Source organism: Melozone crissalis, unplaced genomic scaffold (genome assembly GCF_028551555.1).
Source record: "Melozone crissalis strain CALT ecotype California unplaced genomic scaffold, PUWL_Pcris_2 ptg000027l_1, whole genome shotgun sequence".
Classification (NCBI taxonomy): Eukaryota; Metazoa; Chordata; class Aves; order Passeriformes; family Passerellidae; genus Melozone; species Melozone crissalis.
Window position 1 is genome coordinate 70,498,919 of NW_026535805.1, and position 72,089 is coordinate 70,571,007.

The 72,089-nt window shown below is 38.5% G+C and overlaps 1 protein-coding gene across 1 annotated transcript; it reads left to right on the forward strand.

Annotated features, from left to right (window-relative positions):
• The first annotated feature begins 7,364 nt into the window (after positions 1-7,364).
• On the forward strand, positions 7,365-51,695 carry FAM83B (family with sequence similarity 83 member B). The gene is made up of 4 exons (XM_054280579.1): positions 7,365-7,808; positions 38,503-38,667; positions 47,154-47,278; positions 49,349-51,695. The coding sequence occupies exons 1-4, from the start codon at positions 7,365-7,367 to the stop codon at positions 51,693-51,695; spliced, it is 3,081 nt and encodes a 1,026-aa protein (XP_054136554.1).
• Positions 51,696-72,089: the final 20,394 nt, after the last annotated feature.

The window sequence follows — 72,089 nt, forward strand, 5'->3', positions numbered from 1 at the left end:
AGATGATCTGTCAATACAAAAAAAGTCTCAGAACTGCAAGCAGATGGGAGTAGCATGGATGATCATCCATCAGCACCATCATCCCACCTGGGTACCCAAGCACCCAGGTCACTTAAGACAATCACTCTAAAGATGGTGCCATCAAACATATTGTGTTGATCCTTTTCTCTCACGTAGTTTAAGAAAGAGCTATGTCTAAGAACTTCTGTACTTTTGAGGCTTTATGAATCAGCTGGATTACAGTAAAACAGTTCCAAGCAATAGGACGCTTCAACTGATCCTGCCCAATGCCACATTTTCAATGGCAAAAGGAAAAGCTGTTTAGGCTGCCCAATTTCTGCAGTCCCTTCCCCTCAGTGGAAGGGGAACTGCTGCAGTTCCACAGCTCTAGGAGTAAGGATACTGAAGCACATTCTCCTGCCTCACACTTTTACAATACAGTTTTATACCTATTGCTTAGAATTTGTCTTACTGCTCATTAAGCTTGCTCATACTGTCTGCTTCCACTGATGCCTGTGGCTGCAGGACACATAAGTTTGCTGCTTGCTAGGTAAAAACATTCTTTATTTTGACAGCTAACAGTTTCCAAAATGCATTACCCAAGTTAGGTTTTATGAACTGTCTGGTCTAGTATAGCTACTGGAGGGCTTCAATTGATAAATTGCAATGGAGCAGAAAAAGCCTTTTCTTGTACAGATACTAATAAGGCAAAAAAACCTAGATAACTTTCCTTCATGCAGATTTCCTTGTTTAAGAACCTATGATTGGTCTCATTACAACTTTTTGTTTATGCTAAGCCTGTACTCAACCACTTGACTTCTCTAGAAGACACAGGCTTGTAAATTTTGTGTAATAAAAGTGCAACCAGTTCATTCAAGGTCAAAAGAAGTTTTGTGACCATTCATCTACCTTCCTACCCTTTCTTAAATAATTTTAGAAAATAGATCTGCTCTCTTAAAAAATTAGATAGCCTCACCTCCTTACGAGTAAGTTTCCACAGAAACAGGTTCTCCTTCCTGATTACGTATTTTCATGGGACAAAAAGTCCTGTGTACTAACTATAAAGTTCTATGTACATTTTAAAATTTTGTTTTTAAAATGTTTTAAAAAGTTTTCACCCCTTTTTTCCATCAAAACCAGGGAAATTCTTTTTTGAGTGTGAGAAGAGTCTAATCATTAATCCAGATGTTCCTTTGTCTGTAAAGGGTATCCCATGAGTATATTAACACCAACTATTTCCTCTTGTGCACTCCACTACCTGAATTAACTGCACAGGAAAAAAACACTCCCTGATGGCCAGACTTATACACTCACATACATATAAATATACAAATATTACTTTGCAGATATTGCATATTTTTACTGTTTCCTGCTCAGAAACCATCATCAAGATGCCACAGCATAGGATACATCCCACACTTACTATTAGGCAGTATAGGATGTCCTTATCGCTTTTCCAATGGAAATGTGATTACTTTGACAGTTTCCACATAAAGTCTCAACCTTGCCAGGAAATTTACACCTCGAGAACAGCTTGTTGCAAGCTGTTGCATACTCTCAGGTGTGGCTTTTAGGGCATCCACCTGGGCACCTCTGGCCCACGGCTCGGCCAAGGAGCTTCCCCTTAGGTTAGGAAAATGAGTTTGCGCTTAAAGCCAGACTGGATGAGTTACTGCTAGTAAGCCTGTCAGGGTTATACTGCATTGTCTTAAATGCCTCAAAAAAGAGCTGCCTACAGTTAAGCACCAGAGTATATTGTGAACAAAGTCTACAAAAAAGTCTAAAATTATAAAACCCCCTCAGTGTGCTTGAGGGGGTTTTATACAAAAAGTCTAAAATTATAAAACGCCCTCAGTGTGCTTGAGCACATGGGATGTGCTGATCTGCTGGTGGTTGCAAGATCCTGCTGAAGAGATGATCGTGGTTTCAAAGCGCCTTTCAGAGAGGGCTCTCCAAGGCTTCAACACGTGCACTGCCATGCGGCGTGCCCAGCCTGCTGCTGGAGAGGAGAACGAAGGAGGAAGGCCCAGGTGCATTGCTGCCAGGATGGGAGGCTCTACCTGCAGGTCCCTGTCTCCCACCGAGACATCAACAGCAAAAGAAGAGCCTTCTGAAAGCAACTGAGCTATGGAAAAGGGGCTTCTCCATATATCCGACTTTGAAGGTCCCAAACGGGTATCGCTGCCTTGCCGTGACTTGCTCCGCCGGAGTTAACCTGGAAACCGTGACTCGAGGCTGACGGGTTTATTTTTTTCTCGAAGCCAGCGTTTACTTTGAGTTTAATCTCCCACGCACAGCCCGCTCCCGGGCCCGCCGCGGGGCAGCCGATGCCTTGGCTCGGGTCGCCCCTGCCCCGCGGGCTCCCGCGGCTGCCGGCCGGGCCGGCGGGCAGGGCAGGCAAAGGCAGGGCAGGATCGGCCAGGCCGGGCCGGGCTGGGGCGGGGGGCCCGGCGCGGCCCGGGGAAGGCGCTGCCCTTCGCTCCGCGGGAGAGGGCCGGGCTTCCCCAGTTCAGACAAGTCCTCGCCCCGCTCCCGCGGCGGCGGGTTTGGTGCGACACCGTCCTGACATGTTGTAACTGGTTTCCACACCCACCGCGCCTGAGAGCGACGGGAAGTACCTGCGATGAGCGCTGCGCCGCCGTGACTCGCCGCCGCCGCGCTCGCAGCAGCCGGGTCGAGCCGCCCCGCCGCTCCCGAGGCGAGACCCCACGCGGGGCACCGGCGCAGTAAGTGGGTCTCCCCTCAGTCTCCCGCGGGAAGGGACGGGACAGGGGCAGGGCAGGGCAGTCCCCCGTCCCGCCGACATCCCGCTCGGCGCCGCGGGGCGTTCAAACGGGGGCGCGCGGGTCGCGGAGCGCGGGCGGCGGGGGCGCTCCGGCCGCGGGCGGGAGCGGGGGCGGCCCGGGGAGCGCCTCCCGCCGCTCCCACGCCGCGCTCTGCCGGGGCCGCCGTGCGCAGGCGGCCGGGCCGGGGACGCCACACGTGCGGTGTCGGCCGGCGGAGCGCCCGCTGCCCTTTTTCAGCCTGGAAAGTTAAACTTTCTGGTTGGACTAACGAAGGCACCCCCCAAAAGTAACCCCCCGCAAAACGACCCGACAAACACACCAGAGAAAGAGAAAAGAAGGAAAGCAGCAGGAACGCTTGCGGTGTTGTTTTTCACTTGGATTTGATGGCTTTGTATTCACAGAAAATGTAATTTCATTAATAATGAAATAATTGCCTGTCACTGCTTAATGTGAGGTAATTATTATTTATTCTTGATACAATTCTTTAATAGAAAGGTTGGTGGAAGGCAGGTGTCATAAAACGCCTGTTTGTTCTGTTAGAGGTTGGTCATGCCAGGCCCTTAAGCCGTGGGGAGGCTCCTTGGCCGAGCCGTGGGCCAGAGGTGCCCAGGTGGATGCCCTAAAAGCCATACCTGAGAGTATGCAACAGCTTGCAACAAGCTGTTCTCGAGGTGTAAATTTCCTGGCAAGGTTGAGACTTTATGTGGAAACTGTCAAAGTAATCACATTTCCATTGGAAAAGCGATAAGGACACCCTGAGGAAAGCATCATGGCCAGGCCCTTGCCAAGGACTGGCTGTACAAGCCTGGAGTTGGGGCTGCTCCCTTAAAGTTGCTGAATAGGAAATTTTTCAAATCTTGTGAATGTTAGTATGGCAGGGAAGCTCCTTATCTCTAGGTACTAATCTGAAACCCCTGTATAATGTTGCATAATTTTCTTTAGTGGACATTTGTCATCTGCTGCATTTGTGAAGTTTGAGATATTCTCCAAATCTTTCTGTATAAAGGCATAGTTACTTCTTACTCATAGAAAAAGGCCTTATTTTGCTGGGTTCCTGGTAATGGCATTAGAAAGGTCTGAGCACGTTAATAGAAGGACAAGATGATCACATCAATACAGGATTCAGCATTTGTGTTCTTCAGCAGAAGATCCAGTTGTAGCTCCATTTGAGTTTAAATTCAATTAAAGGCCATTAATAGCACTTATTAAAAAAATTTTAAGTGAATGATCCCTGTGTTCAGGTAGAGAAGATGGGCTGGGATTAGCAGGCCAGGTTGTTTCTCAGAGGATGAAGGATGACTTTCCGGTGCTGGTAAAATTTGTGATCGTGTGCATAAAGTGTGATAAAGATCTGTAAGCCTCAAGAAATGGGCCTCATTCTGCACAACCTTGCTAATGTAATTGTTGACCTGAGGAGGACCTTTGAAGAATCAAGTTTATTATGCGGAAATCACAATATGTGGTTGAAGAAGACATCAAAAAGTTATTAAGAATTTTGTCCAAATCTCTGCTGTTTTATGCAGAAATATATGGTTTCACAGGTTTGGTTTCTGCACAGTAGCTCTTACCTTCTAAGGAGAAAAATACCTGTGTAAAGACATGCAGAGCTTTTGTCAAGTATACCTGAAGCCACTGTTTTAATTTAGGAGTTCTCTTTTGTTTCAAAGGAATGTATCTCATGCTGATGTCCTTAATTTCAAAAACCAGGATTAAAATTTTTTCATTTGTCTCAAGTGTTCTGTGATTTATTTCTATGCTGGCAAATTTTACATTTACTTTCTTAAATTAATGTGCACTGCTTTAAGCTTGTTTTTTAAACACCACTTGTTAATCAAACATCAGCTTCAAAGATGTTCACTGTAGAATGACTGTTCTTGTTTGGAAGATGTTGCACCAGAAGTCTCACCTTTTCAAGGTTACTTATATTTATACCCTGCTTGCAGCATAAGTCTGAGCATAAGTTGCTCTATTTGACCTATTCCACACTTAAGTAATTCATTATGTTCAATGAAAAGTCAAGCAATATACTATACTATTGTGAAAAACAAATGAAAGAACCAAACCAAATCAAAGAAATGCATGTGAGGCAGAACACACAAGTAATAATTGTTTTACTTTTTATTTGTTCATAACACACAATATTTGATATTGCACAATGTTACATATTAAGTATAGTCTCCTATTCCCTTAAGTTATTTTCAAAGGGCAGAATGAGAAGAAGAAAAAATAAATTCAGACAGGCTTTTGAAATAAACACATCTTTCACGACTGTATATATGCAGTCAATGGAAAAAATTCTGTTTTAGAAGTATATCTGTTCCAAAGTAGTGAGAATTTTAGGAATATCTTTCACTTGCCTTTGTAAAATCATATTTATTCTTACATGTCGTAATAAGACTGACTTTTAAGACTGACTGCGTTACTGCAGTGACTAGAGAATGATTTGTCCTGGAGGGCCCTAAAAGAGGGGTGTGTTGGAATCTCAATGAAGTCACCTGTATTACTGTTCAGACTCTTGGGAACAACTCAGCTGAGTACCTGCATTTTGTACTCTAGGTTGTTCTTCATTCTGTGTCTAAAATGTCTTGAAAACCTGGTCCGGACAATTGGGCTGGTCCTGATGTGACTTTTATTTTTACAATATGTTAAGAGTTTAATCTTTGGATCTGTCTTGCCTGTACTGTGTGCTTGGTTCTCCGTCACCTTCTGCCACAGGCTGTCTCTGCACCTGTGAGAAGGGAAATGGTATTGCTCCTGTTTTGTAACATTTCATTTCTTCTTGGGAGAGCAGTGTAGAATGAAGCCCTGAGTAGCTGACAGAGGAATCCATGTAGTTCTTAGTTTGGGGGAGAGCAGTCAGATCCCTTTCGTGTTCTGCTTTCCAGTTCACCACAAAGAGCTTCTCTTGAAGCAGCAGGGAACACTCCTTTCCCCCAGGCTCGAAAGCAATCCTATCTGGGAAGATCTGCCCTGCTACTTGGCTGAGAGACAGGATTCAAATGGAATTATTCCATATGACATGCTGATGCCAGCTTCAGATCTGGATTTTTATTTCTTGGTCTTTTTTTTAACCTCAGACTTCCTAAGTTCCTTATAAATCTTGGTTTAATTGAACATTTAATTGGTATCTGAACTATCAGTAGATATGGAGATTTTTATTTTCATTCCTTTAGGTTAATATAGCTAATTTACATTTCCTTTCAGGAAGGTTTAAACTGTTCCCAACAGACAGTAGAAAGCAATTGCACTGTTTGCAAAAATATCTGGAAGGTCTTGATGGGAATAGGGAATTAAGTTACATTTATATGCCAGTAAATGAAATCAGAACTCCATATGATTTTTTGCTATTATACTGCTATACTGTTAATTAGGCTTGTAGGGAAACCCAATGTTAACTTCCAAGCTATCAAGCTTTTTATAACTATTCTGCCTTTGTTGGATGTTCTTCCTACTTCTGCAGTCTTTCTCTTAATTCTGCAGTCTTTCTCTAAAGCTTCATGCCCTAGACCTGGAAGATGTGCTACCTTCTTTTTGTTTTACATGGCTATGTTGATGCTGCTGCCCTGAAACACCTTCCCCCCCTTTTTTTGGTGAGTTACTGAGGGTTGCAGAAATGTGAAGGAAGAAACATTGTGTGTTTGTTCTCTCTCTTTCTTAAATCTCCAATGTGCAGCACAAAGCAACCCTCTCAGAACTTGCTAAATGAAATAAAGTGTAAAAATGAATTTATAAAACATCAGCAGTAAACAACTTGTTATTAATGTTTTGAAAAAAAAAGAAAGATTAAAGCAGCCGCTCCTTTTGGCAGAAGGAATGAGCAGGGTGGAAACTAGACATCAAATTGCTGATTCAGAGTTTGATCCCAGATGTGGGAGGATAAATCTTTCTGGAGTTCCTCATAACTCACTGAAATGAGCTAGGCTGGTCCTGCTTGGGAGCAACAAATGGATTAGATCAGCATGGGAGAACAGATAGATAAGGAGAAGTACCTGAATGACTGTGGTTTCAAAGAAGCCAAAGAAAATAAATGCATTGCAGATTCAGTAATGTATGAAAAAGTAGGAAATTTAATTGGTTTCTGAGGTGTTTCTTTAGACAGTACTCTGTCAGTTGTTGCAAAGGTTGAAACACGACCTATGACAATGTATTGGAACATGCATTGGGTATGTATTGGTGTTACTGGTATGGATGTTTGGTGTGCTATGAGTTCTGACATAGCTTGTAATACCAACTTCCCAAAATCACTGAATTATGTGTTTAGTTTACTTTATGCAAAAGCTCTTTATCTATATCTCTAGTATAGTATTATCTGTCTATTTAATATTTATCTATCTCCTTAATATTTAATTTTTGGCAATAGCAGTCCCTGAGCCTTTTCAAAATATTTTTAACATCTTGGAAAATGCTGGAAAAACTTGGAGCAACTTTACCAGAAGAGTATTTTAGTTTATAACTGTGTGTGTGTCGTAGTTATCGAGAAATATTTTCACTGTTTTTTTACTTATTTTCTCTTTGCAGATACATTTCATCTGCTCATGAATGGACTCTTAAAAGACTTCATACAAAATACATGTGAAAATGGAAACTTCATCTTTGCTGTCCTCTTTACATGATGAATGCAGATCAGACAACTATATTGAACCTCATTACAAGGAATGGTACCGAATAGCTATTGATGCTCTGATTGAAGGAGGTTTAGAAGCCTACAAAGAATTTCTTTCCAAAGAGAGATGCTCAGAGTTCTTAGCAGATGAGGAAATTGATTATATTTTGAACAATGTTCACAAACTTCCCCAAAACACAATTTATTCCTCTAACCATGCCATCGATGACACCTCTTCCTCGGGAACCTACTGGCCCATTGAATCCGATGTGGAAGCTCCAAATCTTGACTTAGGTTGGCCCTATCTGATGCCTGGAATTTCTGGTGGCACAAATATTGATCTGCTTTTTCATCCACCACGAGCACAGCCTTACACCATAAAGGAAACTGTTCGGAAGATGATACGAGATGCAAGAAAGGTAAACATGAAAAATAATATTGGGAAAAAAATGACAATAATAATAATAATAATAATAATCTAGTTGGTATTTTATTACAAGGTGCTTTTTTTTTTTTTTTTTTTTTTGTCCTGGCAGGAAAAAATTATCTGGTTGCTCACAATTCAGTAGGAAAGGTTTTCCCAGACTGAGATTAATCCTTTGGTGTCACATGCACCAGTGTTATTCACCTGAATTCAGAGGGATCAAGGGTTAATTGGAGGGATTAATAAATACTACCATTATAATGAATAATTACTATTTCATTGTAATGCTGACCAGTGCATGAGAAGTTTTCATGAGAAGATAATCAGCACGCCTTATCTTTGACCTCAGTTGAATATACATTGATACAATTCTGTATAACTCCAGGATTTATACTGATGTTTGTGTCTCGCATCAGAGCGAACATGCCTCATTTGGCATGGCAGACAGTTATAAGAAAACAACACCTCAGTGTTCATCCAACTCACATACCTTGGGAGTCTGGTTTTCTGATTTTGGCATGTCCTTGCAGAAATCAAACTCAGAGTGAAAAAAACAAACTAGACTAAGCAACAAGGAAATAGACCTTACTTGTGTATCTAGCCTTCATTTCTGATTAGTGGCTAGAAAATTTGGACATTTTTCCAAATGCACCTGTCTCCACTTAGGAGCACTTATGTCTTGAGTTTCCTACAGCACACCTGGCTTATACCTCAGTGACAGAATGTTGTATGTACACACCACTTTTCCTATCAGTGTGTGAGCCTAAAACTTTTAAGTCTTAAATTTTTAAAACAATGTCAGTTAAAAAAAATCAGAAAAAGTATTAGCCTGCAGATTTGTTTGACACAGGTTCATAATGCCTCTTTAAAATGTATGACAATGTTTCAGAAGTATTTCTGGCAAGTATGTCACACTCAAATTTTCCCCGTGAAATACAGTTGTGTCTTGCATGACTCTACAAGCTTTAAATTGGTAGAATGGGCTCTATCTCACAAACATCTGTAAACACTTCAGTGGCTGAAATATGTGTGTAAATGTGTGCTATAGAAACGGACTGAACAGAGCAGGGCAGGGAAGGACTGTGTCTTTTTGCAATGTCTCTGCTATATTTAGATAAAGCATATAATTTGTTGCCATAATAGAGTTTTGACTAGGTCTTTTATCCTACAGCTTATAATTTAGAATGACTATGCTCAAGGAAGAGTTCATTATTTCTCTCCCCCTTTATCCCTTTCTGAGTGAGATTGGATGTTTTCTGTTCTGGCATGTAGTGAGACCTGACTGTAAACTGCCCAGAATACTCTTTCTCCTGACCTACCAATGTATCCACTGTAAGGGAAACAACTAAAACACTGTTAACTCTGTTGAGAAGACTAGTTCAGTTTTGCTTCAAGGTCTTGAAATGCCATGAAGTTAGGCCATTCCCCCTTAGTTGCTCCTTTAATGCAACTGTAGAAAAAATTTAGGTGTGCTTCTTGCTTTGCTTTGGAAGGAGGTTGAATGCATAGTACATTGCTCCCTGGTGTGCTTATGTTGCTTCCACTTTATAAAGAGGATGTTTTATGTGTGTCACTGTCAAATCTGACAGCTGAAATGTTTGTTTAGTTGATCAGCACAACCTCAACATCAACAACCACAACACTTTTGATACAGTGATATACATTGGTTGCTTCAGGGACCAGCAATTAAATCTAAGAGACATAGTGTTGTTCAGCCTCTTTTGTCTGCAGATGAATAGAAAAGTTTAAAAATTTTTAAGTAAGGTAAAGTATTTAAATCATGCTTACAGTAGGTAATCCCTTTGTAAACAGCCTAGTGCACTTCTCCTAAGCCACTTAAAAAAATGTAGCTATATTAAACATTAAAATATTCTTTGTTATGTAGTAGTGGAGATGTGTAGTCTTGAGACTATTCAAAAGCAATAGGATAATGCTGCACATGAAAAAGAGAAACCTGTAAAGAATAAATCAGAAAATCATATTCGGCCAATGGAGCTCTAAGCAAAATCTATGGGAATTTCAGCAGACTTCTGTGTGAAAATAAACAGGCTGTTGGAGGTGGGCATGTTCATACCACTTAAATTCAAGCACCAAGCCTGAGTGTCTGAGTTCAGGCATTGATTTCCCTGGGCTACCCTGACAGCTCAGTGTAGTAGGAAACCAGCTCCTACAAGGGCAAGGAAGAGAATATTTCTGCACTGATTCACTCCATGAAGGAACCCATTTGATGTGTATTTATGTGTATAAACTATCCCAAAAATTCATGAAGGAGACTGAGCCACTTGAAACCTAGATGCTTTTGAATATTGGGATATATATAAGGATAAGACGACACTATTAGTGGACTTATTCTTGACCTCTTTCATGCTTGATGCATCACAGTGTCACTCCTTAAAATGATTATTATGTATGTTAATTCTGACCTTAAGAAGATGTTGTAAACAACATTAAGCAACTTGCTTGCTGACTGATTTTTTCCTGACTAAAGAAAATCATTTGTAAGCCCATGCTACACTAGAATAAAACCAGTGACTATAGAGAAGTGTTGTAATAAAGTCTTGTCACGTATTTTTGAATACTCAAGCAGCATAAAAATTATAGACATCACCTTCATTGTAAAATGCAGATGATATAATAGTGGAATTCTTACAGAAAAGGATCAATACTGTTAAATCCTAGAAAAATGAGCTAACCATTTGAAGAGATGAATCCATGCCCATGATAAATGTTTCTGAAGGTTTGTTAGAGCAGGGAAACTGTATTGTACACAGCATGGCATTACATTGTCTCCCATACACTATAGCACTTCTGTGGGATAGATGTGATGTTAGCAGAGTGCCTTAGGTAAAACCAAGATGTCAACAAGATGGGCTTACAGCTGGTGTAACTAGACCTCATCTCTAAATGATACAGCCTGCCAGCCACCCTCCTCTGTCAACATAACCTGTGTTCACACAAGGAGGCTGTGTGGCGTGACTGTGTCAACTGGGGAGACACGAGCCTTTTTCACATGTTGATATAACCATGTGAGGAAAAAGCACTGCAAGGTCTGTCTGACCTTAATGATGGAGACTTTTGTAAACAAGCTGGTAGCCTTATTTCTCTTTCGTTTTGGAGGCTTCTGCCTTTAATCATTGGCAGGTTTCCGGCTTCTCCGAGGCTTGAGGTGCTCCTGCAGCCTGACTCATCACGGCTGGGCTGTCTGAACAGCAACTGATAATGTTTAGCAGTTTTTACTGAGAAGATTATTCATCTGGGAAATGATATCAGATTATTACTCATCTGTGTCAGGTTATAGTGGGTTGATGCTGGTTAACATGAAACTTCCTTCTTTTAGTACACTGTAACACTGAGACTTCAATAATGAAGTGTTCGTTCTCTCCCTCTGTGACTTTTCCTAAGAGTTACCTCAAAACCATCAGTTATGAGATTGTGCATGTGTGCCAGAAATCTCTTGCACTATTTTCTCAGGTATGATTGACAGGGTGAGGCCACAGGGAAAGGACAGGACAGGGCACCAAAGGGACCTTCTGGAAGTGTGTTTTTCTCTTTTATAGCAACTAAATTTCTCTGTCGACCATGGAGATGTTCCTACACAGTTTTAGAGAGAAGGCACAGTTCAGACTCATATCCAAATAAGGATCTGTTCTTCCTGGAGAGAATTAAAACTTATTTTTTAAAGAATCATGTTGCTTAGACAACCCAAGGGTTGCTGGTTGTGTGCTACTGGTTCGTAGCACACGCCAGAAAACACTTAAAGACTTTCTGACGTACCTTTGGGATTTATGATGGAATGTATGAGGTAGCACATTATTCAAAAAATGTGCAATACTTTTCACTGATTTTATTTTATTCAAATATACTAGCAGTCATAAGCCTGGGTTCATGAAGTCAGTGATATTTGTAAGAATTTTTTAAAAATATAATTGCTTAGAAGCTTAAATAAAAATTAGAATGGTTAGCGTATTCTAATTTTAGAAGATAAAAAAAGCAGTTGTTTTTGCTGAAATACTCATGATTGGGGCTTTTAATGAGAGAAGTTGCAAAACTTGGACCTTTGCAAAAGAATTACGTTGTACACTGTGAATCAGTGTAACTTGTTATTAGTCTTGCTGGACACACTGTAGGTAAGCACTTGGTTAAAAAGGTGTTCCTTTGTATTCTTGTGAGAGAGAGTTATGTACAAAATGTAATGCCTGCATTGTTTTCTATAGCAGTGGATGTCGTCAAATAAAAAAACAGTTGATTCATTTTACAAATATATAAAAAGGAAAATATTTTCTTTTAGTTTTAAGGGATGTTTTTATTTTGTTGTGTATTGTTTCAAGCAAGAGTGAAAAGTTTGTATTACAGAAAAAAATATTCACTATTAATTGGTTATTTCTTGGTATTAATTATTATTAATTATTGTTCATTCTTCACTATTATGTACTGTTAATCTCATTTGGTCATGTGTATAATACAGTAATAATAGTCTAGTACTGGCTGCAGTCTAGTATGAAAGAAAATCAAATTCTTACATGCAAATATGAAGAGTAATGTTTCTGTACAGGAGAAAACTTGTAGAATATGGATGTGTTGAGCAATCTTTCATTTCTCTTTCACCAGTACTCTTTGCCAACTATTTTAAATATAATTTGGACACAGACTGGAACAATGATAATGCGTAGTGCTTGTGGCAGTGCTCGTCTTAGCTCACTAATTGCATCAGTTCAAGCAGATGAGAGAGGGGCTGCACCTTTTGGATGTAAAAACCAGAGCAATCTGCTGAATTCAGGGAGAAAGAATAGATAAATAGAGTAGTTGCCCCACTCAGGCATTTTCTGTATTATCTTTAAAGTGTTAGATAATCAGTGGATATAATTTTTTAAGATGAGAGTAACGCATAGAAATACTCAGTTTCTGGCTGAAAATATATAAGGCAGCATTTTCCTTGCCAAGATATTTTGCCCCATAAGGATTTCAGCAGGTGCTTTTGGTTCAGCTGCTCTGCTGAAGGGTGAATTCATCATTAACTTCCTCTCAAAGTCTGTTAAAAGACTTCCCGATGGTTGAAAACCAGCATGGCAGTCATGTGTATGGTTTCCAGGTGAAACATAGTTTATAGTTTGTGACAGATTTATTTCAGGAAGTGAGATCCTGTCCCATTTTTTCTAATTGCACAGAGTACATGCCATGTGTTGGAAGAGGACTCTTGTTGCTCTTGTTGCTACTGTGTGACCCAGTATCAATTTTTTGTCATCAGAAAGTAGTGCTGCTCACAACAAGTAATTATTTCAGGCATTTTCTCTGCTTGGATTTGCCTTAGCAGTCTTCACACTGTTTTACCTGTCTGTCCCCTTCTCTCCTGCTGTCCTGCTCCCCCCACGTAAGGGAGTCCCAGAGCAGGCACAGCAGTGCCCTCAGTGCAGGCAGAGACGACTGCCATCGATGGGACACATCTGCAAGCAGTTTTATAGGCTGGAAAGCCCGAGACTTGTGTGAAATCCAATTCTTACATGCTCTAAGCATGAAACCCACAATTTTTCCTGGTAGTGCTCCTGTTACGTGGAGAGGATGCAAAAGTGAAGAGCAAGCAGAGTGCAGAGCCTGGGGAGTGGGAATCTTTGAGGACATAATTTTTAATTAGTTGTGGTAGTTTTATATTCACAGGTTTCTGTCTTTGCAAGACTTTTGACATCTTCAATACTCGTATTAAAAGATGTAATTCAATAATTTATAGGTATTGCCATTTTTATGTCAGAACTGTGCTAATGTGTTATCAAAATACCATACCTCCGTCATGAATTTAAAAATAGAATAAGGAAGATTAAAGACCAGATATTGCAGGCAGCTGTATTTCTTTATTAATGTCTGTCTCATTCACATACATATGAGAAGTAAGCATACACTTATGCTTTGTAGCAATTCCTTTCATTAAAACATTTTCTCTCATTGACATAAATCTCTGTCAGTCAAAACAAAAGTGCCATTAAGAAGTCATTTACGCTTTTTGCACATTCAGTAGATTAAAGTGTTCTTTGTCATATTCAACAATAACTTTGTACTACATTATGCTGAAGCAGTTACAGATCAAAATATGCTATAAATACGTAACTGTTGATTTAAAATAATTTTGCCCAGGCAGAATGCTTCTTTCAGTGCTCAGACTAGTGTACTGGGGTTTTGTCCCTCTCCTTTTCTTGCTCGTCCAAAAAATACTGGTAATGTTAGAGTGCTGCTTTTGCTCATCTGAATTCCTCTCCCGGAGAGATCTCAATTTTTCTGGTTTTTTTTTCCCCAACCAGGAAGCAATCTTGCCTGAAGAACTATAGCTCTAATCACATTCATAAATCCATAAGCCTTTTTTCATCTTTTGCATTTTTGCAAGAGCTTTTGAACTCATGATAGCTTTCCAGCACAGCCAATGATCCTCTGAGGGGGACACATTTAGGGTAATTTTGAACACTGAATTTATTATATATCAGAATTTGGAAACTGAAATATTATATTATCTGTGGTAGAATTTTAAATGAGCATAGCTTTGTGTGCAGATACCTGCAGTACTGAAGCAGTATTTGTGTAACACAGTGTGATAGAATCTACATAGAAAGCTGAGAAGGGCTGACAAAACAACAAAATTTCCCCTTCTTCTGTTTGGAAGGAGTAGGATTCCATGCCAGTGGGTTACATGTATCTTTCCTCATAGATCAGGTCTGAGTAGAAGTATCTATTTCACTTGTAACTATTTCAGAGCAACTTGTTTAATGCTGCCTTATTTTCCTTGAGGAGTACTGCAAGTATTCCAGCCCAGATGACAGAGGAGTCAAAGTACACTTTATTATTTACCTCTCTAAAAGTAGTGCAGACCTTGCCCTAGATAGCTGTGTAGTCATGCCTTCCATTTTAGCCTGTTGATAAAGTATCTATATCCATTTTCTATATCTGTAACCATTTTCTAATAAGTATACAGTAAAATTGCAAGAGAAGCTAAAGTCCACATTTTCAGGAATGCTGTCAACATGCCTGAGACCTCAGAAGGCTTTTGCTCTGTAAAACCCTACTGTAATTCACCTTTGGGAGGAAGGAAGCATTGGCATCACAGCCATAACAGGGTGTAACTGGGGCTGAGCCTGCCACTTTACTGTAGGATCTGCAGACATCCATAAAATGACTCACCTCAATAGAGCTGTTCAAAATAAATAATTGCAATGTCTGGCCATTGCTTGCTTGATCAACAGTTAATAATTTTTCAGTATACAATCCACTGATCAGTAAGGCAGTTGAATTTATAGTAGTGTTATTTGCATGATAAATACAGAATTATAAGCAATTAAATGATCTATCTCTGCTTTCCTTGCCCTTGTTTGCCATCTTTTCCCATATCTTACGTGTTTGTTTTCTGAAGCACTGAACATTGCTGTGTTTCACTGTGTGTCTGTATATTGTACACATTTCTGCTGTTGTAGTCACCCTGATTAGTGCCAGCCAGTACAGACATACCACTACTACAATATAAACAGTAGATTTAGAATTTGTATGCTCTCCTTTATCCTTAGCCAGCAAAGAGCATAACCAAAGTGTGTGTGGTTCTGTAAATGAGACTACTGAGACACACTGAGCATTAAATGAATATAAATGACTTTTTTTTTTTAAGATACAGTTATAAACCAAAAGTGTGAGAATATTATACATTCGCAAATAGTACTCAAAGCAAGTAGGGGCCTTTTTTAAATTTTCTGACCTCTTTGGTTTTAGTTTCTGATAAAAATTACAGTTGTGCATTTGTAATTATGCAGACTGATTTCTGATGAACATCAGTACTTCCCTGATAAAAGTTGCAAACTTCAGCTGTGTAATGCTTACTTTTCAAAAATATTTGTAAAAGCATGAAGCATTTCATAGCTTCAGATAAGAAGGGTGTGACGTTCGCAGGGTGTTCTTGTACCTTATCTAGGAGCGGGTTATCTTAACCAGTTCTGTCTCTTGGTCTGGAGTGCTTGTGCTGCCTGCCCCGAAGATCTGTGGTGTGAGGGAACAGAACAGATTCCTCAAAACCAGGGGTCCATGGTGACCCCTGCTTTCCCCAGCAAGGAGTGTGGGCATGTAGCTGCCTTCAGAAAGCTTCTTGGTACGTCTTTTATCCAGGGATTTTTGCTAGCTGCAGCACCAGATCTCCTCAGGCCTTTTCCCTTCTGCCAGTGATCCTGCTGTCAGAGACGAGGCTGAGTGATAGGATAATATGAGAAGTTATGTGCTCTATCTCTTAGAGATGAAAAGAAAACGTTGAGATCTGCATCATTCACTAGCAATCAGGCTTGAACAGTAGCACAGGATTGTGTGTTCAGGTAGCCAAATAGGTGTGCCTTCAGTTCAAACAGCAGATACTACATCTCAGCCCTATTTTCATGCTGTTTCCTGGAGCTGCAGTCACCCTTTCCTAGGAAGGCTGCACTTCAGCTCAATAAATTCCCTTTATGGTTTAATCACTAGGTGAAGCACTAAGACATCACCTTTGAATTCAGGTGAATCTGAGTGGCATCAGTCCACAGAAGGCATTTTAGTTGGTGTTTTTCTTTAGGCTTTTGATGCTTGATAAGGTGGAAATAATATGGAGGATGAGATGAAATAACCAACATAGAAGAAAATTATGATTCCCAGTGGGACCTTTCTCAAGAAATGCCCCCTAAAGGACTAAGCTCTCCTTAAGCTGTGCAGAACTCCCTGTTAGTGAGGTGTGCCCTCTGATTAGAGACATCAGAGACAGCAAACAGAAGTTGCAGTGTCAGGCCAGCAACACTGATTTGTTTCAAATGCCAGAGAGATGCTGCTTGTCAAAGCAACTAGGTCTCCATCCAGCATGACAGAGCACAGTAATATCTGAAGCTGTCTGCTGTTCTGATAATTTCCTGTCACTGACTAATGGTGGATTAGCACAGGCATGCAATAATTGCCTGAAAAGTCACTCTTAAGGGCGTGGGTTTTTTTTTTTTAAATAACAGACAGGCCTATGTGGCTGCAGAGAATGTGTTTGATAGAGATCAGTAGCCTTTGTTTGCTGAGGATGGGCCTAAAAATACAGCCATTTACAAGTGTAACTTTTACAGCAGTATGTACTCTAACAAGTCTACAGAAAGTTGTTTTAAAACACAACAAAAACTATGTTATTTTGCTCAAAGGATATACTTTTGAAATGAGAAGACTAAGCATAGATATGAAACCAGGAACTATGTCTGATTCTTCTATTGGTTTATTTATTTGCTATAACCCTATTTCATGTTTTAGCGTAACATGAGCACCAGTAATATCACTGTATTTTATAATGGATTTTATGGTGCACAAAATTATTGCAGTAATATCATCATCCATTCTGCTAATGAATTCTAGATTAATGAATATTTCTAAGCCACTTGTGCCATAAATCTCGTTAGTCAGAGGATTTGATTTCTTATGCATAAGTTTAATGATGGAAGTTCAGTCCAGATCTAAAATGCCATATGATATTGCAATCACCGATTACAGGATTTCTGTCCCAAGTAAAGGCCCTGTTTTTCATCTTGAAGTTAGAGGAGTTAAACAGTGTCTTTGCAATGAGTTCTTGAGATCTCAGGGAGCTCTGTGTGCATTCCAGAGCCTTGCAAAGCCAGAGCACCAGGTGCTTTTTGGAGAAAGGAGAGCAAAGGAAGGTGCTGTTGTTGGGTGTTGGGTGAGAGGCATGTCAGAGGAGCTGAGATCTGCCAGTCTTTCCAGTTGATTCTTTTTAGAAATCAGTGCAGCAACTAAACACTGTTTCGGCTTTCTGAGGGACCATAACACTCTGGAGCCTGCAGCCAGGGTGAAAATGCTGGCAGCCTGAGGATACTGGAGTCTTGGAGCATCATGTGGAAGGGGACAGCTTAAGACACACACAGATGGACCAATGTTTGAATCAGCTGGGCTCCACTCTGTGGTGGTGAGCATTGATCAGAAGTAATTCCTGAGAATCTGTATCAAAGGGGTGGGAGCAAGGCACAAAAGTTAGGCATACAGAAGTATATGTATGAAGTATATGTATATATACTGATTATACTTACATACCTGACAGAAAACCATCCTACATGCATTTTTGGTCATAGTTTCTCTTTCCTTTCCCGCCATCTGTGCCCCCCTCTCCAGCTCTGTCCCTTGGACAGCCCCACCTCCTCTGTCCTTTCTCCTTTCACTGTGCACCTCTGACAGAGGTGAACATTGCTGCCTGCTCGAGACACTTGTGGCGTCTTTCTGGAAAGCAATTCCAGGTGCGACATCTGGAAAGAATATCTCCCTCTTAGGTCAGTAAAGAAGTGTGGCTGCCCTGGAGGGTTCCAGTCACCATACCTGGAGACAGTGCTTGCAGTTTGGTGTTTCTGTCAGCTCCCCATCCTCTGTCACTACCAGTAAGAACTTGTGAAGCACCAACATGGTGTTAGAAACACAGCAATGCTTTTGAATTGCTTGTCTCATCAATTTTATTGCCAGGTTTCTGATTTTTATTTTAAATTGCATCTCTGATACTAAGTAATAGGAAGGTATATTTTCTGAACAGGACTACCTTACTGATGTTTTCGGCAAAAATTACAAAGTTTAGAGATTGAACAATTTTGTATCAGAAATTACAGTAGGCTACTTAATTATAACCATGACTTGTATACACAATTGATTTTCATCTTCTTTTATCAAACAGTACATCTAATAAAATTTGACAAGAATTTTTTGGGGGAATATTTAGTAAAGGGCAGAACGACAAGAAATAATATCTGCTCACTGAAGACACTTTTTTTTTTTTCTTCAAGCAAAATTAGATCTGTAATTCTGGGAGGATTTAAATACTGTAATTTGTGAACATGAGAGGTTCTATTAATTTGACATGCATATGTTTGCAGGATTGATGCCTAGGGATATGGCCATATATCATTAAGGATCTGATTTTGAAGGTTAAATTAATTTCTTTCTCTTAAATCATGCCACAGTACATTTGTAATCCAAAATGAGCTACATCTTCAGGTGATTGCTTCCACTGTGAGCACCTGAAAAAGAATAACATGTGTCCAAGCAGACTGCTCTAATTGTTTTATTCTAAATAAAAACTGTGTCGAATAGCTGAATATCTGAAAGCCAAGCAAAGCTATGAAGCCAATGGAATGTTTTCCTTTCCTCAGATGCTATTCCATCCCTTTACTGATCACTGCATTCAGGCCCAGCTCCCACAGATGTGGGGTGGGTACACACATTAATGTTATAGAAGATAGGGTGGTCCCTTCAGAAGAAATACAAAAGTGAGACTTCGTTTATCATGTTGACCTTAACAGTTTATACGGGGGATACAGGCTTTATTCTGCCATGTTACACATATTTACTGAGCTTATGTACTCTGCAAGGAAAATTCCATGGAAAAATTTCTCAACTTGTACTCTTAAGGCTTTAGAAATGATTGCAAAATGTATTGCAAAAAGCACACGTGCACTTTTCCATGTATGCTGGCCTGCAAGTAAAAAAAACAAAAGAAAAACGAGTTAAGAAGTAAACATCTGGAATTTAGTTATTATGATAGAACTGTCCAAAATAATTTATGGATTTTGTTTTTTAAATGGTCCATATTCTTAAATTAAAACAAAACAGTTACCTCGAGAAATGGACAATTATGACATGTTGATACAGAATGGTGTGTACATAGGTAGGTCTACCTGTTTTGAATTTTCTTAGTGGTGTTTAAAAATTTTAGCGATCAGAATTTCATAGTCTGCTAAATTCTGTGCAGAGACCTTGCTCATACTGTCTGAGAGGTTATTTGCTAAATTTAATTATACAAAGTAGTCTTTTGAGTAAAGGACTACTAAAGTAAAAGAAGAAAACAGTTTAATGTGTTACTGTCTAGTTCATAACCCAGTCATCTATTTTTAAGGTAGTAGACTGCACATAACAAAACCAGAAATAATTTGAATTTTAATTTTTAATTTTAATGCAGGAACTGAAGTTACAAAGCTATGTACTCTACCTGAAAGTCTCATTAGAAGATAATCCTTATCAGACTTTTTCCATAGAATGTAATTAGGTTGAAAATACCACAAAAAACTAGGTGTTTAAAGATTTGGGGGGATTTCCAGCTGAGCACATTTGTTGAAACATTCTAGGAGCACATTTATAGTTACCTGTTTTGGAAATATGAAACTGAATGAGGAATTGTGATTGTGGAAATATGATACTGAATGAAAAGCTGTGGCATTTTAATGCCAAATACAGAAATCTTTCTGACCCATTTCAAAGAAGTAACACTGGCATTTTAGGCTGCCTTTCATTTCACACTGGTTTTCACACAGACTTTCTAGTTTTAAAACTCAAATGGAATTTAGAGCTGCTTTTTGTCATACAGTGTGTGTGGGGATTCATAATATATATAGTGCATGCAAAAAGAAACATACATGGGTTTAAGCATAATTTTTCCTTCCTTACTAAATCTGGGCAGTCTCTTTGATCAGTCTTGGTCGAATCTGTGTAAAGAATCTAAAATTTTCCCTAAAGAAAAGAAATCTCTGATATGGTACAAAAAAGCTTCTTGACAATACCTATTGGAGGCATTGCTGTCCTAACAGTGGAGAGCTTTCTGAAAATTATGCTAAATATGCTTCAGTTGGAGATTATGAAAGAAATCACTTTGGCTAGAATTTAAGCTACTTCTCTGATGAGGAGAAATTTGGAAACATAGAAAGCATTGTAACATAAAAGTTAAAAATAATCCAGTACTTTACTTTTTTTTTCTAATTTAGTGACTTCCACTGACTGTCCTAAATTACAGTAAAAAAACACTGGTTTGTATTTTTTCTTTTTCAACAGCCATGAATAAAACAATTCCCGTGTAAGTAATGAGCATTGAACTATTATGGATTTGTTTTTAAATTGCTGGTCTGTGGCTCTAAATTGGATTTTGGCCTGAAACAGCAAAAATGCAAAGCATCCTATTTTGATGCATTTTATGCTTCTAAAATATATAAATGCAATAAGAGAAATCTCTTTACCTGTTGAAAAAAAAAAGAAATAAGAACTGACATCAAATATTTTTAAATAATCTGTATTAACAGGTTACAAAATATTCATATAAGAAATGCACACACACACACACACACACACACACACACACACACAGGAATTTCATTGAAAAACTTGCTGTCAGCAGTGCCCTAAGCTGAAATGCAAAACACCTGTGAATATAATGTGTGCCAAAAATCTTTCATTGTAATTATGAACATAGTTAACTAAATTAATGCATTATGAAAATTGAGAATGGTATTTCACATCGGACAGTTTAATTAATTTCAAAGTCATGGTTGGCTCTTGAAGGTCAACAGGTTGTCCAGGAAGGATTTTAATGGTAATAAACTGTACACTCCTTTTTCCTTCCATTCTCAAATTTGTTCAAAGCCACAAAACTGAGAAAATCCCAATTTAAATGCTTCATTTGTTTTCGAGTTGTAAAATATTCCTGGATGTTTCACAGAATCTGCAGTTTTTGCTTCCTTGATGTTTTTTAGGCATCCTTTGGGTTCTCTGTGCCTGGGAATTTGAAGTGAGTGGCTCTTTGCATTGTAATTCCTATACTCCAGGTTCATTCTCCTCAAAGTCCCAGTGGCAGGCCTTTAGTTTTGAACTCAATTCATAGAGACATGATTTTCCCCCAAGACTAGCAGTTATTTTGGTATTTTAATGAATGCTATTTTTTCATATAAAGCAGTCTTCTGTTCTTGATTATATACCCCTGCTTTCACTGTGTTCATGTGTCCTCTTCATGAGCCTTGTCATTGCTTTCCTTTTCAGATGTGATTTTCTAAGTGATTTTACTGGGAGTTGTTTTAAGAAAGAGCTGGGTAAACGTGATCCTGTGATCAGTGTTTGTAGCCTTTGAGAACTCGTAGCTTGTTTGGGCTCTCCTTGTTCATCTTTGCAGCCATTTCTGGACTGTGAAATCAGCAGAGGCTGATAAAACTGAGAGATTCACAGGTTTGATGTCAGAAGGGACTGTAATGATATTGACATCTGACCCCCTGCACAGCACAAGTCTGACAGTGTTGCATCCTCAAAGAGCTGATAGTAGGAATAAATCTGACCTTAAAACAGGTGGGTGCTTGTCTTACCGTCAACACTTCTGGGTAACTAATTCATAATTGCCCGGGAGATAAGGGATTTTTTTGGACAATCACTTTTCTCTAAATGATGGCATTTGCTTGAGGAAACACAGGTTGCAAACGCAGACGAAGCCTGCTTGAGCCTTCTGCTTGTGTATCTCATCACTCAACGTGACAGCCAGCCAAAAGAGAAGGTGCAGAGAATTCTAAACGCAGGACTGGAGGCTGAGGTGAGGCTCGGGCTGATCTGTAGCTGCAGGAGTTGCTTTCACAGGGACCTTGGGATGCTCAGCCTCTCCACAATCCCTGAGAAGCTGCTCACGCAGCAGGGATCAGTGCACAAGGGCACTCACAGGGAGCAGGGTGTCCTCACCTCCTTGGAGCATCCCCTCAGCGTGACCAGACTGTTCCAGTGGCAGAGATCATTCGCAATGGGCTGACTCAGGTGTCCCTGCACGGGACACGCACACACACACACACACCCTGTTCAGATTCCCAGATAAAAATAGGTGCAATATGTTATTCCTGCATTTATGGAATGGTTTGCACTTTACAGAGGAGAAAAGCTTTCTGTGTGCATTTGAGTGTTAAAAGGAATTTAAAAATATGCTTATTTTTTCTGGTAATTCTTCTGGAGTCTTTTACAACAGAGAAGTAGTAGAAAAAGATTTCAGTAAGTTTCTGGTTTTTTAGTTGCTCCAGGGATGATTCAAGAGGTTGTAAATAACATTACGCTATTAAAAATATATTTCTATGCTAATATCTTCTTGAACTGGATAAAATGGGAGTGATTTACATGTTTTTCTAGTTCCCTGCATTTGTCTCAATTCAAAGGTCTTTTACATCCTTTAAAAAATATGGTGGTTTTTGTATGTTTTTATTTTTATTGAATATAAAAAAATTATGATTAAATACATTTGGCTAGGACTTGGAAGACTTGTATACAAATTCCTTGTAGAACGCAGACTCCTCAGTTATAAATATGAATATAATCTCAGAGTGATTTGTGGAGACATATAGATAGTTTGGCATACCTTGTGCTAGGGGTAGGGAACAGTTACAAGGGTTTTTGCTGAAATCTACCTTTTTCAGTTGCTTCCTATGGTTTAAAACTTTATATTTTGCATTAAGCTTTTGTGTATTTGTTTTGTCCATGAGATTGTTTCCTTTAGAGCATTCAAGCAGAAATATTTCAGTGATATCCACATATGAAACAGAGTTGTTTGCTTCCCCATTATCTGCCCATCTTCTGATGTTATTTTTTTCACAATGTCCCTCTGTGCATGAGAAACAAGATAATAACTTTTTTGTTGTTCACTTGAAATAGTGTTTCTAATTTAGGTTGCATTTCAGCAAATGCTCAGTCACCCACAGAAGTGTCATGAAAGTCTCACCTTTGCATACCTGAGTCTTGTTTCATTGCAAAAATTGTCCCTGTGTTAGTGAAAATTATGTATATTGCACATCTAATATTGAAAAGAGATTGGAGTATCTTTTAGTTACCACCTGCTAGTCACAGTAAACCAAAAATTATAATAGACTCACTGAAAAATTCCTTCCTGAAAGCTGTACTTCTTGAGTGAGTGCACACGGTAACAATATCTGAAAACAGATTCAGAATTACAGTGAGACACACTGAAGAGCAGGAAAAGGTGTAAACCTTTTTAAGTGAGAAAGAAAAAAGGATAAAAACTGTCCTGTTCCTACATCTGAAATGATTGTTCTTTTTTTCTTTTGTCAATACAGTGCTGGCTTGAAACTTTTTATCTAAAGGAAACTGGCAAATAGTAAAATGGGTTTTTTTCAGTCAGTGTGTGTGCACATGTGCACAGGGAAAATGTGTGCACTATGCTACAGAAAATGTGGATTCCATGCATGCACACAGGCACGGGGAGCAAAGCAGTCTGGGATGGGAAGAGGCTTTCTTGGAGTGGGCAGGTTACTCAAGGGAACATGTTTCCTGAGACCTGAGACATAATATAATAACAAACATTTATTTGAAAGGCACTGCTTTGCATTGAAAAACAACACTTGGCAAAGTGTTCTTGGAATAAAATGTTCACCTCTCCTCCACAGATGTATATTGCATGTTCTCACCTCCATCCTTACTTCAAACAACTGAAGTTATCTCATATAAATATATGAGTTAACTCATATAAATATAGCAATTAGCATGCTTGGCACATTTTCCAGCAGACCCAATTTGCCAATAGAACGTGGCTTACTGTAAATCCATGGGTGGTTTGGTCAGTGGTGTTTCTGCTTTCACTCCTTATTATTAGAAGGTTCCACTTTTGATGGCAAAATAAGTGAATTTTCCTTTCTGCCCCTCATATTTCCTAACATATATACCCTTGAGATACACAGATATTCAATGCAGGAATGTTTTGTGGCTGCAGAGGATTCATTGGTGCAAATAGACAGCAAATCTTGCAAAGAAAGGTGCTGAAGAGCTGCAGTAGGTACCCCTGAGACTGATTTTCTTCTTCCTCCATTCTTAGATTCAGGTATCTGCTGTGATGTTTTGGAGAATACCACCTTGCTGTAGCAGGAGTTTTGCATTTCTTGCTGATGTTCAGCAGGCTTCCTGATTAGATCTCTGATTATCATTACCCTAGTGGAGGTTAGGTGTGTGTGTGTGAACTGGCATGCAATGCACAGTAGGAGGAATATTTTGTAGAAAGGGGAATGCTCTCACACACATGAAGCTGTACATTGGAAGACTTGTTATAACATGTTTCTCTTTTTCCTTAAAAAGCCTTTTTAAATTGCCATTAACTTGGTCACTAGCTCAATTGAGTATAAAGGGTTCTGTTACTTGCACAGTGATAACTCATTTATTTGAATAATTGTTCATTTTAATGATTCTTGAATTGAGTGCTTCATTATGCATCCTATCCTTGTGAGAATGAGAAAAATGAGAGGAGCAGACCATGGTGCCCATCTGTGGCTGAGGCAGATGGAATCTGGGTTGTGGAAGGAAGTCTTGCAGCCTGGCTGTGTCTGCTCCTTCCCAGATGTGTCCTTGAAGTGGCCTAGGGCTCTGATTCAAGAAAACATTATGAATACACCTAAAACATTATGAATAAACTGAAAACATTATGAATAAACTTTTAACCATCAAAAATAAACTTTGACATTTAATTGGAAAGAGTAGTAGATAGCAAAGATGAAGTATTAAAAATACCTGACCAGACTTTTACCAAAAGGATCAAATAATCTTTCCTCTGGTTTTTCACAATTGTAGTATCAAATTGCAAGTGATGAATTAATACTTGTGTGGTCTTATGGAAGAGCTGTGCAGATCAGTGAAAGCTGATGCTAACTGCATTTTCAAAATAATAGTTTCACCAAGATAACTGTAAAGCTGTATTGCTTCTTCCTTGACAGAGATGGTTATTCAAAAGTCAGCTTACACAGAGGCAAAAGATCAGTTGAGCAAAAACCTGACAGAAACAAATAAGAAAGAAGTTTTTCTTCAAAATTTTTCCACTTGTGTCTTTTAATTCCATTTCTTATCCCTTGATTTGAAACTCCCTCAAATACTTCACTACCTGTGCAGGATTCGTGCTCAAATGAGAATTGTTTCATTAAGGTTTCACTTAAAAAGCTTTTAAAGGATTTAAAAATGGAAATAATTGTTATAAATAAAGTATTTTTAAAGCATAACATTGGTACTGAAATTAAAACTCTCTAATAATAATTTTACTTGTAATTATTTTATTGTTGTAATAATTTTATTGTTTTATTTTTTAAGTGCTGCATTTGATCAGAAATTAAATTCTGTTTAGCACCTTGTTTAGTTCCAATTCACAGTTCACTCTGCTGGGGCTACAAGAATTGCAGCATTGCTTATCTTCTTCATTTCAGTTTGCTTCACGGGAGGTTTGAGCAGGGTTTTATAATTGCTTCCCTACTATTTCAGACATCTTGCTCCATATGTTATTGTGCATAAAAATTTAAATCTGTTTTCTTCCTGAAAAGCTGCACATAATTACTTATTAACAAGACTAATCTTTTCTTATCTTTAGGACATTCTGTTGATGCTTTCAGACTAGTCTGCCATTATTTTTTTCCTTTTTCATTTAATCTGTAATAAATAACCTGGCATGCCAGGGAAATGGATTTCACCTGAGGACCTGAACATGATTTGCAGACAACAATTAATTAATTAGTTTCAAAACCTGTCTTAAATAGGTGAAATTGAAATGCAGTCTGCCAGCACACAGTCATTAGCAATATGTTGCACAAGGAGCTGTGGCTGCTCTATGAGCAGGTGGTGTAATCTGCTTCTCATGAGTATCAGGGAAGGTTCCTGCTCAATTGGCAGCATGTTTAAAAAAGCAAATAGTTTAAATCATCTGATTAGGTTGTTTACTGGCATTCAGATATAACTGTGTGCCATATGGACTTCTGCAGGCTTACATTTTATCTGTGGTATATGTTTCAGAATAGTGATATGACATAATTGCTGTTGCTTTTTTTGCAACATAAATGTTACTACAGGTGTTGTCCAGTCATTCTATTTTTACTTATAAATGCATTTTACTATGTCATGTAGCTAAACTGGAAACATTTTGAAGGTGAACAGAGAATCTGGCAGAGCTAAACCTCGCAGAAACTTTTAATTTTTCATCCTCTCTTATTTATACCAGACGATCACTGGCTTTCCTTAATACTGACCCTGTGACCAGTAATTTTAAACAGCCTGCATTCTGTATTTTTCTGGTTTATTCTAACCATATTACTGCTTGAGTTGACCTCCTTAAACATATTTAGGTACATCCATAGAACTTGAAATTAGTAGCATTGAAGCAAACAGTAGTTGTAGCAGGAATCAAAAGCTTTGTTGTGAATAGCATAAGGGTATAGTCATAAAATGTGAAATAAAAGGGAGTATTTTTAAGCTTGTGTAAAATGCATAGGAGCCCATTTTAAGCCCACATTCAGCATCCAGTAGCAGGTTTTTTTCAGTCTCAAATTCAAATCAGTTTGGAGTTCCTCCGTTGAAAGAGGGAAGAAGGAACAGGAAGGGAAAAGAAAGAATTAAGCAAGTGAAGTGGTGGGGGGGAGGTGGAGGGAAGAGGGAAGTAAGGCAAAGGCAGTTACAGAAGGAAGGGAAAGGGGAACAGAAATAGGCCATAATAATCTGTGAATTATACTGGGTTTGCTTCCCCTTTTGTGACAACTGTATGAAAATCTGTAATATAATTGAGCCTTACAGGTTGCTAGAAATACATGCAATCAAAATGTTTTCATTGGACAACTACTTTACACATCTGGCCAATAACCAGTCCTTAAGTGCGTATACCTCATGTGTCTTTTACTGACTCTCAGTCACATGGATGAATCTGAATTCAAAAGCTAGATTTTGAAAAAGGATGAAATAAGCAATATTTGAAAAGGTGTTTTTCCCATTTACCGTTCCCTAAATATGTGATTACCTTCATTTCTGTATTAATTTACTCTTTTGTTGGTTTTCCTTTCAGAAGTGAGGCTGAGCAACCAGCTTGGGTCATCAGGCTGTTTCTTGAATTGTGGCAATAATCATTATTTCTCTGATACTCAAATGTTTAATTAAAAATGACCAACAGCAAAATTATTTAGCTGTCTTGCACGTGTTCCATCCAGGTCTGCTAATTTTAGCTGCAACAAATATTACTCTATTGCAGTAGACTGTAATGCTCCTTCTTAACCTAAAGACAAAGAAATTATGCCACTACTTTCCAAAGATTAACAGGAGCCTCTGTTGAGGCTTCCTTTCTTCACTTTGGTATTACCTTCTCTAGACCATGAACTAGAGGAGGTTTTTAACCAGAATTGCTTCTAGCTCATTTGGGGTTCTATGGACATACAACAATGTCTTCTGCAAGGACTCCCAATTTTTTATTCCTCTTTTTCCTACACGTATCTCTGAGACATTTTCTTCTACCAGTGTTCCTTATGCAGTTTACCTTCTGGAAGAAGTTTTGAGTGTATATGGAGGACTAACCTTCAACAATTAATGATATAATTAGGACTTGTTTGTCAGTATCAAGGTCATAAAGTCAGTTATATAATCAGATCATGCTCATTGCTCTGCAGCCTTTCACTGATTTGAAATATCTAGTGATTGAACTTTTTTTTGTTTGTTTTGGATTTTGGTTTTTTGTTTGTTTGTTTTGTTTTGTGGATTTTTAAAATTTTTTGTTATTGTTGTTGTTTTAAGTTGGGCACTGCCTACAAAAATAGATTTGTTTTCTCTTGGCTGCAACGCCTTCCATTTTAGAAAATATTAGTCTTTGCATGAATTTTTGTTTGCTTGATGCAGGGTCACCCTGGTGTAAGGCTCGTGGACATAGCAGTACACGGCCTACAAGTCTTCCTCAACTGTACGCTTTTATTTTTCCACTTGCTAAAAATGTTGTTAAGCCATCCATGTGGACTGTGTCTAACATACTGCATATAGGTGGTCCAAAGTCTATCTTTCTGAATCATAAGCCACTCTGAAACACATCAGATTTGTCTGCTGGCTTGGATACACCAAAATTTTCATGTGCATAGAAATGCAAAAATAAGTGTTTCCTGCTTTTGGGACACTTACTTTCATTTAACTCCATTCTTTTCCAGCATCTACTGTGGAGTCAGTGAGTAGTTTCCACTCCTGTGTTACATACCTGCCTTTCTTCTTGGATTCTCTTCTGTGCAAGTTGTTCCTGCTGTACCTACTTGTTCTTGTAAGCAAGAGCAAGGGATTTCAGGCAGTTTACTCTTAAGGTCTTAAACATGACAAACTGTACACAGCTCTTGCATAAGCAAACTTAAAAGCAAAACTATCCTTCCTGGTCTAGAAAAGTTGGTCTGAATCATCTCTTCTTCCTACAAATCTGCCTTTGATGAAGAGAATCTTTCATTGTTTCCAAGTAACTAATTAACAAATGCCAACAAAGTTCTGTACTTTAAGAAATGCTTTTGTTATAGATTAAAGTTTACAACCTGTAAATGTTCATTTGTATTGTGGGTTTTTATACATTGTCGAGCATTTTTCAACATATAAACTCTCAGGAAGAAGGGTTTAGTATTGAAAACGTGTACAGGACTCTTGAGGAACCCCAAGTGAATCAGTGGGAAAGCAGACTGACTCAGAACATCATTCCTAATCTAAGAAACCCCACCAAAATGTACCATTAAAAGTGGCAAACCCCCAAAATATTCTCTAGAATTGTTATCTAGATTAGCTGAAATCTCATACATTTACTTTGACTCTTTGATAAGCAGTCAGTTACTTTAATATTTCTTGAAAGAAATCACAGGAAGAGCCCTTAGAAGTATTAATGTCCAATCTAGTGTACTGTGGCATGAGGAGCATTTTTAAGCAGGAGTAATTTGAAAGGACAATTTTAGTGCATTTAAAAAAAAGTTTTTGTCCCTTTGCCTTCCCCTTATTCCCCCCTGCATTTGAGGGATCCCTTTCCCTTGTTCTCAGGTGTGAGATAATAATTTCAGGTATTGAAAGAGTTTTTAACCTTGTAGTAGTAACTCATACTACTGAGACTTTTAAATAAAATAATTGAGACTTATCACACTGCTGTGCATTGTTTGTTTTTGTGCAATCACTAAATACACACATGAATAATTAAGTGTTTCTACTTATAAATAAATTTAAAATAAAAAGTATAACATTATAATATTAATTCAAGTAGCCTAAACACTCACTAAATATTAAGGGATCCCATGAGAACCTACATATTGAAGCTGTTAATACTCTTTTAAATAAAAAAAGTATTTCTGAAGCAGCAAGTCTTTGAAATTCATCATAGAGAAAGCCAGAGGCTAGAGAAGTACCTTTGATTTTTGTCATGAATTTCCATTGTGGTATAGCAGAGTCGTAGGCCGTCAGAAATCCTGGCATTTCCTTTCTGAATTGCTTTCCTCAGAAAAAGCTTGGCAGCTTCTCAACATAACAACTGAATATGAACATTCTGAAGGGCTAAATACAAATATTAGAATCTTGCTACCCAACCAGCTGCAGCCCACATGGCTCTGGGAACACAGCAGTGATACCAATGGCAAGAGAAGAAAGGGCAGAGGAAGGTCCCTAATGCATTCCCGCCATCTTGCCAAGGATTTTCTGTGCTGCCTTATGTCCTTTTCTCTGGCACCTCTGCCTGCTTCTGTTCTCAGTGACAGAACACAACTTGCTTGCTAAATACCAAAAGCATTTTAATTGTTGATGGGAGCACTGCAAGCAGGAAGGAAAGTGTTAAAATTGAGCATTGCGAACACTTGTTGTTTTAATGATGCGTGGCAGATTTTTGCACATGTAGATAAATATTTTCTTATCTGTGGTGTCCCAGCACTGAGCGGCAGCTGTTTCTTTGCAGATCCTTCATTCCAAGGATTAGGTTTATAAATGATCTTTGGAAAGTCCCCATGAAGAATCCCTGGAATATCCCCTTTTATCTTCTCGTTGCCCCGACTTGCTGACACTCAGTTCTGCCTGTGTGGAAGTAAAGCTTCAGAGGAATTACTGCCTCTGCTGCTGGCCAGAGTGAGGAGGTGTCTCCTGTAATTTGGTCAGCTCACGATGAGTTCTCACTAATCCTTCAGCCATAATAACAACTACCAAACTCATAGATAACCATCACATTTATAGAATTAAGGTAGCTCACTCCCATTGGTTTTGCAAGATAAAATTCCCAGTTTTATGAATTTCAAGAGGTGACAGACAAGGTGTCACTTTAAGGTGGTGTATGTATGACTTGTTAGCTTGGCCTGCAATAGCTTTCTGAAAGGTAATGCAGAAGGCTTCTATACATTCACTTTTCAGAGAAAACAGACTTATTTCCATTTCAGAAAACTTTACTTTTGCTTTGGTTTTAGTTTCACCTGTCGAAGATCTAATGCTGGTCTTCTGATCTGCTTTTTTTAGACATATTAAGCTATAAAAAAGTTCCCAAATTGAGCAAAAGGCAGAATTCTCGTGTAGTTTTAAGAAGATTCTTCGTTGTAAGAATTTGATCTTCCCAGTGTTTTTCAAAGTAAAATTGCATCCTTTCTCAGAGCTCCTGTTTTTATTGCCATATTACTTTTCGCCAATAGAATCAGAACATTTTCCCCTGTTACTGGTAGCTAGAAAGTTCCCCTACCGCACATCTTTTGTGTGTGTTTCTTGGACAGAACAGATACCATATGGACTACACAGGTAAGCACAGTTTAAAAGGGAGCTGGACTTGTTTAGTCTGGAGAAAAGGAGACTCAGAGGTGATCTTACCACTCTCTTCAATCCCTGAGAGGCAGCTGTAGTCAGGGGGGTTGGTCGCTTTCTCCAGGCAGCAACCCTTGACAGAACCAGAGGACACAGTCTTAAGCTGTGCCAAGGGAAATATAGGCTGGATATTAGGAAAAAGTTTTTTGCAGAAGGAGTGGTAAAGTACTGGAATGGTCTGCCCAGGGAGGTGGTGGAGTCACCATCCCTGGATGTGTTTAAAAAAAGACTGGATGTGGCACATGGTGCCATGGTTTAGTGAGATGTTTGGGCATGGGTTGGACTCAATCTTTAAGGTCTCTTCCATCCTTGTCATCCTGTGAATTCTGTGAAAATTATTTGTATAGTTGCTTTATGTGATTACCCGCCTTCATAATTTTCTAATAGTTTGCATTGGTTTTTCTTGTTGTATTGCAGGAGATAGCTAAAAGTTTAGTTTTATGTTTTCTGTACAGTGAACTTACTTATATGATTTTGTGTTGATGTTGAGCTTTTCTCATGTCCTGTTGCAGGGAAAAACTATTAAGGTTATTGAGGATTGCTCATGTACCTGTTGGAAGTTAATTTTTATTCCACATACACTTAGTTTTTACTTTAAAATTCTTAGATTTTGTAGGTGATACGTGGCATGATAAAATGAGGCTTGGTGATCAGAACAGAAGGTGTACTTGGTTCTGAGAGCATGTGTTTTTCTATCCTCAGAATAAATGGTAGAACTAGTTTGGAGCAGGAGGAGGAAAAGAGGATAAGTGAGGGCTAGGAGAGCTGATTCTGAGGTGGTGTAGCTGCTTGTAATAATGAAGTGCCAGACTTCACCCTGTAGTTAATTAAATTGCTTTTAAAGAATGCAATAGTGGGAGAACATTTCCAAGTACACTGCAATAGTTATGGTATATTGCTCTGTGTCTGTAGAGCCAAATTAAATATATTAAATAAGATCTCAGGGGGTCAATTATGATGATAATACAAGTAGTGACAATGCAACAAGTAGTGATATTAATTTCATGAATGTTGCATAGGTATAAATCACCTCAGTATTTGTTCCATTATATTGCCACAGAAATTGTAGGAGAATGGATAATACTCAGATGGTTGATTACTATTTATATTATTGCATTAGCCTGTATTTGCAGAGCCAAGCTTCCCTCATTACATTACACTTTGGCACTTTATTGCAAGACTTCTCGTCTGTTACTGTATTGTGAGACCTCAGCAATTCATCCAAGACAAATGGTTTCAAAGTAGACTTTGCAATAAAAGGATGTGTTGTGCAAAGCATTTCAGAGCTGTCTTCAATTTTGCAAACTAATACCAAATTAATGAACTTATGTCTTAGAAGCACTCTGGTGTGAGCAACAGTGCCCGAAAGTAAGGATAACAGGTCATTTATTAGGGAGCAGTTAATATGAATTGCAGGAACTAACTGGACCTAAACCCTCAACCATAAAAACCAACATAATATAACTGAGAAAAGAACCACAGTAATTTGTGGGACATATTATATAGCTTACTAGAGGGAAGGTTGTTTGCATTGACCACCAAATTTGTCTCTTCTGATGCCAGAGACTCAGCAGTCCATTTGCTGCCTGCCTCCTGTTCTAGCAGCATGGCACACAGCCCTGTTGGAATAGACTGCTCTCTGAGAAGGGCCAGACTCAGACAGCACTGAGCCTGTGCCTCAAGGAGATCCTCCCCAAAACAGAGATCTGCAAAAAGAGGACTGGAGTAACAGAGAAAGGTCAATGAAAGTAGAATTAATAATTCTGTCAGAGATGTGGTTCTCAGTTCTTGGAGTGAGAAAGGGTGGTGACATTTAAAGCACTGCACAGCAGTATGGATTTTTGTCATGTAATGCCCAGAGTAAGCTGCATGTGGGTTACAAGAAATCAATACTCTTGCAGTGTAGGGTAGGTCTTCAGCATTATTCTTTACTAGGTTATTGATATTGGTAGGTGTCCCTAGCAAAGCCTGCCCTAAGCAAGCAGTTTGAGTGGAGGACTCGTGTATTTTTACTGTTTAAAGCAAAGGAGTTGTTAAATGACACACACTGCAATATATAACCTGGAGAATCATAATTCATATTTGTGAAAGAAGTGGTAATGCTGAGATAATGAAACTGTCAAGAGTTCACAAAATAGACTTACTGAGTGCTAGCAGTAAAGGCCTTTTGTTACATTTATGCTTGAATTTCAGCACACACTTATTAAAAAGGTTGACTTTGATGTCTTAAAACTCAATGAAGATTAAAATCCACTTGTTTTTTCTTATCAAAAATGTAAGAAGTAAAGCAGAAAAACTCCTTTATTTCTCTATGTTCTCTTTTTATAGTCTCTGTTTTCTTTAGGCCTCGCAGCAAAGTTTATAATGACTGCCAAACGTGGCAGAATTTGCTTTCATTTTGAAAATGATGGGAATGAAGATCTCTGAATCATTGAGTTGCAGCCTTTGGTCAGTTTGGAAGTCTCCAGCCCAGCCTCCCTTAGAGCATGGCTCGTGGTAATATCTGAACAGGTTGCCCAGGGCTTTATCCAGCAGGGGCTTGAAAACCCCCAAGAATACAAACTGGACCACTCTGGGCAGCCTGCAGTACTGCTGGGGTGTCCTTGTGGGAATAAGGGGCTTCCCTGTATCCAGGTGGAACTGCTCTCGTTTCGGTGTGACCATTCCTTTTGTCCTGCCACCACTGCAAAGAACCTGACCTTGTCCCTTGAGAACCTCCCTGTAAAGTACCAGGAGCTGCTGTAAGATTCTCTGAAGCCGTCTTTGCTCCAGGCTGAACAACCCAGCTCATTCATGAGACCTGCGCAGGGCAAGTGCCCTCTTGGTGGCCCTCCCCTGGACACGCTCAGGGGATGTTTATTGATAAGTGTAACTGTTGGGATTGGCAGCTGCTTTCTGGATAAGCCTCTGGATAGAGTTAGTTTCTGAAAGTGAGAACCATCTAAGCAGATACAATGCACATGGATGGGCCCAAAGTAGCAGTAACTTACCCTATAACACAGAACTGAACATTGGCCTCCATTTACTGTGTCATGTTATCCACTCTGTTGCCATGTTACCATGGACATAATCTCCTGTTTATCAAGGATATGCAGGATGTTCCAGCTATAGCTTTTTGTTTTAACCAACAAACAAATGTATATGTGTCTTTCATGAACCTTGTCACTGGTACTTTTTGTAGGAGTCAGTCACTTACTGAAATTGAGGATTAAGAACTTTGAAAAAATGAAAAGAATACTCTGTATTTGTACAGAGTGATGATAGAGATACTGAGCTTTAAAATGGTACTTTACTCACTTACATGCAAATTAAATAAATCAGCTTTCTGAAAAAGATTGTTTAGAATATTTGCATTAAAATAGTCTTATTCAACAAAATTACACTTTCCTCTCTGTATTTACATGTTTTTAAATGCTAAAGAAGGGTGTGTAGTTTACTTTTCTGTTGCAAAGCGTAGTCTTAGTGTCAAGACAGTAAGAAGGATAATAGCATATGGCTCTACTGCTGCCTTCAGTTAAATTGAGCATTTTGCCAGATTCTTTAGGAGTAATTTTGTGCTTATTGACTTTAGCAGATTTTCTTGTTCTGTAAGGACATCATTGAAACCAAATTTTAAGCTTAAAAGATAAACAAAGATAATTTTGGGAGAAGAACACTAGTATAAAAACTGGTTTCTGCATTGTCTTCACTTTTAGTTGATCATTGAAATGTGCTCTTCTGTCCAATACCCACCCAGGTGGTGGTAGTTCCCTATTGCTGTGCATAATTTCAGTGCTGTGTGATGTTATGCACAGCGTCTGCTCTAGCAACTGTTTTCTCCTTTCTGTAACATGCTTGCTTAGCTGTTCCCAAAAGGGGGTCATTTTTGATCAGGGTGATAATCAGTTTGACAAGGTTTGGAAAGTTCTCGCAGAGTTCTGGTGCTTTCATCAAAAAACTGCTGTACCCATCCAGTTTTCCTGGAATAGTTGGAAGGCCACTGTATTTGCTTCAAAAGGATGAGTGGTTCCTTTTAAAAAGATCTTTGCATTGTGGAAAACAAATATGCTTTGGAAAAAAAAGGCAGTTTGTAAGGAAACCTCCTGTATGACATTATAGCTTTCTGCCTTGAGGAGGTTTTCTTGACTCAGGATAGTATTGTTATGCATAAAAGAAACAGGATGTATAGAATAGGCAATTTGCTGATGTATTTCTGCAGTTTGAATTATATCAGTTTTTCTTCCTTGCTGGAATCCACTGTTGTGTTCTTGTAAGTACCAGGGTGAAAATCAGCTCTGCAATTGCAAAAACAAAAGTAAAAACACAGCAGTGAAATCTTTTCTTCCAAAGTCATGCAGCAAGTAACTAATCCTGCAGCTGTTTTTGCAGCTTTAATTAAAGGTAGGTACACATTATAGAATACCTCACTGAAGTAATTTCCTAATCTTGGTCTCCCTAATTAATCAAAACTTGGAACCTTGAATACCATATTTGCTCTGTCTTTTCCCATGTGCAATACTCTCTTCTGCTGCAAAATATGGAAACTGGGGAAATATACACACACTCCTATTAAAAGGAGAAAAAAAAAAAAAAAAAGTTTAATACATTTAAAGGCCAGACTGTTCCATGACCTTTATGGAATCCACTCTTTCTGAATCAAAATCTATAGTTTATGGTCAAACATCTGTTTTGGTTTATGGAAATCAATATGCAGAAATTACCTTATCACTGTTAATGACTTTTTACATATTGTATGTATCATATATGTATTGTATGCATTGTTCAAATTTGGCACTCCAGCAGCCAAGCCTAATTATGTTTGTATTTAATAGAGTGTTGAGTGTTGCTAAGAGTAAATGGGCAGCCTAATGAGGACATTCAACAAGAGTCACCTCTGGTTTGTAGGAAATGCACAAATGGATGTACTTGTTTCAGTGTACAACACTAATGAATCCATTCAGGATTTTTTCCTTACTTTTAAATTGATCCTAGAATGAAATGAGCACCCATTTCTTGAAGATCTGAAGAAAAGAAAATTCTAAGAAGAAATTAGGGAGTTCACAGGAAGGGGTAAACAGGTAATGAAACAGACTCAAATTTGAGAACAGGTTATTTTTTGGTCTTTACCTACCATACTTGATCTGTCTTGGCACTTTTCTTCTCAGATACAAGGGAAACAAGACAGATGAATAAATAGGGTTGCCTTGTTCAGTTAACACTGTGTATCTCGGAAACAAGACCAAGCAGAAGGTGCAGTCTGAAAGTGATGAGATCCTTGGAGTCAAGATAAACATTCATGTTTTCAGTCCTCAGATAAAGAAACATATTCTGTACTGGAGAAAAACATGTTTAGGTTTTACTTTCAAAAACTCAGTAAAGGAAATGAGGTAGTGCATTGGCATGTTACCTAAGATTTTCAAAAGAATGGAATTCTTTGATGCCATTCAGTTCCTCTGACTGGTGGATTTGTGAAGACTCTTTATTGCCAGGTGACATGTAATGAAGAGGCCAAGTTTGTTCCTTTTCTCTTATTTGGGAGTTGTCTTTTTACTTTTCTAGTTGTTTTCATTGTTATTTTACTGTTACTTTATGTAAGTCTTCTCTCATTTGTACTTCTAGTGATTTGATTACATGTTCAGCATAAATGAAGCTTTTAGTTCTAAGCAGTTGGGATTCAAAAAAGGTAATTTGTGCAACTGACTGGAGACATAACTTTTACCTGGTTGTGTGCAACAGCATTTACCTGTGTGAGGTTAATATGTCAGGTCTAGAATAAGATGAGTACTTGCAACCTAACAATTACACCTTTAAAGTTGATGTATAGGTAGTTTAAAGATTAGTGAAAATGGTAAAACCTGCTCTGACATCTGTAAAAGGTTTTACTTGGTTTGAATTTGCACCTAAGACATCTCATTGGAACTTGTCATGAATACTAGTGGATAAAAATAATACCTTTACAAGTTACACAGACCCTGGTTCTTCCTCTTATTTCCTTTCACGTTTCAACAGAAGTTCTTCCCAAATTACTAAAGTTATGTCAACAGTACAACATTTCTATATATATTTGTATCCAAAATACCACTAGAGGGACATTGCTTTTCCAAATCAGACACACTTGCTTTATCCCTGTGGATTGAAGGGTGTTGGTAGCTGCTGTTCAGCATGCTGATCTTCTTGAGCCAAGCTCTCACAGGCTGAGGACATTTTGTCCCAGTAAGAGTGCCTCCAGCTCTTCAGTGTCTGCTTATTAGCTGCTTCCAGCTCTTGAGCCATTAGCTTTAGAGAAAATAATGAAAGACTGAGAAGCCTTGTCTAAAAAAATTTTATTTGATTTTTTTTTTAATGCATCATGCAATTGTATTTTGAATGTTTTTCCACAGCATTTGTATTGCTGTTTTTCCCTCCTTTCTGGGAGGGAACCCTTGCTGAGTTTCCTTTTCCCTCATAAAACCAGTCACTACACACACCCATGGTTTAACCCCAGCCAGCAACAAAGTTCCACACACCCACTTGCTCATTCAACCCCTTAGTGGTATGGAGGAGAGAATTGGAAAGAAGTAAACTCTTGTGGTTAGAGATAAGAACAGATTAATAATTAAATAAGTAAATTTACTATAGTAAAGTATATTGTTACACAGAAAGTAAAATATTATAATAATAAAAGGGTACTATTGGTATTTGTAACAATAATTGTAAGTAAAAGGATAAGAGAGAGAGAGGGAGAGGTAAAGCCCAGTAAAACTAGTGATGCATGTTACAGTTGCTCACCACTCACTGACCAATGTCCATAAAGTCCCTGAGCAGTGATTGGCCCCTCCCAGCCAACTCCCCTCAGTTTACACTCTGACCATGGCATTCTGCAGTGTGGAATATCCCTTTGGCCAGTTTGGGTCAGCTGTCCTGATTGTGCTTCCTCCTGGTTTCTTATGCACCTGCTCACTGGCAGAGCATGGAACACTGGTAAGTCCTTCGCTTGGGATAAACGCTACTTAGCAACAACCACATCAGTTTGTTATTAACATTATTCTTGTGCTAAATCCCAGCCACAGCATGGTACCATCTATTAAGAACAAAATCAACTTGATTCCAGACAAAACCAAGACAACTCACAACTCATTTTGCTGGACTTTGGTACTTATGGCAAACGTCACCCTGGTGCTCACTTGATTTCTCACAAAGAAGATCTAGTGGTATTCAAAGCTTTCAGGTTAAGTGGAACTACATAGGAATTAGAACATTTTAATGTGTAAAAAATATTAATGTATTAGCTGCTCAGTGCAGGCTTCAGTGAAGAATTCTATATATGATTTATGCAATACAATAATTTGTGTTTTTCCTGTTTCATTCAGGTCATTGCCATTGTTATGGATATGTTTACAGATGTGGATATTTTTAGAGAAATCGTGGAAGCATCTACTAGAGGGATTGCAGTGTATATCCTGCTTGATGAATCGAACTTCAGTCACTTTCTGAAGATGACAGAGAAACAAGGCTGTCAAGTTCAGAGGCTCAGGGTAAGGCATACTGTCTTCCTTTGCATGAACATTCACTACTTACTCCTCCACAGCCCACTGAAAAGTGATTATTATTGGAAGAGTGGTTATTAAATACTGATTTTTCAAATTAGAAACCAGGTGTAAATAGGTAAGCTCTCAGCAGAACTTTCTCTACAGATATACATATATATTTAAAAGCATCTTTTTCAGGTGTCAAAGCAAGAGCATTTCATAGAATATCATCACTTCCATATATATTTTATAAAATATTTTTCCATTATTGTGTATATAGGAATACTGAAAAACTAAGTTTCTTTTTATCCTTTCTCCTATAGTTGCCTGCAAATAAAGTCATAAGACTTAGATAAATTTGTGTACTTCATGACTTCTTCTTTAAGGTTCTGCATTAAAATACTTCAGGAGGCCCAAGATTTATTTTTGTAGTATTTTCCTGAAAATCCATATTTCCATGTCTGTGCTTTGTCCTATTCCTCTTACACATTAAATATGTAATTCTATCCTGTAAGAGAGATAACAAGATGACATTTACATTGTGATGAGATGTCCTGCACTGCCTAAAGGTTTATCAGGGATTAGAATATAAACCATGAGCTGCACTGAACTGACGTAAGTGCTTCATAAATACTTGTTGGTTTACTGTACTGCTGACAGTACTAAAGAAGTTCGAAGGATGTTGTCAAAGTCTTTTTGCAAAGTTCTGAGCACTGCCTTAACTCATAGTTCCACTTGAAGTCGCTTGCCTCTGTAACTAGTTGAGCTTCATTCATGCCAGTCAAAGTATTATAAAAGCTCTTTATAGCAGCACCTGTTCTAAGAACCCAGTCCAGGAATCAGAGAGAGATGTGAAGTATTTGTGATGATAAAGAGGACTTTTTTGGTAGATGTTTGGAGCAAACTCTGTTTTATACCCTTTTTTATTCTGTAGCATTGACTTACATCCTCAGAAGTATTCCCATCCTACTTTCCATGCTTGTTTCTTTGTCTCTGGTTGCCTAATACACAGAGTGGTGGGAACTTCTGAGGGACAACCACCAAAACTGTGGTGTTTTATAAACACTGGTAGTGATTGCCTTCATGAAGTCAGTATTTGGCAGTACTTCTATGTTCTGGAATTTGAGATATCACCATTTGCTGATTACGTGGGTTAATTATGCCATAGAGGTTGCCAAAAATGGTCTATGTCTATATATGGAATGAGTTTTTTCCTTCCAAAATGAAAAAAAAAAAGGAATTAAGACTGTGTCTTTCAAGTGATGTCTTATGCCATATGCATTTTCACAAGATGAAAACTGTTTCCATGAACAGTTGTTTCAAAAGCTTGCATTCTTTAGATTCAAGGTTCTCTTTTTAAGGCAGTTTTATAGACTTTTAAGTATTTATATTATGGTTTAAAATGTAACATACATAGATCAGAGTGGATTTTGTATGGATTAGTGGGGATTGGAGAGGTTTGTATGTAGCCTCTTCAGTGACACTGTGTTTTATAGATTTCTGGGTTTTGGTGGGAGAAATAAAATACATCTTTATTCTGCAAGGTTAAGTTAGAATACTTTGAGTTTAATCAGAAAATAAAAAATATATGCCAAAGAGCTAAGTAATAGTCCTGTTGTGCGCTGAGTTTCCAGTTTAGCTTGTAATAAAGCTGTTCAAATTAATGGTCTTCTCAGCCATGGGCTACTCCCAGTGACTGTTGCTCTGAGAATAGCAGTTTGCTACTCCTGCATATTAACTCCTATGCCTTTTTAGAGGATAAAAGGGAAATGCAGGTGACTATGAAAGAACAGCCAGTATTTTGAAGATGTTTTCTCCCTTTCTCTTTTTTACATTACTCAAGGTTCAGAAAAAAAGATAAACATCTTCAACTTTTTGTACTCTTGGCTTCTAGTCTTGCCCTTCTATTCAGTGAAGAGAAGAGCAAGAAGAGAACAGAGCTGTGTGGGTCTATTATTTTTCCTGAAAATGTAGCACCAGCAGCATTGGTCTTGTTCTTGTCTGGCATGATTTGGTTCAGTCTTGTTGGAGTATGGATGATGCTTCTTAGTCTTTACACTTGTGATGAGTTTTCTGCAAAGTGTTTCAGACTCAACACCTCTGTCTCTTTTTTTCTCCCTTTGAATCAGTAAAAAACCTGAAATGCAGTAATGAACAATACTGTATTTTTTAATTCACAATTACAATTAAGTAGTCTTCTGTATGGAAAAGAATGAGGATTTTGTTCATAAATCTTCATTAAATGTCTGTGCAGACAGTTTTTCTCAACTGAAGTCTGACTCCAAATTCAAGGCATATTTTCTTCTTTTTTTGAAACATACAGCTGAAAAATGGATGGACCATATCTTCTGTTGTTTTGTGAATTCCATGTAGGAAACTAAGAAAACAGGGGTTACTAGAATAATTTTTAATCTTTCCTGCAGCATCTTTTCATGTAGGTTGTTTCTTACTCAGTATTCATCTTGACATCATATCCATCAATGAAGCCTGAATAATTCTTTTCCTGTACTTTCCCATTATTCTTTTCTAGTTTCATTCATTTTCTGGCTGTACTACATTTGTTCTCAGTAATTAATTGGCTTGCTTCTTTTCTTTTCTTCTTCTTTTTTTTTTTTTTCTCTACCTAAGCTTCTTTCATTAACTTTGTCCCTGGTCTGACTTACTTGGTTAGCGATTCATTTGCATAGAGAGATGAAGAGTTGTTACAGATTCAAACGTTTTTTTTCCAGGTGATTTTTCAGAAACTAGTAAGTAATTTTTTTTTCTGCTACTGACAGGTATTTTATTTGATATGAGGTGAGACAGTGGAGGTTCTATGCTCTGGAGAAGCCTCTTTTTTTACTCTTCTGCTAATAATGAAGAATCATTTTGCTACAGGAGGATATTGAAAGCTGTTTGGCAGGACCTGTTTATTACCTGATAATCCTTAATATTTTTAATGAATTGAGGGAAAGGGAAAATTAAACCACTAATTGATTTCACTTTCCTTCTGTGAAATCTACTCCCAGATATGCATGTTTAAATACACAGTAGAAGCTGCTCTTGAGACCTGCTTGCAGCGTGTTTTTTCTCACTAATGTTACCAAAATCATCAAAAATTTTCCAGTACTTCCACATCTAAGGCAAATTTGGTTATTGAATAGGCACTCGCAGCATGATGTTGTGCCTGTGGGCCAACTTCTGTGATAAGGACGACTCCAGTCAAGTCTTGAATGGTCATTGAGTCATATTCAAAGTCAGAATAGAAGCAAACTTGAAAACTCTTTGGCATTTGTACAGCACATATGTGGTCAATGGCTACTTTTTAAACTGACAATCTGTCACAAGTGGAATCATCCAGGGATCAGTTCTGGGCCCAATGCTGTTTAATATCCTCATAAGCCATCTGGATGAGAGGATCAAGCATACCCTGACAGAGGTTGCTGGTGATACCAGACGGGGTGAATAAGTGGGCACTTTGGAAGGGAGAGGCACCCTGCAGGAGGGCCTGGATTAGCTCCAAGAGTGGGCTAGCAAGGCCCTTAGGAAGTTCAGGAAGCATGAGGATAAAGTCCTGCACCTGGGGCAGCATAATCCAGGCACGCAGCACAGGCTGGGATGTAACCAGCTGGGGTTCTGCCCATGACAAGCTCAGTGTGAGTGAGCAGTGTGCTGCTCCTGCCAGGAAAGCCAGAGCGTGCTGGGCTGCATCAGCAACGGCATCAGCAGCACAGATGAACAAGTCATTGTCCCACTCTGCTCAGCGCTTGGAATAGTGGGTTCAGTTTTCATCCCCACTATGTATAAAAGATGTGGACAGGCTGGAGAAGGTCCAGAGAAGGGCCACAAAGATGATCCAAGGACTGGGAAGCTGCCATATGAGGAAATGCTGAGAGAATTGAGTTTTTTCAGCTTTGAAAAGAGAAAGGGAGACCTGATCACTGTGTTCTAGTAATGAAAGAGAGGCTTCAAAGAGGCTAGAGACTAATTTTTTGGGAACAAAATTACTCCTGGAGAGATTCCAAAAGGAAACTCTGTCACAGTGAGAACAATCACTGTGAAAATAATTGAAATAATTTCCTCAGGGTAGTGGTGGATTCCTCAACACTGCACACTTTTAAGACTCCAGGGCAGATGCTGGGCCATTTTGGCCAGACTGTACTTTGGCAAAGAATGGTTGGATCAGATGATCCTTGAAGTCCCCTCCAATCTGATATTCTATCATTCTATGACTCGTTTTGTCGTACTAGAGAAGAGAGGCACAGGACAATAAATAATTATAGTAATGAGGATCAATGTGAAAAATTTGACTATTTTTCATTAAAAACTGTTCGGCTAAATATTAGGTAGACATCCATTTTCTTGTTTGTGCATATTTTTGGCAACAAATACAGGGCAAGTAATGGAACGCTGATAAAAGCAGTGCCTACAAATAAAAAGTGCTGAAATTAAATGTTTGAGACCAGTATATTCACTGTACCTAGTTACGATATTGGAGAAATTTTATTAAGGAAAATAAATGTGTAGTGGTGAATAATACTTCAGAATTTTAAATCATGCTTGTGTGGCACACTCTGGAATGAAAATGTAAAGAAAATGTACAGAAAATGTGCAGAAAATGTACAGAAAATGTACAGAAAATAGGTTAGAGCTTGTTTCTTGTTCATCATTGAGTGTCATTTAACTGGATAGCACTGGTGGCTATTCTTAAACTGCAGCCACTGGATGTTTTAAATGTTCCTGAGTGTCCTGTAAACTCTTGGACAAGAGAGGAGATCCATTTGTAAATGAGTGATTGCAGTGATGCTGTGATGAGCACACTGCTGTTAGGACAGTCCTATAGCCTGAGAATGAAACCAGGCAGGAGTTCCATCCTGCCCAGCCTTTCATACCAGATGGGGTTTGTAATTCAGTATGTGTATGCGTAGTGCTTCTAATCCCAAGTGAAATGCATCGTTTCCAAATTCCAGATATGGTTTGGGTGATTTGGGATTTTGGTTGATTAATAAAAGCGTGCATTCCTGGCACCTTAATTAGAGGGTTTAAAGCTGGTGAAGAATGCTGGATGAACTGTGCAGGAAAAGGAAGTGCTATGTGAGAAAGGTAAGCGTGATCTCTGCCACTTGTCACGTTCCCATCTGGTAATGGATGACCTACCAAGGGAAGAAAAGAGTTCAGAGTCAGGGAATAGGGATAGAAAAGCTACAAGGGGAAAAATACTGAAGAGGAGGTAAACAAAAGCAACAGAGTGACTTCAGTGACTACAATTTTTTTTTTAAAACCTCCCTGGAATTTAATGTAAATAATTGTATTCCTTTTTTACATATGCCTAGTTAAACTTATATATCAACTTATGTGTACCTAAGGCAAAGCTTTTTTTTGGTGTAGTATGGTAATTTGCAAGCCATTAGAGTTGGTTGTGCCTCCAGCATTGATTCCCAAATTATATCCTGTCCAATACTGATCAGGCATTATCTAAGTAACATTTAATGTGTTCAACTGGCATGTCTTTAGGCCAGTATTACTTGTTATGGGTACTTGAAAATGTATAAGCTGCTCTCAAGTTACCTTTTTCAAATTATAATGACATAAATATGATTAAATATAATTAAATATGTCTGAAATACACATATAATTATGTGGTATATAGAACTGGGTAAAACAGTCATCAAAGTAAATGCAAATTTCATTACAAATTCGCAGGATTTTATTAAAGTAAGGGGTTACTACTGTGGTTATCTTTAGAATGGGTAAATGTCAGTATTTTCTTCTTTTTCAGGAATGAATATTTCTGTAGTATTTATCTTTAAAATATAAGCTTTTAACATAATTAGTTGAAGCTTGAATAGCTGCTGGTGAAGAAATTATTTTCTTCAGGGCTTGTTCAAAGTTCAACAAGATCACTTTGGAAAAGCACAAAAATTGATTTTCCTCAAGAAGAAAACTTCTAATTGGAATGCAGAAAACTTAAAAGACAGAACATTAGGTTGGCAAAAGTGATTAGCAGTTAGAGATGCAAATTTATGTTAACCTGGCATTCAGTAATGCAAATTGGGTTGTTATTAATTCTTTTGTAGCTATTTCTGAAAATAGACCTAAGTATCCACCTGTATTTTTGCTTTTAAATTTTTTACCTGTTAAAATGTTACAGCACTTCTAGATAATACTTCTTGTGTTTATCTATTTAAGAGATAAACTTTATGTTTTATATTTGCTAGACATGTTTTACATTTGCTAGATATATAGCTCACGAACAAAGTAATTCTTAAATGCTGTCTTTGTACATTCTAACTGAGCTGAATTGAGTACATTTTAATGGAGTTGAGCTTTTTCAAAGCTTGACAAAAATGCAAAACAAAAACTCTCCTAGCAGTGAATGAAGTTTAAACAACTTTGATGACTTGAGTTAAACCCTAATTTTCCAACTCAGCAGCAAGTATAACTCTTGCTTCTGTGGTTGGATTTTTCATTTGATAAAAGTTTCAAGAAACCAACGCTGAAATATACACTGATTTAGAAAGCATGTGTTATTTGGAAATGTGCTTTCATATCATGGATATTTTATCCTAATTTTTGAATTTTCTGTTTGGAAAGATAAAGTTAATTGGATTGTAGTAGATTCTATCTTTAAAACTCCTACAGCCTCTATCTGCCAGAACTTCATATGTTTTAGGCAAATGTAGAAGTGCTCCCATAGATAATGAAGGCTTATGTCACTGTATTGCAAACTCAGTCACACTTTATAGACTGGAATTTTAAATGAATTTTTAAGTTTGAACATCTCTACAGCTTCCTGAGGATGGGAAGTGAAGGAGGAGATGCTGGTCTCTGCCCCCTGGTATCCAGTGACAGGATATATGGGAATGGTGCAGCCCACCACAGGAGGTTTAGAATGGACATCAGGAAGCACCAAGGGAGTTGTTAAACAGTGGAACAGGCTTCCTAGGGTAGTGATCGATGCCCCAAGCCCATCAGTGCTTGAGAGGCATTTGGACAATGCCCTTAATAAGTTGCTTTAACTTTTGGTCAGTCCAGAATTTGTCAGGTAGTTGGAGTAGATGATCATTGTACCTCCTTTCCATCTGAAATAGTCCTATCCTATCCTATCCTATCCTATCCTATCCTACCATATTTATTTAATCCTCCTGATTTTGCTGGAATTACCGTGTACACAGTATTTTCCATTTGCTTCATGAGCAACCCTTCCACCTATAGTTGACCTTTAGAGAGCACATCTGCTGGGATCTGCAGCCTGCCCTTGTGGCAGTCCTGGTGAAGTGTGACATTCCTGTCTACTCACAGGTCTTACATTACACCATTTCCATAGGTACAGAGTATGTAGTAATCATGTAGATTCTTGGTTTTTACTGCCAATGCTAAATTATGGATTTTACTCCCACTGGAAAGCTTAGGGTTGCTAGAAAAACTATTCCAAGGCTAGAAACTACAGTAAATATTGTGACCATTCACAGTTATCTTCCAAGCTGCTTTTATCTCTTGTGAAGCATTTTGTCTCATATTTACATGGAAAAGATGCTTGTAGGTTGGTTTGCATTGAATATAAATTTTAGATAAGTAAGCACCTTTTGTGTAACAATTTCTGTTAAATGTGTCTTTTTTCTACATCCCCATAAGAACTTCTGCAAAATTGTTATTAGTACAGTCCATGAGGTATAGTAACAATTTCTTTCAAATTTTCTATTTCTATGAGCATAAAAACCCAAGTGACAGTAGAGAGAGAAAAATTACAAGATGCTGACTTAGCTGAATCAGTTTCATCAGTAGTGTGGGATAAAAATTCACCACATCTTTGAGATCCAGTGTGGAAAATTTCCCAAGTGCCATTTACTGCGTTTGCATGAATAAAGCATAAAGTTTAATAGAATTCAAAATCAGCTGCTGCATTGAGTTTGTGCTACCTATGCGCGTTGTGTTAGTGTCTCTTAATTTAAAAATGGGATTGATCTCATGGTGCAAAGCTGATAGATAAATTTTATTGGTGGTAAATCTGCAAGGGATTCTAGCACCAGGTGGTATCATTCAGTGGATGATCTCAGAGTAGGGAATAAGTATTTGTAGACACAACAGCCTTGTTCAACTAAAATAAAAGTGATCCTGGCTCTTTTAAGTGTTCTCTATGATTAGATTAGGTACTTGGAGATCATATAAACATGTGCATCAGCTGATGGAAAGAATTTTTTTTTTGCAGTACAAAACCTCTTTCCCCTTGTTGAAGCTGTTTTCTGCCAGAACCTCTTTTCTGAAGTTGTCTCTATGGAAAAGCAGAATTTCATTTTCTGAGGCCTAGGGAATCTCATCAGTCTTGAAGCCAAAGCAGTAATCAGCCATTTTGGTCCCTAGGTGATAAGTTTGATCAGCATTTCATTCCCTGCAGAATTTATTAATATGTAATAATTTAACTTTTCTCCTACTGCTCCTCTGAATTTTAGCCCTCTGAATGCTAAACACCGACTACAGTAAAAGAAATAAATTGTTTTGATTGTTTTTTTCAGAATATGAGGGTGCGGACAGTGAAAGGACAAGATTACTATTCTAAAACAGGAGCAAAATTCCATGGAAAAATGGAACAAAAATTTATTCTTGTTGACTGTAAGAAGGTCATATATGGTTCTTACAGGTAAGATCAATCACTGAAGTGTCTGTAGCAAGCCTGTTATCTCAGTACTACTGCTATAGCAAGTTTTGTACTTGTGAAAATTCTTCTAGGGACTCACATGAGTAAATTTGATTATGTTTTCTGTAATTTAGCAAGATTTCATAGATACTGATAGCTAACTAGCCTAAGAGATGCTCTGCTCATTTTTCACAAATAAGAAATAAAGGATATAGGTTTTGCTACAGCTGAAGAGTTGTAAAAAGAAAGAAATCGTGATTTGTCTTATGTTTTCTGAATTATTCTTGTTTAACATTCAGTCCAGAGAAGTGTCAAAATTTTTTCATAAGATAGTTCCTCCATGTAGTAATCTTCTAAAGCTAACATTAGAGACTGATTCTGTGGCTCTCTAGTATATGATAGTCAAATTCAAATTTGCCTATGTCTCTTTCTGTGTTTGGCTTAGTTTCTGCATTCTGGTTTCCTTTGTATTTTCAGTGTATGTGAGGAAAACAGGCTGGAAGAACTTAACAGCCTTGCAGAGCTGGAAAAAACCTAAGTTAAAGCAGAGACAGTCTTAACTCACACATTATTAAATATTTTCCTTCTTTTCAAGCTACACTTTTTTCCTTTGCCCAAGTAAGTTAGTTTCTGCCAGCATAGTGCCTGGGTACCAGATCCACAGCCATTGCCTTTCACAGATTTCCACCACTGTAAGCTTTTTAAAATCTGACCTTTTTTTTCCTCTAAGACTCAGCCAGCCCCAAATTCAGTCTGACACGTATAAATGGTAGTGAGGTAAGTGACAAGTTCATAAATGACTCAGGGTAAGAGACTGCAGGGACAGCCTGCATGCTTTGACATCTCCACACCACTGTGTGAGGTGACACTTCATAGTCTGTGAGAATGGGATAGGTTTTCTCATTCCAGTTTGGAAAAACAACACTGCTTGAACACCTTGCACCACAGGGGCTGGAATCATCAATTTCTGTAGAAATTGGGCCTTCTTGGTAAAAGAATCTAGTGATTTGTAACAGGAAAAACAAGTCTTTCTGAACTCTGCCATTGAATTCAATTTAAAGTTCAGGGGTTTTTTTCCGATATTATATGTTATTCTTAATTGTGAGAATTAATAGGAGAAGAACTTAGGCAGCATGATCTGATTTAATCTTGATACACTATAACTTCCTGAAAAATACAAAAACATAAAAAAAAATCAGTAGGCTATTTTTTGTACAAAACTAACCCATTTTCTAACATCTAGAAGAAAAATGCAAATAAATAAATTCTTTATTTTTCCCTTTTTCATGAAAAATAAGATTTTAAAACAATTTTATCTTTGTTGTAACCTAGAAATTGTATGGTTTTTGCTCCATGATATTAGTCTTGTTGCAGCATCCTTAATGTACATTAATTTGTTTTATCTCATTTAGTGGCCGTAAGTTAATTGCAGCTACTTAGCTTTGAGCATGTGTTCAGTCTTTTACAGCAGAAAAGAGAAAAAAGCATTATGAAGGCATTATCATTGCAATTAAAAGAAATTTTCATCTCCAATGCAATGTGCATATTAGAAAATGTAAACTTTTTTCAAATTCTGAGATGGATCTTTATGAAAATGTTTAGAATTAAGTACTTTCAAAATTGCTGAAGCACTTCTGCATGTTATTTCAAATGTATTTTTTTCACAACATAATCACACAGTAACATTCTCTGACAGAAGAGGTAATTCAGTGGGTACAGGTTAGTCCTGCCATAGACTTTGTAGAGGTGATTTTTTTCCATTAGGTATTTGTACTTTACTGTTCTACATTTATGAATCCTTTTTTACAATACCTCTTATAAGGGCAATTATAAGGGTGGTTATAGACTCATTCCTGCTCCCACTGAAATCAGTGGAAAAACTCCATCTGAATTTATCTGATGTTAGATTAGACCTTCTGAGTCCAAATTACGTTAATCATGCCCTCAACTTATTTATTTAGAAGGTACTTTTACAAACCCAAGGTTTCCGTAAAAGCTTTCTTCTCTAGAAAGATTGGTATAATACTTCAGCTCCAAAGAACTGTATCTAATGGTCATTTGTTCTTCTTTCAGCTTTATGTGGTCATTTGAAAAAACCAACCTCAGCATGGTTCAGGTTATCACAGGACAGCTTGTTGAATCCTTTGATGAAGAGTTCAGGACGCTGTATGCCCGTTCTTCCGTTCCCAGCTCATTTGCCCCAGAATTAGTGCGGGTGAACAGTCGCAAGACACTCTGGGATAATGACACATACCAACATTCAGTGTCTTCCTTGGCTTCAGTTTCCAGCCAAAGAAACCTTTTTGGTAGGCCAGACAATGTTCTCAAGGTAGATCCCGTTTGGAAAGCTCGTGGAAGATATGCAGTAAATGAAATAGATAAATACAGCTTGAGAAATCAAACCTATAATAAGCAACCATTTAATCCAGCTTTTAATGTTCAAAATCCAATACAGCAGTATCAACCTAGTGAAAAAAATGAGCACTGGAAGAGACATAGTTATGCTGGAGAGAAGCCAGAAAGGACACCTTACCTATTGCTCAACAGAGCTATTAACAGAGCAAACAATCTACCAAATGCTTGGAAAATGCCATCTGATAGCCTTAGTATTGTGTCATCATTACGAGGAGGATATGCAAATAACTACAATATTCCCCAGCAGAGTTTTGCTGATCAGTTCTCACGACCAAAGGTAAACCTTGCAGAGAGAAATTCAATTGTACGGAGGTCTTTTAATGGGACAGACAGTCATATCCGCCATCTGCAGCAGAGGATGCCAACCCTTGAGCACACAACAAAATCATTCCTACGTAACTGGCGAATAAAGTCCTACTTGAATGACCAGTCAGATTGTCCAGTAGAGTCAAATGGGTCAGCCTTGGGTGACAGATACGATAGCTATGACACAGCTGAAAATATTAAAGCTCATGCGCTGTACTCTCATTCTCGCTTGCGGTCATCGTTGGTGTTTCAGCCAACTTTACCTGAACAGCAGGAAGTAAGCAGCTGTGCAAGTTCTTCAAATTCAACTATAATTGGGTCACAGGGAAGTGCAACACCCAAAGGGACATCTAACCATGCTCCGAGTGTGGAAAATGGAGCGGATAATAATTTAGAGGAGCTTAGCACAAGCTCACCTCTTAAATCAGATGCACCAGCAGGCCACAGAAGTCAGATTGCAGATGACACAAAACCTAGGGTAAATTCAAATGCAGCTGGAGATTCATCACTATATTTGTACACAACGCTGTGTACAGATAAACATGCAGAAAATTTGAAGAACCTTCAAAATGAAAATATGCTCAAAAGGAGAAGTTTTCCCATGTTTAATTCCAAGTCCGTATTGGATCCTGGTACCAACAAACATGCATCCAATTATGTTTACAGCACATTGACTAGACATAGACTTAAGCAGCCAGTTAGTCCAAAACTTCCAGAAGACGTGCTGAAGAGTGCTAAAAGTTTGCACAGTGTAACCAATCACTCGCCACAGGAGGAAAAGGACCTGAAAGGAGAGCTGAAGGGCCCGACTGCTAGCAAGGCAATCTCCATGGCAGCTCTCACTGAAGCTAGCACGGAGGAGTCCAGTAAGGATTGCACATCGAAGAAAGAAAGTAAGAATTCCCCAAGTTTTCTGAAGAAAGGATCCCAGAAACTGCGGTCGCTTCTTAACCTCACACCAGACAAGAAGGAAAACTTGTCAAAAAACAAAGGTCCTGCCTTTTACAGAATGTGTAGTAGTTCTGACACGTTGGTTTCTGAAGATGAGAATCAAAAACCAAAGATTTCTGAAAATAAGACAGATTCTTCCCCAAGGAGAAAAAGAAATTCATCATCAAATTCTCAAGGTAGTTTGAACAGAAGTAAAGAAGATGTCACCGGGAGTCCAACAAAGTCTCCAAAGTCACCGAAATCTCCAAAACCTCCATCTGATGAGAGCAATAAAAAGTGTCCCCTCTTGTGCCCCCTTGAAAGTAAATTCATAGAAACTGCAGGAGATCCATCTACTCCAAGATTTAATACAGAACAGATTCAGTATCAGGATGCAAAGGAGATCTCCACAAATGCTACTTCTGAAAGCGCTCCTGTTTCTGCTCTCCAAAGAGCAAGTTCAGTGGCACCACGGCTGACAGGCTCAAAGCACCAAGAAGAGCTGAGGTCTCGTTTGAGTGAAAGGCGTGTTTACAGTCGCTTTGAGCCATTCTGTAAGATGGAAAATGCCAGCCAACCTGCAGGAAATGCAGCCAACAGCAGTGCACAGCTCTCAGATATCAAAACCAAGACCTTAGGGAATAATTACGGCAGGAGTAATCACATGGTCAGCTACAACTCAGCTGCTTACCACCCATTGCAGCCTAATGAAAACAAGCTGAGAGGATTTATGCAAAAGTTTGGGAACTTCCTACACAAAAACAAGTAATGTTATAATTTTGTTGATTATACTGTAATACAGCAAGACTGGCAAAGCTGGACATAATCTTAACTGGACAAAGACTTGTGGCTAAATTTTGTAGAATTTACTTGGATTTCTTCTTGGGTCTAGGACATTGGAACGAATGTACATATTTTTAAAAATAATTATTCTAGAATTGTTATACTTCAATCTTCACAGAAATTCTCTGTCCAGAAGATGTTTCAAGGAAGTTGTTTATAGTGTTGATATTGTAAGATTAATTTTATACATTTTCCTGGTGAAGAAAATACATTCTAGTATATTTTAAGATTAATAAACATGGGGTAAAAAAGATGGGGGATGTTTTTAAACTTCAGATAATATTGTCTCCAAAGATTTGCCCTTCAAAAATAGGATAGCACTAGGAATAGTAAATTGTATTTTTTCAGCATTTATGTACACTTTCAAATGATAAACACAAATGTTAATGCATTGCATGTTACTTATCTTTAATTTTTGGAAACCTCTTTTAGGTTTCATCTTGTTAATAATTTACCTCCTAGCATCTATTGAACTGTTTGGGCAGTAGATGGATCTGTCTTACTTTATTGAATTTTCTGTGTAATATGATTTTTTTCTGAAGTATTTGGCATACAGATTTGAAAGTGACCTTAATTTGAGTTTTCACAGACTTGTTTACATGGTTAAACTAGTGTGAATGTAGAATGAACATTAAAAAAACTATTTCTAGAAAAGGTGCCTTGAACATAACCTACAACTAGTTTAAATTTCAGTGTGTTAACCACATTTGTACAGCATGCCAGTATTCTGTAATATCTTCACTAAAAAAGCTTTTTTATTACATTTTTCTATTTGGTGTTTAAAAAAAATTCTGTGGACTTCCATTTCTCAGGTAAGTTTTTGAGTTTCACATGCAACAGTCTGTTTAAAGTGTTGGCAGATATTTTTGCAACTGTGGTCTTTGAGTGTGGGCAGGTATTTTGTGGCTTTAATGGCCTTATGTCAGGATGACTATTACAAGCTTGCAAGGAATTAGGCAGCTAGAAATGGGATTTGTAAAAATCAACACATCAAATTATAGGGCACCTTTCCATGACAAAGAAAGTACCAGTGAAGGGTAAGAGCAGAAAGTGTTAAACTTCAGTGAAGGGATTGGGGCACCTAACTGCAGTCTAAGGGACATTTGGTTTATCTGAGCCTCTGTATCATAAAAAATTTCTCAATAATAGGTGACTACAGGTTAGTGCTCACAAAAACAGAGGTGTGGTGATGTGTTTGGGCAGCAGCATGGCATTCACTTCTCATCTGCAGTGCACAGCCAGAGCATTCAACTGGCTTATCCTGTGCTGGGTGTGAAGTTCGTGTCTTAGAAGGACTCCATAACCATTTAGCTGTAAGATATTCTGTGACAGTTTTGTTTAACATTCAAAATTTTTTGAAATGTCTCCACTGAAAGCTTAGAATTCTTATACAGATCTTTGTGTTTCAGGAAAGAGTTTTAGGAGAAAACTTCAGTCTCAGATCTGAAAGGTCCCACAGTGTTCTATGGAGGAGTCCACCATAAAGGTCTTGGCATCATTCTTTAGAAAGAAATACCAAAAAGGCAAAAATGCACCAGTTAGATGAAGTCAATTTGTCTTATCTACCTGTGGCCATGGGAATAGATTTTAAATGGAAGCCTACTTCCCACTGAGAGCCTGCTTGGGTTCCCATGAAGTCCCCATAGTTACTGTCAGTGATTTCAATGAAGCAGTGTCAGCTTTTTATTCAAGCTCTTAGGCACCTTTATTAGGGCTCATACATCATAGCAGTAACTGTTTCTTTGTGGGGATGCTAATTATTTATATGACTGACAAAGACTTGCATCTCAATCCTCTGCTGAAAGTTTAGGTCCCTGCATTGCTTGTGATCACAAAAGATTTTATAGACTTCTTGGTGAGCACTTTGTTCATTCCTTGATGAAATGCCTTAGTTAGTATTTTTCCCAAAGAAATATTTATATTTAAATATTCTATCCCAACAGAGGCAACATGTTCAGACCCAAGATAAAGAGTGTCTTAGTTCTCAAGGCTTGTTTTCAGCATGGGCACAATGTACTTCCACAGCTGGGCAGACACCAGCAATGCCATACTGTACTTTTTAAAACACTTAATAATTTTTAGCCAGTTGGACATTTGCCCAGGTTAGTACCTGAATTGAAGTGCAGTTGGTGCTAAAAATGGTGAGGTTGGCTTTGGGAAGATCTTTAGTTTTCCTTTGTACTCTAGCGATCTCTGACAAATGCTTGTAGGCAGAACTATATTTGGGAAGGAAATGAAAGAGGGGGAACAAGGATCTTGGGGCAAGTTTAGAGGAGCAAGTGCTGTCCATATTGAATAAGCTTTGGGAAGTCTGTACTCATGGAATTTGGAAATATTTACTGTATTTTTCAAAGTACATTGCTAATTAAAGAGTCTTCATAAGGCAGATATTTTAATTTACCAAGTCACCTGTGTTTGTAGATATATATACCTGCAGAGAAGATTAAGATCTTTCAGTGAAGAGCCTGCTCATAGACTTGATAGTGCAAAACAAAATCTTTGTAGAACTAGCATTTTTTTTTTTTTCATTTTCAGCTCTCTTCTCAGAATTCCCACATAGGAATGGTCTGTGCTCAGGCTTGATCCGAGGTTAATGAAAATGAATTCCATGGACCTCAGGGGAAGTAGGATCAGACTCTTAATGTACTGACATCACTATTTCAGGAATGTAACAAGACCCAGTGCTGCTTGGGGAGGATAAGGCTCTGCTTGACACCATGGGAAGAGCAGCTTAATGCCCTGCCTGCAGCTACAGCTTTGAAGGTTGGGAGGCACGCTGGGGAGGTCCACAGATACTACAAGGACCAAGTGTTCATTTTTTCCCTCCAGAACCTGTGTTAGTGGGAAAATGCTCACCCAGTACTGTATGATGTACTGATGTCTGAAGTGATTGCCTCATGTCTCCATGGGAACCCAGTTGCCCATAAAATAAAAAGGAAAATGTAGGTGGCAAAAAAATCCATATATCAGCAGAGAAAAAGGATGTGCAGATTTCTGGAGGGAAAAGTTGGAATTTGTATTTTTGAAAGATTTTTTTCCCAAAGTCTTTTTTCCCAAAGTTTGTCTTGATATTTCTGCCTTTCCAAAGAGATGCAGTTCATTCAGAGTGTCCTAAATGTGCATTGCATGTTACAAGTTTTACAACCCGCACACACCCAGTGCACTCCCAGTTTTGTAAGGCTGTGAAGTAATAGCTGCTGCCATGCATGAGGGTCATTTGGCCACATGGCTTGGGAGTTGTGAAATCCATAAGAAATGTCGCATCATTCCCGCATTAAATAAAACTCCATTAGCACTGTCACACGTCTCTGTGAAAGCTGGGCAGAGTTAGGCAGTGCTGAGGGTGCTGAGCTCCCCCAGGAGCACTGCTGGGAGCAGAGGGCAGTGCAGCTGGGACATGCAGGCTTCTCATACATTGCTCATTCCATTTGTGTCATAAATAAACTGCCCCTGCATGCAGTCATAATATACAGTGAATAAATTGCTTCATTTCTTCAGCCGTGTAATAAACAGCTTTTGCTGCCTCTCAGACTGCAGAATTGTTGGTTGTTCTCTTATTAATGACCTTGCACTGCCCTCTTTATTCATGCTAACAAACACGAACTAGATGTGAAGAAAGATTATAAATCAAGAAAGAGTGAGTTGCCGGCTGTCTAATACATGAGGATAGTAGTATTTGTGACAAACCTTGAGTAAAACAAAAAGCTTATCAGGCACTAGATGTTTGTGCATAGGTGAAAAATTACTATTCAAAGACAACAACTGTTTGATTATTTTTCAGCTTTCTGAAATGTATTAAAACATGTTGTGGTTTAGAAGACATCATAAAAAATACTAAAATTTGTTGCAGGACAATGTAAAAATAAAATTTAAATTGACTCTACCAAACTGTATGATATATTCATATGTTTTTTCATTCGTAGCATTATGTGGGGTAAGCTCTACAATCAACAAATAGCTTTGCCACTGTGTAATGCAGAGAGATCAGTAGAGTTACCATGGTACTTAGTGTAATTTATTCCCCATATCAGTGTTGTATTGCACAGTACAGTATTGGGGTTTTTAGTTTGTTTTCATTTAAGTCAGGAGAGTTAGAGCAACATAAAGCTGCAGTAGTTCATGGGTAATTGAAGCACGTTCCTCCAATTTTGCCTTCACTTGCACAAGTACGTATTCCATTAGCACCCCGGTGACAAGAGAGGAGACTGCATTGCTCAAAAGACTGTCTTGCCGTTTCATTCCTTATTTCAGAGAGGTGCTTACAGATAGATGTCTGGCTACCTTTACTCAGGGTCTGAAATCTTTCACAATTTTCAGCTCTAAGAGTTCCAGTTAGGTCTAAAATTGTCACATTTCACATGATGCTAAACATGTTGCATGTTCTGAGAATACTTTCCTGTACTTGTAAACAGGATGGAAGAAAACATTTGCTCTTGGAGAGCTCAGAACAGGGCTCTTTTGCTGTTAAGCAAAGCTGGTAGTTCCGAGTTTGCTTTTGTGATGTTGACTAATTAAGTCATAAAACTTGTGCTGCAGACCCTTTGGGCTCTGTTGCCCTTCTCTGGACACACTCCAGCACCTCAATGTCCTTCTTGTAGTGAGGGGCCCAGAACTGGACACACTGTTCAAAGTGTGGCCTCACCAGTGCCAAGCACAGGGAACAATCATTGTCCTGGTCTTGTTGGCCACGCTGTTGCTGATCTACCCTGTCCAGATCCCTCTGCACAGCCTTCCTACCCTGCAGCAGGTCAGCACTCCCAGTTAGCCTGGTGTCATCTGCAAACTGACTGAGGAGCCATGTGATCTCCTCACACAGATCATCAGTAAAGGTACTAAGCAGGACTGGCCCCTGCACTGAGCCCTTGGGAACACCATTGTGCTGTCTGCCAGTGGGAATGGAACCCATCCACCAACAGACCATACAGCCAGTTTTGTACCCAGTGGTCAGTGCACCCATCCAAGCCATCAGCATCCAGTTTCTCCAGGGGAATGCAGTGGAAAATGGTGTCCCTGGCACCCAGATCAGAGCGGACAGGCCTGTAGTTTCCTGCATCCTCCTCTGGTCCTTGTAGATTGACATCGCATTTGCCAACTTCCTGTCACCCAGGATCTTTCCAGTTACACAGGACTGCTGGTAAATGAAAGGGGCTCGGTGAGCACTTCTGCCAGCTCCCTCAGTACCCTTGGGTAGATGCAATCCAGCCCCATGGATGTGTGTGTTTAAGTGGTGCATCAGGTATCACACCATTTCCCTTTGGACTTTGGGGTTTCATTCTGCTCCTCATCCCTGTCTTCCAACTCAGGGGACTGGTACCCAGAGAACAACTGGTCTTACTAGTGAAGAGGCAAAGAAGGCATTAAGTACCTCAGTGTTTTCTTCATCCATTGTGACTTTGTTTCCCTGCCCCCCCACCCCCATCCAAGAGAGGACAGAGATTCTCCTCAATATTCATGTTGCTGATGTGGTTATAGAAGGCTTTTTTATCTTTTTTGTCTTTTCTGGCAGTGGCCAGGTTAAGTTCCAGATGGGCTTTGGCCCCTCTAATTTTCTCCCTGCAAAGCCTCACAATATCCTTGTGGTTGTCCTGAGTCGCTTGTCCCTTTTTCCAAAAGACATAAATAATTTTTTTTTTCATATATATCTTTGTGGATTTTTACAAAATATCTCTGTGTTTTTCTGGGGGAGAATCTGGTTTGCTAAAAATTACTTGGCATCTCTTCAGAAGAAGCTTCTGTCATGGCTATGCATCTTTCTTTCACCATATGTGTTGAAATATCTAAAAATTCAATGGTTAAGTGCAAAAGATGATAGTTGGAGGCAAAACCAATCATTCTGATGTGTGGGCCATGATACGTGCTTATTTTGAAAATGTTACTTCCATATATAAATACAGCTGGGAAAATGCTTTTTTTCTCTCCAGAACACATGGAATTGATGCCAGTTGAAGTGGAAATATTTGAAAGACTGAGCACCAGTGACAATATTTTATTGTGTTTGAGAAATGAATGCAACTAATCAATTAGCATTCAAACACTGGACTCCTACACGTCTATTGTATGTCTGTTCTTGCCTCATTTAGCAATCAACCTGCTCAAAATTCAGGCTGATGGTCTACAGCTTCCCAAGCTCTTGAATATTACTCTGAAGAACTATTCCAATGAGGCATTAAAAACATGCTCAGATTTTTAAACTAGGCCATCCCAGGATAAAGCATACCACGCATACGTGTTCTGGTAGATTTTGGTATTAAAACTCTCAGTGCAATCCTACCTGATGTATTGTGGATAATTGTTGACTAGGTTGTTTTATTTGAGTCATGTCTGATTTTGACCCATGGCAGCACCACATTTAGACTTCATGTCTAATATGTGTCTTTCAAATGTCACATGTGCTGGTGTGAAAATATTCTGATTTCAGAGTTTAGATCAATCTTCTTTAAAGCAAAGTATGTGGATCTGTGATGATCCATGAGAAGAGGATATGGATGTGAATTTGAATTACTAAAAAAACAAAGAGACAAAACTAAAAAGAATTTGCAGGTATCTTCACACACAGCAAAGGAAACAAGTAAAATCAGAAGATGAAATCACAAGTGAAAATTCATAATGTTTTACCAGTTGAACATTTTACCAGTTGAAAATGAAAGCTAGTGGACCAACATGGCAGGAAACATAATAATCAGTTGCTCTTTAAATAAAAAAAACCTGAGATACTAATCTAGTAATCTACTAATCTAGTGCAAAAGAAGCGTGAGGGATGCTACAAATACACAAGACCCAGAATGGAGTTTCCTGTGTGATTTTGGGAGGGTGAGGAACATGGGAAAGGAATTCCATATACTGACAGGTGTAAAGGACTGTGCTGGTTTCATTTAAAACTACTTGATATGTAAATCCTTTTTTCCTAAAATGGAACTCCTGGATTACATAGCAGCTATTTTATGGGTATACTGTGTATGTACAAATACAAACCAAAAATTGCCTTGAAATAATTTATTACCTTTATTTTTTACCAAATAAAATGTTCTTTTAAAGCTCAGCTCATTTCTGTATTTGTTTTTTTACTGACTCATACTGCTATTAACAATTCTCATTTCAAAAGTTTAAACATCTTCAAAAAATGCAGGCATCAGAAATGTTGAGTGAAATGAGGTTTCAAAGCTATTTTGTGGTAGCATCACTGTTTTCAGAACTGTTGCACCTTCTATGGGACCAAGAGCTCCCAGAAACCACAGAGAAAGGACCAAAGTCAACGTCACTAAAATAAAGTAGCTGGAATAAAATATTGGTATAATAATAATGAAAGTAAGTGGGATCAAAAATGTAAGGGGGTAAGGTCCACAGTGTTAGTATCCCATGTTTGCTTTCAGAGCCTTCTATCACTTCCTTGCTGTAATATTTTGGGTTTGTTTGCCTTTCTGTTAATTCTGCCTTGCTAGTAATGTCAGGTTCTATAGTGTTTTCTTTTCCCTCCTATCTCCGACTTAATTTCCTCTTCCCTATTTAAATAAAACATCCTTCAGAAAATCTGCTTGACTATCTCTTACATCGTACTTGCTACTGGAAAAATAATTCCCATCACATGGCTTGTGAGAATTAACTTCTGACAACTCCATGCATGAGTTGTGCCATGGGATGGCTCATGAGAAATTGATTTTGAATCCTTAGTATTTGCTCAATACCTGTAAAAAAACAGTAGAGAATATAGTAGCCTTTCTGAACAGCTTATGGTCTATATTTAGACTTAATGAAGGAAGGAAATGAAGAGAAAGAGAGGAAGATTGTGCTTTTTCAGTTGTAAAAGGTTATAGAACACTGAGGTGATTTACCACATATGGGGACTTTGATGGTTGGGGTTGTGGCGTGGTGTCTGCAGGCACCCATGCACACACCTGTATGCATAATACTGAGCCTTCTGCTTGTGCAGGAACTTCTACTTACATTATAATTTAAGTAAAACTCATCATGTTTCATTTCCACTTTTGTGTGTGGGAACTGGGAAAAGACTGAGTTCAAGTCTTTTCCCAGTTCCCACACACAAAAGTCATTATAATAATTACTGCCTCCTCTCCTTTGCTTTGTGTTTTCCTTACTTAGGACAAATGTACCCTGCCAGCAACTCTGTGTTCATCATTCTTCATTCTGAAATGTGTGATCACTAAGTAAATATATAAAAACCAAAACCTTTTTCATTTTTGGGACATATCAATTGAATTGAGAAGGAAGGTATGCATATATCCTGCTGAGGACAAGACCAATGAGTGTATGAGTTGGGGATGTCTGGCAGGAAAGTACTTGCATGGCAGTTATTATTGAAAGTCAAAATGTGAGAAAACTTTTTTTCTCAAAAAATTTTTGAAAACAAGAATATTTAGAGTTTTGGCAGAATTACTTTATTATCCAATAATTCTTCGTAGCTGAGTAAGAGCTGTCATCCCCTTTTGGCATGTGGGAATCCCAAGCTTTACTGCTGCATGCCAGAGTAGCTGTGGCTGCTCCTTGTTTTACTTGCATTTGGCCCCACTGCCTTGAATTTACCAATAATATGGTGACTTGGAGAGTCCATTTCCAGCTGTGCAAATTGGGTCTTGTTTAGCACAAGCACATTCCTAAAATCTTGCTAAAAAACTGAAATCTTGGTAAAGTCTATATCCATAGACTGGACTCAATTGATCTCAGAGGTCTTTTCCAACCTAACTGATTCTGTGATTCTGTGATTCTGTTAAGTGCCTGTAAAATTGCAGATCTTTGTATACACTAAATGGCCTTTCCCTATGTATCTCAAAAACTACAAACTTTCACACTGTATTTGTGATACCCAGCTATTTTTATCTTGAAGGAGTGACTAGTAGGACTTGGGGCACTATATTGTGATAGATGTCAGTAAGCAGACAACCCTTAAACAAAGAAAAAAAATTAACCATTATTCTGTGTGCAGTGGCCAGTTTCAAATCAGTTAGCCATGGTCTTCACAATTGTTCTGCTCAACTTGCTCATCAAAACAAAAATACCTTTGTGTTTCTAAGGTGGGACAGGCACGTGGCTGTTAAGTCTGTTCAAGTCTGTTTATGCCTATACCAGAGTGATGCAGAGGACTCAGCCTGTAAGTGGATAAATCAATGGGGCAGACAGGCCTTGGAGTCAAAATGTCCTCAGAAACTCCTCATGTTTGTTTCCCTAACCAAAAACATTACAGCAATCAATGCAGGCCACAGGGAAGCAGGTGGTTACCATATATTTATTCTCACAGTTAGCTAGAGAAGTTCCTTAAAGATGTCATGCACGCCTCAAGATTCATATCCTCTGTTCTTCCTTCTCTGATGAGAACAAGGGTTTTGGGGGAAAACTGAAAAAACTGGAGGAAAAAAGATCTGGGAAGATCAGAAGCCTGTTGGGCAGCAGATTTTTTTCTCATGCTACGTAAAAAGCCTTTAGAAGGACAGCATCTGTCACTGGTTACTTGACAAATAAGTAACCTGCTGGGTTTTAGTGACCTCATTGACACCCATCTCGGGCTCATACAGTCCCTGCACTGCAAATTCTTAGTGGTGGGAGGAATATTCTGGAGCTATGCATTGTATACAACCTCTTTTCAGCCAGGTAACTCTGCCACTGTCCAAGGGATTGCACCATTGTCCAAGAGATTGTGTCATCGTCCTTTGATGCTGCAAATGTTTGGGCAGAGATAGGATCACAAATGATGGATCTGGAATACTGTTCTTCGCACTTTCTGGGAAGACATCAGCTGTGAAAGGAAAGCTTGTTTTGCTCTGCAGATTTCAAGAACAGATGTTCCACAAATTAGCTTTTTTTTTTTTTTTTTAACTGAATTTCCTTTTTTTTCATACACAGTGTGTAGACTTCAAGCAATAAAACTTCTCAAACAATAAAGTGTTGAACTTTAGGAGATTATAAGCAGAATGAAGGTTTTGCCTGAAGCATTTTTGTCCTTTTTTATCCCCCCACCCGCACCACAAATGTATCCAGAGAGGAAAAAACCCCATGAAAATAAGAGTAAACCAGAAGGTATATTTATATCTCATACTTGCTCATACTTTTTCCCTAACAGGACTTCTGTGCTAGCTATTGGTTTTATGTCTCTGCTGCAAACCTGTTGGCTCAAGTTGCTCCTCTTACACTGCTCCTCAAACCCAGATTTCACAGACTTGTGTTTAGCCCTGCTTTCATCTCATCATATTACTTCTTTCACCTCTCTGAGAAAAGCATTATCTATATGGGAATCTATTTTTCCTGAGGAGTATTACTTGTTATAGAGCTAGTATTTGAAGGGTTATCTATATTCCATGCATACATTCTCACATGAGCTTATTTTCCAGCTTGATCAGCTCTTAAGACAAGTATATTCAACAATGGTCTATAATTCAAAAGAGATTACTTTATCAGTAGATAAAAATTTACAGTCTATAATCTTTAGGTTAACAAGGAATATTTTATTCAGCCAACAAACCAGTAATTTGTTTGGATTATTTTTCAGATCAATTATTTATAAAAATGTTAATCTCATTACCTTGAGAGTTTAATAACAAATGAAGTTGATAGTTGACAGTTTAAATTCAAACAACACTTATTTCATCTGCATTTCCTTGAGCAAGAAATGTTGTATGTTTCTTTTTTTGCAAAAAAAACTCTTTTAATTTTTCATTTCCTAAGATCAAAAGTATTTTATTAATTAATAGATTTTATGCCTTTGAATTTTAAATAATTCACTCCATTATAATCACTGCCATGGGTTCCAAAATCATTGAAACCCAACAGACATGACTTTGCAAATTTTATGTACCTTAAGTGTCAAGAAATATACCATTAAGCATATTTTAGCATGTTCCTTCACAAATAATGGAATGCTTTCTTCTCTTATTGAGAAACAAGAGCCATTATGCTCTTGAACTATTTAGAAATACTTTTTATGTGGGAGGAAATGTAGGTCAGTGCATTTATATCACAAAAATTGTATGCACATCTGTACATCTCTTAATTAAATGCAAAAAAGAATCATAGGGCAGAAAGATATATTAATCCCTCCACTTGCTTAAGGCAATCAAAATGTACATTGGCATATTTTAATTCCCTGCCAGCAGCAAGCCAAACCAGCAGTGCTTCAAAGTGACAAACAAAATAAGGTGGCAACTAAAAATCTCATGAAGCCCAGGCTAGCACTTCACTCAGAGCACTGTGCTCACCTGTGCCTTTAGTCCTTCACACGAATCTCAGATGATTACCAGAGCCAGACCCCACTGTTATTTTCATGAGCAGAATTTGCCCGCTCTGAGCAGCAGAGGTGGCAGAGCCCATCCAAGCAGGGTGCTCAGCACACAACACAGGGGATTCCTCACCTGGCATTCTTAGCTTTTCCCAGCAAGGGCATGAACTCCTGTCCAAATGCTCTGTGTGTATCCCCCAGCCTCCCTATAATTGCTTTTATTTGTTTGAGTGTGAAGCTCAAACCTAGAGGTAGAAGATCTGTATCCTGTTCTGACTTATGCACTGTCAGATAAAGCAGTTAGAAAATTCAGTCCCAAAACTTTTTCTCTTGATGCTGATGAGTGACCACACCAGGTTTTAGTGAGATTGCTATTACTGGCCGGGAGGCTGTTTGATAAACTGAAACAATCTTCCTAAATATCACAAAAAGGGAGAAAGCAAAAAAAAATCTCTCCCATCAATAGTTTTTATGGGGTTTTTTTTATGTGAAAGCAGACTGTTGTGTCAGGGAGAAATGCTGAGAAGGCCAAAGCAGGAACCAGTGGTGTGATTTTTCACTTCTCCACTGGAAAGCACACAAAGTGACACAAAACCATACAAGCAGGAATCTGACCCTGTCAGATGAGTTAACAGCTATTCCTGAAAGCACTTCTGAGAAGTCTCAAGCAGGTCTGCTCTGTGGTGTTCGGTGTCTGATGAAAATTTCACAGATCAAAACCACACAATCATTGTAAAGGACCCGGCCTTCAGTTTTCCCTCATTTCCTGGAAGAAATTTTCTTTTTTTCTCCTCACACTGCTACCCATGCATTCATGGGTCCAGCACAGCATCAGTACCAATGCATAATGATACTCCAGAGAAATATGCAAGATACAGTCAATTTTCCAGGTATAATGAGGCTGCTAAAATATCTGAAGTGCCACAGTTCACAGCCTGCACAGATATCCCTGTTCTTTAGCACTGACAAAAGTATACACATGGCTACTGAAAAGAGGACAAAACTGGCATTTAAACCACCCCCAGTTTTTGAGGTTCAGTGTCAATGTACCAGTGTGATAGTAGTCTTCACATGACAAGTGATCATATCTTGTGATATTTTTGTACATATAAAATTTATAGAATTAAATAAATAGTCAATACTTAATACTGATTTGTTTGATCTGACAAGGTAGTAAAATGCCCCAGAATAAAGTGCATTAATTAATAAACAACTGGTTTTGCAGATGGTTCCTTACTGACCTTCAAGTAAGAACAGAGTGTTCTTTGAGTTTTACTTTAGCTAGTAATCACTTACAGGAAATAATACTTAGGAAACATGCAATTAATTTGCTTTCAGTATGGTGATGATGCAGGCAGAAAAACAGGTACAGAAAACAGCAACCTGATGACAGAATTTTTTAAACACCTTTTTGGGTTTTGTTTGGGGTTTTTTTATTTGGTTGGTTTTTTGGGGGGGGGGGGGGGTTGTTTAGTTTTGGGGGTTTTTTTAGTTGTTTTTCTTTTGTTTGGTTGGTTAGGTTTTTTTGTTTGGATTTTCTTTTTATGTACATGATGCATACTCCCTGTGTAAAAGAAAAACTGCAAACCAATCATAAAGTGAAAGTAGCACGAATGATGCATTCTGCTTGCTGTAAAATAGCAATGTATGCATTACTTCCAGCTAATACTGGAGCCCGCAGCTGCTACATCTAAACAACCCTAAGGAAATTTCCATGCTGATTTACACCTGAGAGAGGGCAGTCCCAAGTCCTGATTTTCAGGATGGGCAATATTTTTAAACTAAGCACTGGACTAGCATATGGGAGATTGAGATTCAGCAGCTCTTACACAGGTTTCTTATGTAGCCAACAAGGATTCGATTTCTAAACCCATCATGCAACTCCATTTTTCTATATTTTGCTTGTCCTCTAAGCTAAAATAAAGAAGCAGAGACAGATACAAGGACCAAAAAGATGGATTTCTTGTTCCAACAATCAACAGACACCTCTTCTCTCGTCCTTGCCTGTTTTACTACCTGATTGCTCATCTTCATCTGTGGTGCTCCTACAGGGGTAGCTCTGGGGAGATACTGGTTCTCCTTCAGCTCCATGCTGACTTCTTTTATCAACCAGGGACACAAAAAGACCAAGGATAGATGGAATAACTTGGTACCTTAAATGCAAAAAATGGAGGAAATTTAACTGAGAAATTTTAAAGGCAGAAATACAGGAAAGATGAGATGACTGTCTCTGTGCCAGTAAGATCTGGCCCATTAGGGGTGACCAAAGCAGAATTTAAGTGGTCAGAAATTGTAAAACTGACAGTTTATGTGTCTGCAGTGACTTTCTAGTCTGAAAGAAACCAGGCTGGCTTTTGAGGCTTAATAAGTTAAACCAATGTGAGTAAATTGGGTGTTATGCTGGAGATACTTTAGCTGGGGTAGTTTCTGGTCCATTTTTGCTCTTACTGTATGTTGTAACCACACTGTAAAAGGAAAAGAAACAAAAACAAATGCAAAACAAAAACAAAGGCAAAACAAAACAGATAAAAAACCCCCATCCAAACAAGAAGACCCAAAAAACTCCCTAAAAAACCAAATGCTCTTCCATTTACCTGTCTGCATCATACCAGGGACAAAATACATCTCCTGTGTCCATGGTATAGTTGGTGGCTGCAGTCTCATATCTTTTCTGTCTAGACAGTAAGAAATACTAAATTGCCTCTTAATGCATCTCTTTTTAAAATTTTCTGAGTTATTATAACCTTCAGGACAGAGTGATGAAAAAGTTTCTCCTGCTTCTTCACTAGGTGAAACTGCTTCTATAACTTACAGCTCGGTTTATTTGAATAGGCTGAGTGTAACTTTACAGGTTTATGAAAAAAGATGGAAGCATCTCTGCTGTGTAAATATCTTTAACATTGGTCATTGCAATCTGCAGCACTTGCAGCAGTATAACTAATAAATATCTGTGGATTTCTGGAATTTTTACTAAGAATGTATGTACATGGCTTGTTCTGCAATAATTGTATTTGTTTCAATGGTGATCTTAAACTAAAATGGTTGATTTTGGTTTGAAAAATGTACTGTGGCAACAAAACAATAATTCTAAGTTTGCTGCTTTTTAAGGTAACATTACTTAACAATTGTAGAATTAATTCCACTCTGTTGATCTTTTTTTTCTCACAATTTTCTGCCAAGATGGAAAAATTAGCTGACAAATGCTAGGCATCTGTGTGTCTGCTTCTCCTCATGGCACTGAGAGCAAAGCCAGTGTGCTATAGGGAAAGGAAAGCTGCTGGTGATTCCCATGGAATGGAGGAGGATGTTGGGGGCTACTGGGCCCACCACTCAGAAGGGAGGGTAGAAGATGTAAAATTAATCCCCAAGTCTCTGTCAGTAGCTCCCAATGTTTTAAGGAGGATTTTGTTCCTCATTGCTGCTTCTCAGTTTCATTTTGCCCCTTCAGAGTGAGCTATTTTTATGAATTTTTAGACTTAAAAGTATTTATAAAAACTTTTCCAAAGCAGCTTGACTACTGCATTGAGTCATTCTGGAAGTGGAAATTTCAGACCAACCAGTTCAAAAAGGAACGTTTACTTTCAAAGAAGCAGCATGTACAAAAGGGTAAACATAAACACAGTCAAAAATGATTGACTGGAGTAACTTATCTTGAAATGGTCCCATCTCTCTTCTGTTGTTCTGTGATTTGGGATATTTTACAACAGCTGACTTTGTGCGGCTGCCCAGCATCACTGAGCTCTGCTGAAGCTTTGGAAGCTGCCTGGAGTGCAGCAGTACAGTGAGGTTGGTGTGTCCCATTCTCGCTCCTGCCCGCAGCCCCAGCGCTGGGCAGTCCCTGGGTCCCACAGGAGTCACAGAGGGAAGTGCAGCATGGCTGGAGGGAAACTCAGCTGCCCCCCTGCCCTCCTGCTGGGAGCCTGAAACTGCTGCTGCCAATGGAGCTGCTGCTGCTCTTCCCACCCGGCAATCTTTCTTCCTTCAGGGAGGATCCTCAAGGGATGCACAGGTTATTTAGGTTATTTACTGTAACCTTTGGGTTTAATGTACAAGCTGCACTGTGCACTTCATGACTCTGTTGGAGCATCTGCAGACCATGTCTATGTAAGCCACCTCTGTGGGCTCTGGGATCTTTTTTTAACAGATTCAGCGTTTCCTGATGCAGTTTAGCATTATTCAGCATTATTCACCTGTGAGTTCCTGTTGCTCCACAAAACATCACAGGTGTTCCACAAAATTATTTCAGACTCTTCCTCCTTCCCACCCCAGAACAGAGGCCACAAGCAACCCTCCTGTGTAGTCAGGTACAAAATGAAGCAACATGAGTGAAATCAAATATTAAATGAGAACTTTAAATTTAGACCGTTGTTCTCTGTTGAAAATAACAACTTTGTGTTGGAAATTTATGAATTAGTCTTTCCTTTTTCTCTGTAAATAGTAGAGAGTCCTTGAACAAAATAACTTGGCTGACAGGCCAGTAAAACAAAATTAATTTGCATTTTGTTTTAGAAACTTCATAAGGCTTTTTGCACTTTACTGATATTCCAGCCACAATATAGTCCCAAATTGGGCACTTAAAATTTCTTAGCCATATTTTTTTCAAAAGTGTAGCTTGCTAATACCAAATCGGCTAATAATGAGATTTTTCACAAATTTGTGAGTAATGGATAAAACCATCAGAAAATCTCTTTATCATTAGTATTTCTGTAATTGCCAGCTATGATAGCAGCTGCATTAGACTTTGCTTTCTGAAACAGAAGGAAAATATTGCTTCTTTTCAGGTCTGTGTTAAGAACATCCTGTGGAAAAATGTGTTAGAATAACTCTTAGAGGGTGTGAAGGATAGGTGTTGTGCTTTTATCCCAAACAGTACTTTTGTTTTCAGTTAGTATCTTATCAATACATCCTCAGAGAAAACTTGCAGTTAGCCCCAGATGCAGTTCCTGTGAAGCAACCTCTCCTTAACCTGGTTTTAGGAGAGCCTTGGGGTGCTTCCTTCACCCATGGCCTCAGAGCAGGGCAATTCAGGGTGCTCACTCTCACGTGATGGAGACCATCAGCAGCTGAGAACATATTTCTCTATGAAACAAAGCAGTGTGTGCTTGTTGTCTGAAAGCAGTGCAGTCCTTGAGGGAGGCTGCTGTGTTAGTCCCTGGAGAGCTGGCCAGGCTCCTGTCTGCAAACCCCAGCCAACTCCCCTCTGCATCCCAGCCCCTCCTCTGGCACAGGGTCAGCCTCTCCCTTTGCTCCCTTTATCTGTTTTAATCACCTGATGCCTTTGAAGTCACTTCAAAGGTCTCCTGTTAGAAATTCATATCCAGTAGATGAAGCTTCCTGTTGTTTTAGGCAGGAAAACTGCCTCAAGTAATTGTCCTGTTGGTATCTTGATGCTTCATTCAACAGCTGGCTACATTTCCCTGCATGTCCTTGCCTCCCAACTTTGTGGTCAACCCTTCAGAACCTCTTACAAACAGCAAGCAGGAATGAAGACAAATAGTGAAGACAAAGTGTTTTATTGTATTTAAATGTCCAACTATTGTGCCAAGTTTGCCAGGCATTGTTTGTGAATATTGCGTAGTAATGAGTATCCCAGGATCTGGAGAAAACTGCTTCTTTTCCTACTAGCTTTGCATCTGAACAAATCCACTGGCCTTCACAGTGATTTTCTTACATTTCAGTGATGTGAGATTGCACAAAAGTTTGTGTGTTTGTCCCTTACAGAGGATTTACTATGCCATTGTGTGGGTCAGGATCACCCACATTGAAGTCATTACTCATGGTCATATTCCATAAATATTCCTTTACTGCTGTTAATGTTGTTATTTTGTGTGAAGTTGTAATTATTTCACATTCACAATTAAAATCCTACTCAGTGTTCTCAAGGTATAGCTGTCAAATGTGCAGTGAGGTGGTTTTATAGGACTAAAGCTGAGATGCCTTGGAGCTATCAACTGGTGAACCTTACCAATACTCCAAAGGACTCAGTAGGGCCAAGAGAAAAATGTCAGGCCTCACACATCTGTTTTGTCCTGGGTAATTTATTAGAAATGGCAAACTGAGGACTTCCTTGGTGTTCCTTCTACTCTCAGCAGTATCCACTTCTGTTTCAACTTGGTCACCTTCCAGTGTGGGGTCTGGGGATGGAGCAGAGACCAGAGCAGCACTGATCTAGTTTCTAGATCTCATGTTTCTCTCTGAATTACAGCTAACCTAGATACTCTCTTGCTCTTCTCTCAGCTGTGAATATCTCAACCCTAGAGAAAAGATGACTCATTGTGTACTGGGAGTCTTCATTTTATCACATTTGTCTGGGAAATTTTGTGCACTCTGTAATAAAATCTTCACATTTATGAACAGACATTCAGTACATATTTTGATATTTTTTATAAAGTGCAAAACTGATTTATTTGAATCACAGTATTTCTCTTGAAAACACCTGGTTCAGATCTGACCTACAAATATCAGTGAAGTCTAATAAATAACTAGCCTGCAAGATAAACTCTTAAAGGAATGCAAACTAAGGCAAAGGGGATGTTGCTCAATTCTTTTCTAAAATTTCTTCTCTGAATCTACCCTGAGATGACCTAGTAGATGTCTATGTTCCAATAGAAAGTGGGGCCTGGAGGTCTCCCCTGTGCAAAATGTTTAGCTCTGAGGAAGAATCAAGAACATGCCCATAGTAATGACACTGGCACAGCTGAAGAAAAGGTGTGACTGCAGAAAATAAAATTTAAATAAAATTTGAAGGGTTTTCCCTAGAATGGCATTTCTTATTCATCTGCTCTGAACTTTCTTAGGCTCTCCTTAGAGATGTCACACCCAATGAAGACTCTGAAGTCTGCAAGCCAAGCCTCTTGATTATGGGCATGGCTATCCACTTAAGCACACTCCCTGCTGACTCACCTGAAAGTGCAGGTTACAAAATGTCCTGAAAGGCTCATATTCATTGAGGCAAAGTGAACAGGCAGAATTTCTCGGGAGTGATTGTCTTGCATGCTGCACACCTGCCTAATAACAAAGAAGTGGAAGTCATTCAGGGATGAATGCATTCAAAACCTTCATCTCCATGGAAATAGATGTAAGATTAGTGCAGAATGAGGAACCGGCCTTCAATTAAGTCATGAGGTACGAAATCTGACCTAAGTTAGCTCTTTGCAATACTTCTGAGGCATGTTCATTACTGAAGATGGAAGAAGTGTAATTCATTGGCGTATGTTTATCTCTCCCTGCCCTCAAGCCTGCTTGGCTAGAGAAGGGAGTTTATTTTCTGATGTCACGGGAAAATGCATAGTCCTTCATGAATATTCAAAGTTTTAGTCCCTACTACAGGTCCTCTTGAACTTAGCACATGCTATTTTCTTGACTGTGTTTATCTTCAGTTCTACCTCAGGAAGGAATGTGTAAATATCATGCTTAATTATAATTTAATTGTTCCCAAACTGTAATATTCCCAACTTAGAGAAAGCTGTACTCCAAGCAGCAACCAAATTGGAGGCAAGGCTGCCCTGTCTGGTATGATATCTCATTCCAGCTCTGCCAGTAGAAAGTAAGGATAGAGGGCAATACAACAGCAAGATTTCTAAAAACAACACAGGAACTGAATAGTTCTTCATTTTATTTATTAACCCATCAGCCCATAAAACTCAAGCCAAGGCGTGTCATGAGGATAACACAAAGAGATAAGCCAAAACATTTCTTATCTTACTGATAACAGAATCAAGGTGACTTTTAAAGTGGAATCTCTGAAATTATGAATACTGCAGGATAATGAAGACTGATTACCATCATACAGAATCACAGATTATTCTGAGCTGGAAAAGATCATCAAAGGATCCTGAGCTAGGGTCATCAAAGTCCAACTCCTGGCCGTGCACAGGACACCCTGTGCCTGAGAGCATTGTCCAAATGTTTCTTGAACTCTGTCAGGCTGTGCTGTGACCACTTTCCTGCCTGTTCCAGTGCCCAACCACTCTCTGGGTGAAGAAGCTTTTTCTAACATCCAACATACACCTCCTCTGACATAAGTTCAGGTCATTCCCTTGAGTGTTCATGCCATTTAAATGACACTTTCTTGTTAAGCCATTAAACAACTTTCTTGTTAAGCCATTTGTCAGAAAATTTAAAACGTGAGCAAGCTAACATGAATAAAAAATCTTAATATATATATTTTTTTCTTTTAAAAAATTCATCTTTCTTTTAAAAAATTCAACTTCATGCAGAAGTTGTGGGGCTAAGAAAGGAGGGGTGGGAAGAGATGTGCACCACGTAATAATATTCTTACTATTCAAGTGTGAGCATGTTTTCAGCTTCACAGATCTTCTTCCTGACAAACTCTTATGCTAGTCAGACAACCGTGATTACGCCTGTGAAGAGCTGATTTTGGGTAGATTCTGGTAGAAAAGGTAATGAATTTGCCTCTGCTTGGTCCATCTATTTACAAAGAGAGGTATTAGACATGTGGTGGGGTGCCAAGTGTCCTCAAATTTCACTTATCACAGACCTCTGGAGTCAAGGCAATCTCTGTACATACCCATGAATTTGTGTGCAAAAAACCTGTTTGTGGTCAGGAAATATTAAATGCCACATGGTTGAATCCTGTCTTGTATGGATATAGACTTATCCTTTATCTCTGTGTGTCTTTTAGTTTATGGTCTACCTCTGACTCTCCAGGTACCACAGTTAAAAGGGATAACAGAGCTCTGCTACAGCAGACTCAAGTCCTAAGTCCCTTTACTTGTATTGTTATACTATGCTTGTCTCAGATAAGCTCCTTCTTTGCCTATTCTTGAATATTTTCTTTCTTCCAGAAGGATAAATTAATCAAAATTCCCTTTCAATAGGAAATAGCTGGATTTTAATTTAATCACCATTTTAAACCAGATCCTTTCTATAACAGAATATTCTAACAGAGGCATTCAAATAGCATGCCATCAACTTCAGGAAAATTCTAGACAAAATCAAGAGAGTCTTTTAGTAGTTGTCTGTGTTAGAGTGTTTAGAATTCTGTAGCTACATCTATGTATATATCCTACCATGTGTAGAGTGGGCAGAAAGCGCTTTTTATTTCACTTCTGCTTTTCTGATTCATAACAGAAAAGC

Bases quoted from the DNA above. Each gene is read 5' to 3' on its own strand.
- FAM83B (XM_054280579.1), top strand. From the start codon at position 7,365: ATGGAAACTTCATCTTTGCTGTCCTCTTTACATGATGAATGCAGATCA. The intron at 7,809-38,502 runs GTAAACATGAAA...TGTTTCATTCAG, and splicing joins TGATACGAGATGCAAGAAAG to GTCATTGCCATTGTTATGGA. The intron at 47,279-49,348 runs GTAAGATCAATC...TTCTTCTTTCAG, and splicing joins GTCATATATGGTTCTTACAG to CTTTATGTGGTCATTTGAAA.